Raw genomic sequence first — 72,089 nt, 5'->3', positions numbered from 1 at the left:
CACTCACTCTTTATCAAATTTAGATTTCTCAGATCAAACATCTCAGAGTACTTATATTGCCTCGTTCAAATAATTTCCACCGCGATTTACCCTTCTTCCCCAAGTGGAATCTGTTTCGGCAGAAAATCTAGGATGGTTATTTTCTTGCATTGACAATGTATATTTCGTTCTTTACAACCCAAACACGTTTAAATTATGGTGTCAAACTAAATATTAATAAAATATATGCAAGTAGTTTAAACTAATGGCGTCATTACACCACATGAATCGGGAAATCAATATACTCTACCTTATCAAATTTAGATTTCTCATATCAAACATCTTACTTTAATCTTTAAAGACTGTTGTGATGATAAACCTTGTCATAAATGTGGGATACAAATTTACACATTTTCTGTCTGACAGAAGACACGAAATATTAAATATGTTTTATTAATTGTAAGGTGAGGGTATGGAAGAGGGGGGACATAACGGATTTTTTTCAGGACAACGAGTGACGCATGGTTTGTTATAAAACCGGAGACTAAGTTAACTTTTTAAAGTTTTCTTCCAGATATTATTTCATTACAGTGGGACATTAACGTTCAACTGCTTCACGATATCTATTCCGTAAAGATAACACACTATCTGCACTCCTCGTATCAATGCGTCAGGTGATTCACAGTGATAGTTTTGGGCATAACATCTCCCAGATACATCACTTACGAAAATCGCGATCTAAGCCCCTTCACTTTCCCAGTTATGACGTGGACTGGATGGCCTTATCTGGGCCTTCCCGAGGAATTGAGCCTCCAGACTCAGAGCCAGGTGATAATGCAGCTGGTTTCCATTGATTGTGGCAGGAGATAATGTAGCATCTGAAAGACACTACACTGAACATGTCCAGTTTCAGAAAGAAAGAAAAAGAATTCCCAATTTTTATTCCTTGTTGATTTGTTGTATATAAGGAATACTACAAACAAAGCATGCATCATTTAAGACACTTAGAGAAAAGAGATATATCTCCTTCGTGTTGCAGTTACCCACCATGAACTGTAAGCCAACCGCTCTTTTTAAGGCAAATGTGTATCGAAAAATGGTAAAATTATCATAAAGTATGTTTCGTATAATCTGTACCGATTCATGTTTCATTTAAAAATATTTGTAATGCCAACTTGCATCATATTTTATGTGTAGTCCATGAAACTAACAAAATAGATATTCGATTATGGAGGTAATAAAAAAACATGCATATTTCACAAATTTTTCAAAATGTAAATATGACCTAATGCTGTTTGGGATTTTTTTCTAATTTTCATAAAATACAAAACAGGTTTGCTGATCAAATACTAGATAGACATCTTGTCATCAGTCAACTTCTAAGTAATGCCTATCAAACAATTTAATCAAATACTGTTATATTTCAGTCTTTTACACATCAGCCCTAGCTTCCTGTGTCTTGGGGTCTTTGACCTGGCAGCTCTTTGGAGCACGTGCCAACCCAACATCCCCTTGTGACGTCAGACGCACTGAAACCCACGGGGCGGATGCAGTGACAAAGACACCCTTGCTGACCGCTACCCACCCGGAAACTGACAAGCCAAGCACTATATCACGTGCTGATGAGGTTAATGACGTCAGCGATGACGCGGATAGTTGCGATGATTATTCTACTCGTGTGCTCACATCAATGAAACTTGTTCGGAATGCTGTTGACGTTGCGTTTTCTAAAGCCGTAAGTATACATGTATCAAAGTTGGCCGGGATATTGCTGGACTATCACTAACCGTGGAGTAAAATCATACTCACTCACTCACTCATTCACTTTATAAAGGGGCTGTGGACCAGTGAAGATCCAGGGTAGAATAGGTCTGCTGCAACCAATGCTTTCCGTAAAAGGCAACCATGCTTGTTGTAAGAGGCGACTAACGGGATCGGGTGGTCAGCCTCACTTACTTTGTTGATGCATGTCATCGTATCCCAATTGCGTGGATCGATGCTCATGATGTCAATCAGTAGATTGTCTGGCCGAGACTCGATTATTTACAGACCGCCGTCATAGACCTGGAATATTGCTGATTGCGGCGTTAAACAATAAAGGATAGATTTCTTATGAATACGGAAAGGATTTTGTCGCTTTTATTAACATCAAAATGATAAATGTCAAATTCGGGCTTCTCCTAAAAAATATCCGGATATTCTGTGACATAACTTTTTCAAAGCATGAAAAGTCAGATTTCCGTTTCTCTTCCACTTTTGACCAAGAAGGCCCGGTTGGTTGGTTTGTTGTTTAACGCCGCACTCAGCAATATTCCAGCTATATGACGGCGGTCTGTAAATAATCGAGTCTGGACCAGACAATCCAGTGATTAATTTCATGAGCATCGATCTACTCAATTTGGATCTATGACATGTATCAACCAAGTCAGCGAGCCTGACCACCCGATCCCGTTAGTCGCCTATTATGACAAGCATGGGTTGCTGAAGACCTATTCTACCCCGGACCTTCCGGATCCAAAATGGAAAGATCTCCGAAAGGTTCCCCAAAATACCGAAACCTGACTTTTCATGCCCTTAATGCCTTTCAAAGCAGTGCTAAAACTAGCTCCCTCACTCACTTTGTAACATTTACACCTTTCAGTGTTCCACACTCTGTAGTCACTACCCCAACAAGTGCAGGTCATCTAACTTCTGTGATGTCATCAGAGAACGGGCAAGAAACGCTGTTCACATACCCGAATGGCCACAAGACACGCCAATCCCATCGCTCATGGTAGAGTTGTATTACTTATTTTCGAATAACATGTTCCCGTGAAAAACATTATTTTACAGAAGCTCTTGACAGAATGATATGTTGTTACATGGATACATCCTTTTTTATTTTTCCTAAGTGTGATTAATTGTTATTTGGTAGGGCAAATTTGTGAATTAACGTTTGTTTTCCGGCTTCAAGGCAACCTTTTCTCAGTATGTGAGTTGAGGTGAAATGGGGTTTAACGTCACGTTCAAGGTTTTTGCACTTATGCAGGGACGTGTTGTGTGTGGCTGCTTGTAATAGTCCGGACAAAAGCCGCAGTATATCATGGATACCCCACTCAGACACAGTGTACTGACTTCGAGCCGACCAGTCATTGTTTTTGCCCCTTAATACCGAGCGTCATGCAAGATATCAGCTAGTACCATATTTTAACGTCTTTTGGTATGACGCGGCTCTCCGGACGGACGCTCTTCCACTAGACCACGGAGGCAGTCTCTTTCCTCACAAAGTAGGTATTCAATAGGATGGCGATAACATCCAAACACTTTCAAGCAAGCTAAAAATACGGAGCAAACACAATCACTTTGTGAAATCTTTGAAAATGAATTTATTAGGATTAAGAGAATTTCATTTATCGTTTTAGCCTGCTGTGGGACACCTGATGGATCTCCTGGCGTGCCTTGAAATTGCTGAGAGGAACGTGAAACAGGCTCCTGTGAGTTTTCTTCATCAGGTGACAGCCTCCTTCAACCGCACGCGAACCGAGGTGCTAGGCCTAAACATTGCCAAGGAGGAACTGGTAAGAGAATTTAGGTTTTTGCCATGTTGTTTGTTTGTTTATTGTTTAACGCCACACTCAGCAATATTCAAGCTATATGACGGCGGTCTGTAAATAATCGAGTCTGGACCAGACAATCCAGTGATTAATATCATGAGCATCGATCCACGCAATTGGGACCGATGACATGTATCAACCAAGTCAGCGAACCTGACCAACCGATACCGTTAGTCGCCTCTTACAAGCATAGTCGCCTTTTACGGCAAGCAGGGGTTGCTGAAGACCTATTCTACCCCGGATCTGTTTTTGCTATGAGTGAGGGAGACGTAATTCAGTTATATCACAGGATGGTCCACACATCACACCTTGAGGTGTGAGTGAGTGAGTGAGTTAGTGAGTGCGTCTTGTTTAACCCCGCTTTGAACATTACTTTAGTGATATCACGGCGCGTGCGGGAGGAAAGCCCGTCGTGATGCAGCTCCACCACTTTAATCACATACATAAAACGTCAAGGCAAGCCATTAACCAGTCTTAAATATCTCTCGAAACAGATTCAATTGGGTGTAAAATGCAATCTGTGTGCGAAATACGCTGACAGCTAGAAAGCGCACGTTAAATCTCCAATATAAGTAAGTAAGTAAGTAAGTAAGTAAAATGCAAAATAGCGGTGAACTGTATATGGATCACTGAAAAGGCCACGAGCACGGGTATCGTGCTGCCAAACCATGATGCTGGAATTGAAGCCATGATCACATGATTCTGTCACGCCTAAGGGACGCAACTCTGCACAGTGAATTCCGGCGGCTTAAACGATTTGGTCAACCGTGTCCAATGACCAAGAGCCAAACAGTAGTTGAAACGGTGTTTCTCTTGCTTTCGTCAAGGTCATGTAGAACATTTGAAGATCACTAAACCAACATATTTATTTCTAGGTCTTCTGCTCAAACATTCCGGCGCCAGTTGGACAATGTACTTCTGATGTAACCCTCACAGACCCTCAAGACCCGTACACAGCCGTCATCAACGGTCTTTACGTCCTCGTCTGGGTCAGTAATGACATGACGACAATGATACAACAAGCCTCCAAATGACCGAATCATTTCGACACTCTGATGAATATTTCTGTGTTGATGTCATAAGGCTTGTTTTGTAAAGTGATAGTAATTTATTTTCGTATGGATATGTTAGTCTTTCGTCTCATTTTCAAGCTTTACCATTGTCCATGCATTCTGTGACGCGTTTGTGTATGCAATGCTATGGTTTCTCAGGTTTTCTACAATGAAATGGTGAATTTTCAAGTATTTGATCTGGTTACGGCCAATGACTATTAAGACTGAAATATGTAAACATATGTAAGGAACAAAAACCTTGCTATAATCATAAAAAGTATCTGCTAAAGCATTGTTTATCCATTCTGGTACGTGTTTGGGGATACTCTACTAAAATTGAGGAAACATTGCAGGGAAACGGTTTTATCGTCCTAAAACTTCAGTTTTACAAAGAAATTGTAAATGCACAGTCCATTGTTCAATTCCGACTATATCATAATCATGGGGCATTGACATAAGCACGCGCCTCTGTGTCTAATCACTGTCTAAATCACTGTCTAAATCACTGTCTAAAACGTATTTTAACGTCCTGTTGGATCACTGGCTTTCACATTTAATAATACTGAATTTAGATTTAATAGTTTTGAGATTACGTCTTGTCTTTTAACTGTGCGTTCATGTTTTGTGAGGAAGTGTCAGTTATTGAAGGAATTGCCATTGCCATTAGGTCATTTTCGTTCTCCATTTTATAGCGTTACGTGTCAATTACCAAATTGAAACACTATGTTTACCCAGAAATCTGTGCTAAAGGAATTTAGTATGAAACCAACAAACAACCGACAAATTGTATACAGTCAACAATTGTATTAAAAACTGAACTAGGTTTACAAATCAATACAAATTACTGCACGTAGTTACAATGGCAGTACACAATAGAGTGGTAGTACCATATTCTGCGGCAGTATAAAATGTGCGAGCAGTGGAAATGACAATGACAAGAGTAATATTCACCTCGCCGCAACAGTGGTCAAGCTTCCGATGAGCTTTCATAATGTTTATTTATTTACATTGTACATTGCATTGTAGCATCAGTGCTGTTGTATCTGACAGTCTAGATGTTTACATTTGGAATTTTGTTCATTTGAAGGTGCAAAACGTTTATACGCATGTATGTATCGTTTGATCCACGCATCGATGTGGTCTAAGGCGCCGAGCATGCCATACACCTCATAGGTTCGAATCCAAGATTGGCCACGATTACGTTTCAGATTTCTCAGCATCAAATCCGTGGTTTCACCACAGTAGTAAACGTCTAAGACTTACGTCACTTCCTGCTTCACGTCCTTATCAAGTTGACACGTCGTGATGTAATTGAAATACTGCTTATTGCGTCGTTTAACCAATCTTACCCACTCATATTCCTAGCAATCGAACACTGCCACTCTGTTTGTATTCATTTGCCTTGACACTTAATTATTTCAATAAAAAATGCACTTACTTCATGTTTCATTTGCTGTTTCAACGACCATGGACCACAACGAGACCGTACTCTTGTATTGCATCTGACATTGATTCGATGAAAATATCTCATCATTTGTTGTGCATGACACTCATCCATTGTAACATTTACTTACCAACAGGTAAACAGAAGCATTCAGGCTACCGTTATCTTACGATGTGAAACGTTTGATTTTATTCACGCAAATAATTTTGGTTCAATTTAATATCAATTCGGGAAAAACAAGGCGAGGGGAGGTGAAATGGGACTTAACGTCGCATCCAAGAATATTTCACTTATATTCATGTCTATCCTTGTACCATGCCGAAGTTAAACACCTCAATCAGACACCGTATGCTGACACCGAGCCGACCAGTCCTTGTTTCATTCCTTGATGCAGAGCGTCAGACAGGGTAGCAACATGTACAACACGTCATCTTTTTGTATGATTTGTTTGGTTTGTTGTTTAACGCCGAACTCAGCAATATTCCTTGTGATACGAGGGACACCAGAACTGGATTTCACATTTTTTGTACCGGAATTTTGAATCGAACCTGTGAAAACTGAATGACGACCCCGCGTTTTAACAACGAGGCTACCCAACCACCCGAGCTTAAATATCAACACTTCCGGTGACTGCGAGATCCAACAGACCTTGCGTTGTCGCTGAATGTGAGCGAGTTTGTTTCATCTCCCCTAGTACTTGACTTGTACCACGGCATGTCAAGTTTTATATCGGAGGATAAAAAGAAGTGATTCACTTCTAAGATGTTTACCTCTGTGCTGAAACACACGACACGGGATCAAAATCAAATATCGAACTCGTGATTATCGGTGCCTGTCACGCCTAAGGGACGCAACCCTATATCACACTTTGACGACTGAGCCACCGCGTCTCTTGTGATAACTAAGTTATACAGGAAGATTTGACGACTACAGTTGGTGATGACAGCTGTTTCACATCCGGTTAAGCTGGGGGAAGATGACTGACTGGTCACTCCTTCACAACCGAATGGGGGTCTTTTGAATCTTTTAAATAAACAAATCAGAATCTATCGTTAGTACAGACAATTACGTATTTGTCAAAAATTGATTTTTTGTGTGTGTGTAAAACGTTGTTTAGATACCAAATGTACCACTTACGGTTTAGGGAACACTTCAGAATCATGAACCCAACAAAAACCATTCCATAATCATACGAAATCTCCTCCAATAGCAGAATCCAGAATTCTACTTTTGATATAAAATCCTGCTTTTCCAATCCAAAGTTTAAAACTTAATTGAGAAAATGTTGAAACCCAGAGGTATATGCTAAAACATCCTAAATAGTATTCGAAAGCACTCTCCAGCTGATCGTATTTTATGAAGGCCAAATAACTAGTAAGAATTGAATCTATTGGCCAGGTATTAATATCTACGACTAAGGTGATGAGTATATATGCTTACCTTACTGGATTTACAGATAGCTGATATGACGGTGACGTCAATCGAGGGACATGCGAGATGAATGGGATTCGGTCACTCAAAGTTATTTCGATCTCGTCTCTACTTTGATACATGTTTCTCGTATACTAAAATTAGGAAGTAAATATATCAGTGGATTACAGTAACATCTAAACACGCTAGTCACAAATCGACGAATAGCCAGCCATTGTGTGATTTTATTGAATTTGAAACAATACGTCATTATCTGACAAAAACGTGTTGGGTTTAAATCCGATTGGATCAGAACTTCAGATCATATTAAACGTGTGCAGTTTATCAGATTGAGTAAAATGATACCCCGATAGACGTTTTGTTGGGTTTGATTTATTTGTTGTTTAACGTCACATTCGGCAATATATGACGCTGGCCTGTAAATAATCGACTCCAGACCAGACAAACTAGTGCTTGATATTATAGCAACGATCCGCGTGGTCGGGGTACCACGACACGAGTCACCGAGTATGACCGCCTTATCCATTAGGTCATCTTAAGCGAAATATATGAGCTATAACGGTCCAGATAATTCACGCCGGCTGGTCAAGACAAGTCAAACAAATGGTCAACCGCAACAGAACGACCAATGCCATCGGGCACACTAATAGACAATCAGCCAAGTCACAAAAGTACAGTTAGCCATCTTCCCAAGTCGCTTCTTACAAACAAAATAATGTCTTGTGTTACTACTAGGGTCAACTGAAAGATATGTAATCAAGACAGTGTTATATAAATATATATTCATAGTGCTATGTTTATGATATTCTTGTCAAGAAATGATAGTTATCTCCTTACAATGACAAAGGTACAAACAACGGGAACCTGGAACATGTCTCCAGTATGGTATTGCTTGTCCTGGGGACACCTGATGGTGTTGGACGTTGCTTAGGGTTTCTAACTGGTTTGTCCTGCCCTGACTCCCTTATCTGGTATTATTGAGTATTTGATACACGGAAATAATTTGTTTGTTTATTTGTTGTATAACGTCGAACTCAGAAACATTCCGGCTATATGACGGCGGTCTGTAAATAATCGAGTCTGGACCAGACAATCCAGTGATTGACATTATGAACATCGATCCACGCAACTGAGATACGATGACATGCATCAACCAAGTCAGCGAGTCTGACCACCCGATCCCGTTAGTCGCCTCTTACGACAAGCATTGGTTGCTGAAGACCAATTCTACCCCGGATCTTCACGGGTCGAAAATAATCTGAAAACTTCTGATGTTCATCTCCTAATTATGTAGTTAACACCGTTTAACCTCTCATTTACATAAAACGTGACGATACTATTCCATTAAAGATAACACACCATTGTTAAATTTAAGTTTCAACCTGAGTATTCTTGTCTTTGAAAGGCATTTCTTCTTATTTTTCTTTTTATTTTTACTCGCCTGTTAAGAGATCATCCGCTTAATAACAATAAGCTGGCATGACGCGGTGTTTAATCCGTGTGTTTATGTACGGCGGGAACACGTTTCACGTACAAATATTGAAAACTCGTAACATCCCTAGGCTTATTCAGTGGCATATTGTGTAGAAATGATAAATCACCGAGAGCAGCTTATGCATATTGCAACAAAGGTTCACAAATTAAATTATAGGGACGTGATTGTAAACGTTGTGGTGCAGGGTCCCGTTCCACATGGCGACCGTGAGTCTATGTTAAAGTATGGGAGTTACGATAAACTTAGCTCTACGATAGCATTGTGGAACGGATCTATGAATTCTAAAGATGGGCCGATGTATCAAATTAATACGTGTCAACTTTTCACGTGTTTGAGTTATGCTGGTAAACTCAATTGGAGTCAGCTGTAGATGGCGCATATGTCTGCCTAATCACACACGACAGTGAAATTTTAAAATAAGTTATACGAGTGGCAAGTAATAAATAAATAGGTATCTGACGAGCGAAAAATAAAATTATATGCATTAAATTATTTTTCCAAGCCTCAAAATATATATGAAAGGTTACGTTCTACCAACATTGCAGTGTTTGTGGAGTACGACAGATCGGTGTTATCTCTCCTCCCAACCGCCGTGTCGTCAGATAAATATGACACTTCTAAATGTCATACTGCATCTCTTCCCTAAGATAAACATGTCATCACCACTCCCCTTATCATATCCATAAACGCCCAAGGAGTTACACTGTGCTTCGTCAGCTGAACATAAGACTTGCCTTTGCATGTGTTTGTGACAGGAGCCACCGGTGGGTAACGATACGCTCACCTTTTCGCGAATGCCATGAATAATCACGACTTCATAAATTGATTCATAAATGCATGCTCATGATCTAGTCGGTATCCGAGATATTTTATCATTATGCAAATGGTGTTATCGCATTTATGCACATATTCTCGATATAAACTGTGCGATATCTGTCCAAGTTCTAATCCTTCCCTGGTGCATTAGAGAGTATGTGAATATTGTTTAACGCTGCAGTGAGACATATCGAGTCTGGTGTCGACGAAACAGTGGTTGATATTATGAGCGACGTCCAAAGCCGTCGGGGTACGATGTCATGCACCCAGCCAAATCACTGAGTCTGACCATCCGACCGATTCCGGTAGCCTTTGACGACATGCATGCAAGTAGGTAGCTGGGGCTTATAGCCCGGGATTCCTGTGATGCGAGTACAAGTATATAAGGGAATACGTAGCGTGTGACGAGGAGGTGGTGGTATAGTTATACCAGATAATCGTGCTTGACAAAACTCTTTTATCCACACAAGATCTTTCGCCGTTCAACGGATCTTCAGGTGTAATTACACGATGAACGGAGAAAGATCTTGTGTGGATAAAAGAATTTTGAAAAGCACGAATATCTGGACTCTTTTTTTTTTGTATATTTAATACGTATACACCTGACTGCATTCGTGACCAACTCGTGTTATTCCGGGACAAGCAGAATAGCGACTCGTGCCCCTCTCGTGGCCATTTTTGCGACTGGGTTCCGTCTAAGCGAAAACGGGCAAAGCTAAAAGAATTGTCAACTTGTGGGACTACTTCCAACATGGCTGCCGACATAACGCCGATCCATTCAACGCCGATCAAAACACAAAGTAAGCTGTGTTTGGCGGGATGTACAAACCCATATAGACTGTTCCAAGTGAGTGGTCGGAAGATAAGTGGCAAACAAACAGTCATAGATCGTTTGGAAGACTTTTTCAGTGTAGATTTGTATGAGAAAGACCAACCTTATTTGTTTCTGCGTAAGACTTGTTTTACAAAGATAAACAATTATCATAAATTGAGATCAGCTGCTTCGCAACATGCTATACATATATTGTCTACACTACAACGTGTTAAAAGACAAGCCCGAACGCCAGCTGGGGCAACTAGGAAAAAAATACACGTTAGTGAGGACACCAGAGACGATAGATCTAGCACAGACCCATCTGACACAGTACTAAAACCAAAGGTAAAAGCCAAGAGGAAGTTACTCCCAACTAAACCAAGGCGAAGGGCAGTGGCTGAAGTTATAGCTGAGTCTGTCAGTGCTACCACTGGTGCAGCAACAGATCAAGACACATCACCGGACTCCCGTAGACCTACAGAAGGGTGTCAAGTTGAACACACGTACTGTAAGCCTTTGATATCAGCCCAGCCCAGCCCAGCGCAAATAAAGAGGAGCAGCAGTCTTCTGCAGTAAAACTTTTGGAAGTACCTGTCACACTTGATGGTGATACCAAAGCCATCACTGGACAATTAGAATCATGCGTTCCCCTGGCAAGAGTGTATTTTATAATAAGACTCCAGACCACTTGTCAGACACAAATGTGTTAGATGCTGCTGTCTATGAACTGAAAGAATATTGTCCGCAGTTATTTCACGTTATCCAGGCAGCTCTAGGTGATAAGATACCTCAAAGTTCAAAGATTGCAACAATTGCCACAATGTATGGCATGATACTGCACTGCAACAATAATGTGTCAGCAGTGCAGAGATTGTTCACAAGAGCAGCCATAATGTATCATGCCGACAACAAAGTATATATGACCAGCTCTTTCTTACAGTTTTCAGTTCATTCCAGTTTGCCAAAGTTTGAAGTAAGTTTCATTGCAACCAAGTTGAAAGAATGCACACTCTGATACAAATAAACAGGATCGCATCGCCAGAATATAGTATGTCAACAACTGTTGGTATATTCACCATATTTTCTTGTGGAAGTTATTTAAGGATGTAAAGATGTAATAATTATAATGACAACATCATTATGTGGTTAACATGAATGCATTTACTATGCACACATGTATTCTTTCACCTGACAGGTGTGTGAGAATATCTTTTTACATGCATTCACATTTTATTATCAATGATTGTTTTTTCACGATTAACTAACACATGGCAACACTTTACTGACAGGTTACGGAAAGGGGCGAGTGGTGACGAATGACCTGACTGATGAAATCACGTCGTTGAGGAGAACTATGACGTCACAATACCAAGGTGACAATGGACAAATAACTTACGCCTTTACATTTTAGTTTTTTAAAGCTAAGCTTTTTAGTTTTCCCGCTATATAAGCTAAATTTTGATCATGAACCTACATTGTTTCAAAAAGAGCAACATTTCATTCATTAATACGCGCCTAAGTTAAATGTGAAGGCGTAAGTTATTTGTCCATTGTCAGATACACTGAAGAGCTAACATGAGACATAGTGAAAGTACTATGTATGAAACTGATATAAAGAAGATATTGGACTAACGTGGACTTTATTATTTTAATATATAGAACAGTATTGTCGACTCTGTTATAACGAGTCATAAAATGTTTGGTGTGTATATTGCGGCACTCAGCAACATTCCAGTAATATACGACAGTATGTATCTATAATAAACGGCCGACACAGAGATTGAAATATTTATTCAATTCAATTTCTTTCAAGAAGGAAAAAAAGAAATACTTCAAGAAGATAGAGCAAAACATAATTTGTCCTAATTTTTTACTCAGCTGCATATATATGAATAACATACTCAGTGACATACCTGCGTTTTGGTATGTCCAACATGGACGAAATCTTACAAAGGTATTACATATATTTGACGAGGCAATACGTTACACAAAAAGCTGACACGCTGTGTATAATTGAAATGCATTTCAAAACGGCAGTAAAACAAAGTCGCACACTTTGAAATGGGTACTAGTGTTTGTTTGTTTGTATAACGCCGCATTCAGTAGTATTCCACCTATAAATTTGTGGCCCGTAAATATTCGAGTATGAACCAGACAATCCAGTGATGACACGCAATCTATTAAGTCACCGAGCCTGACCACCCGATCCATCGGGTCGTGTTTCTTTACAAGCGCTGGTTGCTTGGGGCCTGTTCTGCCCCGGAATCCCCAAGGGGATGGGATACATGGGATTAAGCAATATTCATCATGATACATTGGCATCGGATCCCAATTGCGTGGATCGATGCTCATAATATCAATCACTGGATTGTATGGTCAAGACTCGATTATTTACAGACCGCCGTCATATAGCTGGAATATTGTTGAGTGCGGCATTAAACAACAAACAAACTTGACGGCAAGATGCCAATATCAGATAATTGTTGAAAAACGAGCATTCCATATATAAGTGTACATGCTACCTGGTCTGACGTTGGATATGAATGTCGCCAAACTAAATTTTCAGTACTAAAAAAAAAGTGTTACCTATGATGATTGCACTGACGTCTATAAACACTGTTTTGACGTTTTTCAGCGTGCAGGGTGCAGCGTTAAACAACAAACAAACAAACTGAAACACATGATACATTTATCTCTATAAATAAATCTTCTATGTTTCCATAATCTTTCATGCCGATCCTGAAGCAAAATATCCTAAAACTCCCAAATAAACATACAATACTTCGGCATGTGGAGATTTCTTCAGTTTCCGAAAATGAAGAGATTTCTTCTCCGTTCTATTACCTGTATATAATAATTAAAGACAACTCAACCCCATAACACCGCCTCCGTAGTCTAGTGGTAGAACGTCCGCCCGGAGAGCGGAAGGTCCGGCCCACCCGTGTCATACCAAAAGACGTTAAAAGATGGTACTTGTTGTTACCCTGTCTGGCGCTCGGCGTTAGGGGCTAAAACAAGGACGGGTCGACTCGGAGTCAGTATACTGTGTCTGAGTGGGGTATTCATGTTAAACTGCGGCATGGTATCTCAGTGAGCTAGCACTATAAATCGGCATCAGTCCGGACTAATACAAGCAGCCACTCACACGTGCATGCACGTCGCTATATAAGTGCAATAATCTTGGACGCGACCCAATTTCACCTCACGTCATAACCTCACCACTTAACCCCATAATAACATTTTTTAAATCATTTCAGAATGTGAGAAATAATTTCAGTATGGCATCCGAAGTAGCACGCAAAAGAAGCCGGTTTCTATGTGAAATCTTACATATTTGTATAAAAGTAATACAATGATATCAAAAAAGAAAACCACATCCATGTACAACATAACAATAGAGTTCACAAGCATTTTGGTTGAGCCCATCTCCTCTTATACATGAAACATTGTTCAGAACATCAATCCCTTTTTTACTGAAATAATCATTGCACTGTTTTAGCAATTTTAAACAAAGAATATTATTATTTATAAATACAAAATGTTGTATGTTCTGAACAAGAGTTTTATAAAGATCATGTTTCAGAAAATAGATCTAAAAACAGTATCTCATTATTTCATACAAATAGGGCCCAGATACAATTATTGATGAGTTATTATTTATAACTGCTGTTGTTCTTTCGTCGTGTTGCCTTCCTCATGGCGAAGCCTTCCTTATGGCGCAACAGAACATCATGGACAAAACCAGTCCTAAAATCTGTAAAGAAAACACAAAGTACCATCAGAAATTTGTTTGTTTGTTTGTTTGTTTGTTTGTTGTTTAACGCCGCACTCAGAAATATTCAAGCTATATGACGGCGGTCTGTAAAATAATCGAGTCTGGACCAGACAATCCAGTGATTCAACATGTATCAACCAGGTCAGTGAGCCTGACCACCCGATCCCGTTAGTCGACTTTTACGACAAGCATAGTCGCCTTTTACGACAAGTATTGGTTGCTGAAGACCTATTCTAACCCGAATTTTTCACGGGTCCCATCAGAAGTATCTTGATATCATCACTAGTTTTCTATGCATCTGATGCAAGCCATTTGTTTCAGTTATATATAAGCTTCACTAACTACAGGTAATAGGTCCATACTTGCCGTAAAAGGAGACTATGCTTGTCGTAAAAGACGACTAACGGGATCGAGTGGTCAGGTCGCTGACTTGGTTGATGCATGTCATCGATCCAACTTGCATGGGTCGATGCTCATGATGTCAATCACTGGATTGTCTGGTCCAGACTCGATTATTTTACAGACCGCCGTCATATAGCTGGGATATTGCTGAGTGCGGCTTTAAACAACAAACAAACAAACGAACAAACAGTTACACATACTCGGGATCAATACTATGCAGAACCTCGCTTTAAATGTCACGCTTGCTTCCCAAGTACCAAGTGGTCCGATTCCCCATTGTTCTCGGTGCCTTAGGTTTGGCACCTCCCAATCTGTTGACTGGCATTGGGAGAGTACCCGGGTTTGCTACCAGAAATACAGCCCTTCTGACAATCTGGGTAATGCAGAAGGCTGCAGTGTTGGGGAGTCTTCACATTCTCTGAAAAGTTCGGGGTGGGTTTGACTAGGCAGAGCTTCCTGGTACCCAGTCAAATCGTCTCGATCCAACATGATTATTGACAAGCCGTCGTTATATGGAATGATGCTGGATCAATCCGGCGTCAATCAATCAATCAATCAATCAATCAGTCAATCAATCAACATGTACTAACCATGATCACAGTTCCGAGAAATGCCACGCCGGCCGTAATACCCAGGTTAGGCGCCAATGTTTGGAAAAACTCCTCAGCACAGGGCTATAAATAAGGGAAATGGTAAATGTTTATCAAACACAACGTTATATACAAAGTGAGACCTTTAGTTGCACAACACAGTGCATTATTAACATATCGATAGTTCCATCGGAGAAGTTTTCATGCTGAGTCAATACATTAATAATCTTGTAAGAGCCGACTGGGGATTGGATGGTCTGGGGCACCTCCTTAATTTCACCCCAACGCGATTGCCTCGTTCGTTTCTCATTCAATCACTAGTTTGCCTGGTCCAGATTATTTACAGGCCGACATCATATTGCTGGAGTTGTGCATACTTTGAGCAACATCCATCTCGCTTGTTGAAGTGAGTCAGTTAGATATTCGACCCCGTTCTTCCAGAATATTAACGAAGTCCCAGGTGGAAGCGTCTGGTATCCAAATTTTCGGAGTAACGAATATCGATAAAGAATAATGTACCTTTAATTATACATCGCGTTCAGTAAAAGAGGGGGCACGGTTTGTCAGCACCATACCCGTGCTCGTGGGTTTCACCGAAGTGGTAAACGTCTGAGACCTGCATCACTTCGGGCTTTCCTCCAAACATTCAGCTGACACGCCATGATATAACTGGACTAGTGTTAAAAGCGGCGTTAAACCCAACTCACTCACTCAATTAAAGATCGTCACAGAGGTGGGTTTTCCGAACTAACTAGGTCCGGACCATTGAGGTTGTGCTGTAAAGGAGTAAACTAACCTTCAGATAAGTCTCAATTTTACAGGCTCCAGTCGTGGCGGTGATAGGATAATCTGAAAGCCCAGATTTGGCTCCACAGCAATGGAACTGAAACAAAACCAATATATTTCATTTTTTTCTGTGGTGACCTTTCTTGGCCTTTAAAAATAGCATAATAAATACCTCGGTGAATTTTGGACAGTACACTTCAAAATATACTCCAACAAAAAATAGATGGAACCAATATTTCTCACATGATAGCATAAAATGGAAACGATGTCTTACAGCTTCCTGGAAATTATATATGAAAAGTTTGGCATCTTTGTCGCTATTGTAGACGTCGACTTTGCTCTGGAGGTAATTTCCAAATGCGTCTTTCACCTGAAAAGAAAACGTAAATTGATAGACATAAATAAATGTACAAAAGTACAAATGAAATACATGAGTAAAAACAGAAACACATATTTGTTTTCTAAGTGAATCGGGCTTAATTCCGCTTTGAACAATATTTCAGTTTCAGTTGGATGTGGGAGTCAGACTGGTGTGGGTCTTAGATGTTTCTGTGAAACCCATGAGTGAGTGGGTATGGTTTTACCCCGCTTTTAGCAATATTCCAGCAATATCACGGAAATGAGCTTCACACATTGCACCCATGTGGAGAATCGAACCTGGGTCTTCGGCCTGGCGAGCGAACGCTTTAACCTCTTGGCTACCCCACCGCTCCTGAAGCCCACGAGCGATGCTATCGTGCTGACAAACCTTTGTTTAATATTAGGTCAAACCTAGGATTCGAATATATGATCTTATGATCCTAGGATGCTTAAAGGACGCAACCCAGGACAGCGCATTTGTGAGGTTTAGACGATGACTCCTGCCCCTATCATAATAGGTCAATTTGCTTCCTTTCGATTTTAAGCATATGGAATCGTCACAATAGTCAGCGTTCATAACCCGCTGAGGATGCTTAGTGTACTTACATTATCCATCTGGGTGAGAACCACCACTCCAGTTGCAAGAAGAATGACAAAGATGATGAACAAACTGATGAAGAACTGAAATTATGAAAAGTACATATTACCAAATCAATAATTATTATTTGGGTCACATTGTTCTACTAACCAGTGACAAGAGCTGTTGAGCTCAAACCATCATTGAACAACATTTCATTTATATCCTGGCCTGTCAGCTTAGTGTAAATTCTGGTCGGAACGGATACGAAATTTTGGGTTGTGTGTTGTTTAACGCCATAGTCAGCAATATTGACGGCAACCTGGAAACAAGGCAGTGGTTGATATTAAGATCAACGATCCGTGCCGGACGGGTACGATGACACGCAATTAGCTTTACCGAGACTGGCCAGCCGATCAATTAAGTCGACTTTAAGAACCGGCACGGGCTTCTGTTAAGACACCTGTTAAACCAGTTCGTCGACCCGTGAAGATTCCGGGGTAGAATAGGTCTTCAGCAACCCATGCTTGCCGTGAAAGGTGACTATGCTTGTCGTAAATGCCTACTAACGGGATCGGGTGGTCAGGCTCGCTGACTTGGTTGATGCATGTCATCGATCCCAATTGCGTGGATCATTGCTCATGAGATTAATCACTGGATTGTCTGGTCCAGACTCGATTATTTACAGACCGCCGTCATACAGCTGGAATATTGCTTAGTGCGGCGTTAAACAACAAGCAAACCAACCAACCAACCAACCAGTTCGTCATAGGGTATCTGAACAGGACGTGATCTCACCACAACAAGCAGACACTGGCTCTGTCTGATTGTTCCACAAACTCCGACAACGCCAACGAGGAGGATGACGCAGCCAATGCCGATGAAGATGCCAGAGGCGGTCTGTAAAGCGTCAAAATCGACAGACTCGTTTATGTATTTGCCGGCGTCTGGGTCAACCCGTATCCAGATCCCAAAACCTACAATCCCAAGTCCAAGAATCTGGAATGAAGCAATACATGATTCCCATGAGTACATTGGGAAAAGAGCGGATACTGCAGAGAATGGAACAAAACTATACTGCATTACACTACACATGTAGGTAGGGCAAACTTTATTTCTTAAACAGCTATTGCCCAACTCGATCGATTTCAGAATTCAGAGCTCCAGATAAGCTGCGTTTCTGCGTAAAAAACGAATCAGAAATGCAGAGGCACGCAGTAAAATAAAATCCAAGCGTATCAAATACACAACGAACATTACAGATACGCTACAAAAATAAAACTTGTGCGTATCGTCAAAATATTGTGAAGTAACCCTGCGTATTCGATTAGCAAATCCGCAACTTATTTTGAAATTATGAACGGACATTCCGTCAACCTTGCCAAACTCCACGATGACAGTTACATCATGATCATTTGCCATCACACTTTCTTGTGGAAGTATTGTGGTATTTTTGAGTCCTATAAAGCTCTCGAACCCACACACCACCAGTTTGCAGGGACTAGATGAATAGTGTTTTTAAATATTTAACTTAAATACCCACATGTGTAAAAACTAGTGGGTAACAGAAATTTGAATACCCAGATAGAATTACTGATACCCAATGATTTTAAAATGCATGGGTAAAATACCCACAACACCTAGAGCTTATCTGGAGCTCTGAGAATAATATTTTTGATAACTAAATCAACACTAATTTTACATTATTCCACCTATTTTACAAAGGTAATTCAATTCGAATTATGATGTTATACTTTAGAAATATAGTTTGCTCTACCCCTATTTAGTTTAATAAAGTATAGGTTTGCCCTAAACCTTTTTGTAGTTGTAACAAGAGGACGCTGGCGTCTGAGTGCTTTTACGTAATAATAGTTCAGGGCAAAACTATACTTTATAAAAAAAAATAAAAAAAGACTAACAAACAAAAAAACAACTATTTTTTTATAACATGACACATAGGGTTAGAGCAAACTATATTACTTTTCTAAGATGTCAAGTTTAAGACTAACCTTGTGTTTTATTAGAGATGGCTAAAAAAGAAAGCCTTTATAAACGGTGCCTTAAGTTGAAAATTCCCGAACAGGGCTAACTGACGGGCAGTTGCACCTACTTGCCTGTTGCCTTACTTAAGAGACCAAGTACGATTTAAAACACGACATAGGTATTTTATGGTTTAACTAAGTCACATTCTATTATACGGGACCCGTGAAAATCCGGGGTAGAATAGGTCTTCGGCAACCCGTGCTTGCCGTAAAAGATGACTAACGGGATAGCGTGGTCAGACTCGCTGACTTGGTTGATGCATGTCATCGTATCCCAATTGCGTGGATCGATGCTGATGATGTCAATCACTGGATTGTCTGGTCCAGCCTCGATTATGTACAGACAAGAGTCCGTTCTGTTTGCCTGTAGAAATTTGTTAAATGTAGGGCTGGGACGGGTACCCGACCCCCTATTACCCGACCCTACCCGGGTACCCAGTGCAGGTCTAAAGACATGGGAACATAATGTCTGATTGGGAATTGTTTTACCGCAGCCCTGGCCAAAATTATTTAGATACATGTATAAATCTATCACATCATGCGTACACTGAATTTAACTGAAGCTTTATCTTAACTCAAACATATACAAGTCAAAAGGAATGTGTGCATCATCAGAATGAAATGTGAACATTAGCGACTTGTAGTGTGACAACTGAGCAAAAGTGAATTTTTGTCGTTATATCACGTGACTAACCACTGGCCCGGGTAGTCCTGTGGGTACCTGGGTCCTACTCAGGATCCACCCGACTCGAGTAAGTTACCCGTCCCAGTCCTAGTAAAATGCCCCACACTGAGCAACGTTTGAGCCAAAATCATATGACGCTCTTTCATGAAGTTTATCGACATATCAAAATTATCAGTACAGTAAACTACGGTTATTACGAACTCGAAGGGACCATTGATTTTAGTTCGATATAAACGTAGTTCGTTATAAGCATATATACAGTGTATAAACAGCAAATGGTCGGGATTAAAAAATATGTTCGTTATATCCGTCAGTTAGTTATAAGTGTTTTCGTTATAAACGTAGTTTACTGTAATATGATCATCTATGCAATGTGTAGTGAGTTTGGTTTAACGCCTCTTAACAGTATTCCAGTTATATCACGGTGCGTCAGCTTTATGTGGGAGGTAAGCCTTATATGATACAGGTCTCAGACGTTACCACTTCGGTGAAACCCACCAGCATGGCGCTGACAAAACTAGAAACATAATCGGGGAGAACCGGGATTAGAACCTTAATGCAGGTTCCTGGCGTGCCCAAGGGACGCAACCCTGCACAGCGAATTGCAGCCCCTTATACGACAGGAACACCTGTGCAATAGATCAAGATGATGGCAAATACTATAGGGTTGCAAGTATCGTGAACGTCAGGCAGTTGTATTCATTGACTAGGTCAGCGTGACCCAACCGAGGTCCACTGCACTTATTCCCACTCACACAGCCCCATACGTGTGTGTTGAGCTGCACGGACAATCAATGTATAGGCGTGCCTACCCGATAAGGTTCAACACAACAAGGCCAAGCATAAAAGGGGCTTATCACGTATACCTTCAGTGCGTGTCGTGTTATAACTTTCAATATCAACAAGTTCATATCGATCGAACATAAATAGTCATGCCTGGTCTTTATGTTGTGATAACACTCAGATATGTTATGAATAGGATAGATAAGCTTCGCTTAATAATAGATAGTTAAGAAAACACTTCCTGACTGTGTTGATAGTTTGTTATTACATGGTGCAATTAATAGTGTGTTCGTGACTTAACAATATTGCATGTGCATGACGGTGACCTGTTAATAAGTAAGCCTGGACCAGGCAATCTAATAAGCTATTTTAATCGCAACGATCCACGCAGTTTGGGTACGTTGACATCAAATCGACCAAGTCACCGAACCTGACAGTTCGTCGCTTCGTGCGATAAGCAGAGATTGCTCGGGACAAATAATTATTCTAACCCAACTCCGCGGAGTACTATTTATAGACACATGTGTGACAGTTCTTGTATAAACATGTAAACGTCGCTGACGATGTTTACATTCAGAGATGCGCCCATATATAATATGTTTTTATTCAGAACATAAAATCAGTGTATAGTCAGAAGATATCTGAGTCCCAGACATAACATATGTATAGTCAGAACACGTGAGTCCCAGACATAATATGTGTATAGGCAGAACACGTGAGTCCCAGACATAACATGTGTATAGTCAGAACACGTGAGTCCCAGACATAATATGTGTATAGGCAGAACACGTGAGTCCCAGACATAACATATGTATAGTCAGAACACGTGAGTCCCAGACATAAGATGTGTATAGGCAGAACACGTGAGTCCCAGACATAACATGTGTATAGTCAGAACACGTGAGTCCCAGACATAATATGTGTATAGGCAGAACACGTGCGAGTCCCAGACATAATATGTGTATAGTCAGAACACGTGCGAGTCCCAGACATAATATGTGTATAGTCAGAACACGTGCGAGTCCCAGACATAATATGTGTATAGGCAGAACACGTGAGTCCCAGACATAACATGTGTATAGTCAGAACACGTGCGAGTCCCAGACATAATATGTGTATAGTCAGAACATGTGAGTCCCAGACATAACATGTGTATAGTCAGAACACGTGCGAGTCCCAGACATAATATGTGTATAGTCAGAACACGTGTGAGTCCCAGACATAATGTGTATAGTCAGAACACATGAGTCCCAGACATAACATGTCATATTCAGACAGTGCAGACAGTGAGTTTCTATTCAGAACATGCCAGAACAAGATATCCCCATGCGTGTTACGGATACAAGAACAATACTGCACTTACCAAGAACACAATGTTGAATGCATACATCAAATATTTCATGCAATCAATTTTTCCTCCGGAACACATGGCTGCTGATACGTAAACCCAACAGAATCAGATGTACTGTACGCCAGAATAGTTGATGCGTTGTGGGTGTCCTATTGACAAAAGATCAGCAGTTATTTACGGCCACAGCTGGAGAGACAGAAATATCGGTTTGAACATACGACTACAAATATGACTCGTACGATCATTTGAATGTTACGATTAGCGTGTTAAAACATTTTCACAACTAAAACTCACCTTTCACTGTCGCTGTAAAACTGTTTGTGTCGAAAAATAGTCACGGTTCGACTGCAGCCTCGTGTGAAATGCGTTGTCTGTATTGTGATCGATAATGAGTCTAGAGGCAAAACCTAGTTTCGTTTTCATTTTGAGCTATTACTGTTTCTCGAGGAATTGAGGAAATCGCAATGGCATATGAAGGATAACATGATCACAAGATTTTACAAGCTTGACCATAATTTCTCTCAAATATGCTATCAACAGAAATGAGTCAGAGGGGGAAGCTCATTTCGTTTTCTTTTTTCTCTACAAGGGCGGACACAGCTTGTAGGAGTGAGTGAGTATGGCTTTACGCCACTTCTAGCAATATTCCGGCAATATCACGAGGGACACCAGACATGGGCTTCACCCATTGGGACAACCGAACCCGGGTGCTTTGTTCTCTACAAGGGCGGACACAGCTTGTAGGAGTGAGTGAGTATGTTTTTACGCCACTTCTAGCAATATTCCGGCAATATCACGAGGGACACCAGACATGGGCTTCACCCATTGGGACAACCGAACCCGGGTGCTTTTTTCTCTACAAGGGCGGACACAGCTTGTAGGAGTGAGTGAGTATGTTTTTACGCCACTTCTAGCAATATTCCGGCAATATCACGAGGGACACCAGCCATGGGCTTCACCCATTGGGACAACCGAACCCGGGTGCTTTGTTCTCTACAAGGGCGGACACAGCTTGTAGGAGTGAGTGAGTATGTTTTTACGCCACTTCTAGCAATATTCCGGCAATATCACGAGGGACACCAGACATGGGCTTCACCCATTGGGACAACCGAACCCGGGTGCTTTTTTCTCTACAAGGGCGGACACAGCTTGTAGGAGTGAGTGAGTATGTTTTTACGCCACTTCTAGCAATATTCCGGCAATATCACGAGGGACACCAGCCATGGGCTTCACCCATTGGGACAACCGAACCCGGGTGCTTTGTTCTCTACAAGGGCGGACACAGCTTGTAGGAGTGAGTGAGTATGTTTTTACGCCACTTCTAGCAATATTCCGGCAATATCACGAGGGACACCAGACATGGGCTTCACCCATTGGGACAACCGAACCCGGGTGCTTTTTTCTCTACAAGGGCGGACACAGCTTGTAGTCGTGAGTGAGTATGTTTTTACGCCACTTCTAGCAACATTCTGGCAATATCACGAGGGACACCAGACATGGGCTTCACCCATTGGGACAACCGAACCCGGGTGCTTTGTTCTCTACAAGGGCGGACACAGCTTGTAGGAGTGAGTGAGTATGTTTTTACGCCACTTCTAGCAACATTCTGGCAATATCACGAGGGACACCAGACATGGGCTTCACCCATTGGGACAACCGAACCCGGGTGCTTTTTTCTCTACAAGGGCGGACACAGCTTGTAGGAGTGAGTGAGTATGTTTTTACGCCACTTCTAGCAATATTCCGGCAATATCACGAGGGACACCAGACATGGGCTTCACCCATTGGGACAACCAAACCCGGGTGCTTTTTTCTCTACAAGGGCGGACACAGCTTGTAGTCGTGAGTGAGTATGTTTTTACGCCACTTCTAGCAACATTCTGGCAATATCACGAGGGACACCAGACATGGGCTTCACCCATTGGGACAACCGAACCCGGGTGCTTTGTTCTCTACAAGGGCGGACACAGCTTGTAGGAGTGAGTGAGTATGTTTTTACGCCACTTCTAGCAATATTCCGGCAATATCACGAGGGACACCAGACATGGGCTTCACCCATTGGGACAACCGAACCCGGGTTCTTTTTTTCTCTACAAGGGCGGACACAGCTTGTAGGAGTGAGTGAGTATGTTTTTACGCCACTTCTAGCAATATTCCGGCAATATCACGAGGGACACCAGACATGGGCTTCACCCATTGGGACAACCGAACCCGGGTGCTTTTTTCTCTACAAGGGCGGACACAGCTTGTAGGAGTGAGTGAGTATGTTTTTACGCCACTTCTAGCAACATTCTGGCAATATCACGAGGGACACCAGACATGGGCTTCACCCATTGGGACAACCGAACCCGGGTGCTTTGTTCTCTACAAGGGCGGACACAGCTTGTAGGAGTGAGTGAGTATGTTTTTACGCCACTTATAGCAATATTCCGGCAATATCACGAGGGACACCAGACATGGGCTTCACCCATTGGGACAACCGAACCCGGGTGCTTTGTTCTCTACAAGGGCGGACACAGCTTGTAGGAGTGAGTGAGTGTGTTTTTACGCCACTTATAGCAATATTCCGGCAATATCACGAGGGACACCAGACATGGGCTTCACACATTGGGACAACCGAACCCGGGTGCTTTGTTCTCTACAAGGGCGGACACAGCTTGTAGGAGTGAGTGAGTATGTTTTTACGCCACTTCTAGCAACATTCTGGCAATATCACGAGGGACACCAGACATGGGCTTCACACATTGGGGTAACCGAACCCGGGTGCTTTGTTCTCTACAAGGGCGGACACAGCTTGTAGGAGTGAGTGAGTATGTTTTTACGCCACTTATAGCAATATTCCGGCAATATCACGAGGGACACCAGACATGGGCTTCACCCATTGGGACAACCGAACCCGGGTGCTTTGTTCTCTACAAGGGCGGACACAGCTTGTAGGAGTGAGTGAGTATGTTTTTACGCCACTTCTAGCAATATTCCGGCAATATCACGAGGGACACCAGACATGGGCTTCACCCATTGGGACAACCGAACCCGGGTGCTTTGTTCTCTACAAGGGCGGACACAGCTTGTAGGAGTGAGTGAGTATGTTTTTACGCCACTTCTAGCAACATTCTGGCAATATCACGAGGGACACCAGACATGGGCTTCACACATTGGGGTAACCGAACCCGGGTGCTTTGTTCTCTACAAGGGCGGACACAGCTTGTAGTCGTGAGTGAGTATGTTTTTACGCCACTGCTAGCAATATTCCGGCAATATCACGAGGGACACCAGACATGGGCTTCACCCATTGGGACAACCGAACCCGGGTGCTTTGTTCTCTACAAGGGCGGACACAGCTTGTAGGAGTGAGTGAGTATGTTTTTACGCCACTTATAGCAATATTCCGGCAATATCACGAGGGACACCAGACATGGGCTTCACACATTGGGACAACCGAACCCGGGTGCTTTTTTCTCTAGAAGGGCGGACACAGCTTGTAGGAGTGAGTGAGTATGTTTTTACGCCACTTCTAGCAACATTCTGGCAATATCACGAGGGACACCAGACATGGGCTTCACACATTGGGACAACCGAACCCGGGTGCTTTGTTCTCTACAAGGGCGGACACAGCTTGTAGGAGTGAGTGAGTATGTTTTTATGCCACTTCTAGCAACATTCTGGCAATATCACGAGGGACACCAGACATGGGCTTCACCCATTGGGACAACCGAACCCGGATGCTTGGCATGACGAGCGAGTGCTTTAGCCACTAGGCCACCCCACCGCCCCTACAGCTTGTAGGACAAGAGCAGGTCACGGAAATATGGAAAAGGAGGGATGTGCTTACATAAAAAACTTAATGGTAATAAATCAGGAAAACAATTTGCGTTTGGTTAATCAAATAATTGTTATTTTTCTAAACATGTCACAAATGATTAAGACCTGCATTACTTCGGGCTGTCCTCACTCCTGAAGGTGACACGTCGTGATAGAACTGAAATACAGTTCAAAGCGGCGTTAAACTAAAACTTACTTAGTTTAAGTTTTTATGTTTATCATCCATGATAATAACAACAATGATAATAATAATAATAATAATAATAATAATAATAATAATAATAAAGACTGTCCAACAGCTTTGACACAAACACTGTACCTTAAGCGACTTGATTATCGTCTTTCATATGCTTGTATTTTTTGTACTCAGATGTCCATACATGGTACGACCCAGAATGTGTAGAGGGCGTCATGGAAAATGAAAATTATACAATTCATTGTTCTCGGTGCCTTAGGTGTGGCACCTCCCAATCTGTTGACTGACATTGGGAGAGTACCCGGGCTTGCTGCATGGAACACGGTATCTGACAATCTGGGTAATGCAGAAGGTTGCAGTGTTTTGGAGTCTTCACATTTTCCCAAATGTTCTTGGTTAATTCGACTAGGCAGCGTTTCCTGGCATAAGTCCCAATTGCTTTCCGGGCTGTTGGTGGAGAGGCCAAGACCCCTGAGCTGATAATGGACCGAACCAGTTATCTGAACTGTGAAATCCATTAAATTTAAGCTTGAGGGAGAGCAATGTTTCTAGTTGATAATATTGCACTATTGTGATTGATAAGTTGGTTGGTTGGTTTGTTGTTTAACGCCACACTAAGCAATATTCCAGCTATATGACGGCGGTCTGTAAATAATAGTCCAGTGATTGACAACATGAGCATCGAACCACGCAATTGGGATCGATTACATGCATCAACCAAGTCAGCGAGCCTGACCACCCGATCCCGTTAGTCGCCTTTTACGGCAAGCATGGGTTGCTGAAGGCCTATTCTACCCCGGATCTTCACGGATTGATAAGTTATTCATATCCACAGTTCCAGATATTTCTGGCTTTTTTATTGAATATTATTACGGACATTCACTCGTTCCCCTCAACAATCCGAACTTTCACGAGGAACTTACTCCTATATAAGACACGTCGCTCTTCAACATGAGCTGCGATGCTATACCATGCTCTGACCTTTACATGAAGTTTTCACACCTTACTCACTGCGCTATTTCTTTTTAAATTGTGTGATTGAGGTCGACCGAAAGAGTAGGATATGCTTACTTTATTCTCGAATACCTGTAATATGTTTGTTTGTTGTTTAACGCCGCACTCAGCCATATTCCAGCTATATGACGGCGGTCTGTAAAATAATCGAGTCTGGACCAGAAAATCCATTGATTGACATCATGAGCATCGATCCACGCAATTGGGATCTATGACATGTATCAACCAGGTCAGCGAGCCTGACCACCCGATCCCGTTAGTCGCCTTTTACGACAAGCATAGTCGCCTTTTACGCCAAGAATGGGTTGCTGAAGACCTATACTAACCCGGAATCTTCACGGGTCACCTGTAATTCGTAATTACGATATGTGTGTTGATGCAAAAGAAAGCAGAACATCATCTTTGACTATGACTGAGTTGTAAACGTCATTACTTTTCCATTTTTTAGCCCGCTCCACCGCTAAACTTGTAAATCACGTCCTTGCATTCCCAGAACTGCATAATCTGGGCAGTCAAAACCAGCAACACGGGTGAAACGTTTGCTCATGGAACAATGACGAATAGTTGGTGACATCCGGCAAATGATTTATTAATATTTACAATAAATTAATGATATCAGTTGTTATTACCACATTAACATTTAATATCGGTAAAGCAATAAGTGATATCATAAAATGGTCACATCTGGAAAGTCATTGCTGATATCGATATCAGTATTTCACTTTGAAATAAATACGGTTCTTTGAAATATATAATAAAATGCACAGGTATGTAAAATTTCTTAAATGTTAAGGTAAACTGATATCAGTATTTTTCGATAAATTGATATTAAAACATGATATAATTAAATGAATGTAAAATGTCAGAGTGACAGGAAATTTGACTTCACTAAACAAAACAAACAATCATTGAGGGTTGTTTTGGAAAGATCATTCCACAGCACAGCTCTTCCTAAGGACATATTTACATGTTCTGATGGGAAAAGAAGAAGGATTGTAGATATATTACTCCTAAATGTTTTTATCATAAAGATGGCCGCCATAACAATGGGGCAATGAATTGAATCCGAGAACTGAATGAGAGCAAAAATACAAACATGAGAATGAATGTCCAGAAGCCTAAACGACATGACATTTCGCCCTTTAGAAAGTCACATGCGAGTGAAGGTAACAGTAATCAACTACGAGATAAGCAAACTGATTAACTGTAGTTTTAACCGCGCTAAATTGAATTTTGAACCGAATGCGCAGCTTGAGGTTTAAGATCTTAAATTTAGCGCGGTTAAATCTACAGGTGACCTGGTTCTACATGTTTATTTCCATTCTGCCATGTCCAAATGAAACGTGAACTCTTTCCTGCTAGCAAATACATTGAGTCAAGAGGCATGGGTTGAGTCCAGTGTTTTGAGTGGGTTGTCAGTCAGAATTTACGGAATCACCGACAACAGCCTTTAAACAAAATATGCAACTCTATATGCTCAAGCAGTAATGTAATGTAATGTAATGTAATGTAATGTAATGTAATGCACCATTCGAACTTATCACAGGCGCTGAACACATGTAGCAGGGCAACTGCGCATGCTGACATGAGGTAGGCACCCAAAAAGAAAACTAAGCAAGCGTTGCAGAAAGTTTAGTTCTACACCGCACACCACTTTTATGGCGTCAGATCGCTCACTTTGTCGCAAAAGATATGACGTCACAGTCGTATATAGAAAAGCGCCAAATAGCAAGCTCTCTGTTGTCCTCAAATTTGAAATTCATTCTCTTTGTTGATTCCTATCTTGTTTTCTGCACCATATGTATAGCCCCACATCTTGAATATTGTAGTAACCTCAACATTGTATTTTGTAGTCTTTAATTGTACATATAATTATTTAAATATGCCTACTGATAATGACTTATAATAAGTACTTTTGTAAAATATATCACCTTCCACAGTGACGCGGCCGTCAAATCGGTTGTTTCAATAAGAGAGGGTTTATTGTGATTTGATACCTCTGACTGACCAATCAAAATCGAGTCTTTTCCAAATGCATGGTAGAATAAAGTATTGTGACAGTATAGTTACAGCTGACGTAGATCAATATTACAATATATTGTGGACTTGTCAGTTGTCATATGTGCTGTTTGAACACGTCAATAAACGGCTCATTTCAGGTTACAGAAAGTATGAAAAAGCAGGGACAAAGTTCCACAAATGAACCAACATAAACATTTCTGTGAATATAAATTCAGATACATAAAGCGGTACAGCTGTTGTTGCTTGAAGTCTTGCTTATCGACCAATTCGTTGTTCTTCTCTTGACCTGAGTCTTCCATCAATATCCTGCCCTCCGTACGGCACAGCTGAATATCAACGACAGACTCATTCCTAAAATCTGCAACATGCAAGATCAGTGATGTCATCGAATTACCAGGAATGTGTTTAGTTGTCTTGTACTGATCAATGCTATTCGTAGTTCTAAAGAACGTCTTAAAAGCTTAAAATATATCAACTTTCATGTTACCACCAGCATTGTCAACCCTAAAAAGTACCACTTTTTCAATTTATATGTGATATGTTTTGGGTAAACAGTGCCAAATACTTCACAGGTGTCTAACAGTTGATTTCTTTAGAATACCAATGAATCCAAAACACAAGTTGTCCACTGTTTTTCAGTATTGTAGAAATACTGAAATGTCACAGGCCTATTGTACCAATCTGGGTGGATAGTAGATGTGCTGTAATAATGTTTTATTGTTTATGGAACATGTCTAATCATTTCTTAACTTCATAACGTGACATGTATAAGATGTTAAGGACATTAATACATTGATATTTACAGGCGACATCAATTAATAAAACTTTAAGAGATCTGAGAATTGGTCCGAGGTAGGTATGCACAACGAAGACTTTGAAACGATGGTACTCGTCGTCTATACCCTGAATTACACACTTTACACACTCTATATTCCCTCGGGATTTTGATACATAATAGCTTCCTGTTTCAACATCCGATACAGTTTACATGCTCAGTTTACAACTGCATTTGATATATGTACCTTAAAGGTTGGTTGTTTAACACCGCACTCAGCAATATTCCAGCTATATGACGGCGGTCTGTAAATAATCGTACTTTGATGACTGATTATTTTCCGTATGAGAAGTATTGATATGGCTAAAGAAATGGAAAACCACGATATTTTTATTAATTATTTTCTAAATGAAAGTCTTCAATCGCTTTAATATCTCCTGTTACCATCAATATTTGATAGTGATTCATTTACACAGGCTCATGATAAACAATGGACTGTGATTCAGGAAAAGGGTTTGAATTTGTTCAATTTTATTTGAATGGTTGGTTGGTTGGTTGTTTTACGCCGCACTCAGCAATATTCCAGCTTTATAACGGCGGTCTGTAAATAATCGAGTCTGGACCAGACAATCAAGTGATTTATATCATGAGCATCGATCCTCGCAATTGGGATCGATGACATGCATCAACCAAGTCAGCGAGCCTGACCACCCGATCCCGATAGTCGCCTTTTACGACAAGCATAGTCGCCTTTTACGGCACGCATGGGTTGCTGAAGACCTATTCTACCCCGGATCTTCACGGGTCTAATCTTTTATGAGCATACGACTTTACTCTGTCGATGAAATTTACTGATGTTAACCCCATACCTCAGCTCCATATGAAAGAATTGGAACTGCTTTTAGGTTGAAGATTTGGAAGAACACCTTCAAATTTACATTGTCGATAAATCCGAGGTTGTTTAGTATCCCCAAAAGTTCCAGCTTGTATTGAATGAAAAGGACAGGATAATTTAATAGATAAATACACTCACAAATATGCATAGTTTCTTAGTACATCCGATGCCCTGTCTATCTAACGATATCTCTCAAATTGTGCTCTGTACAACTACTTTAGTCTTTTCTGGGTTACCATTTTAACAGGATCTTGCACAAAATTGTTCCAACACATTTAACTGACTTTGTAATCTAGGTATAGTTCTCAGCATCCTTACAGCATCATCAGCAAAATACTTCAGCAATACCTGGGTGTAATATTCTGTATCTGGTTCGTTAATAAAGAAAATAGACAAGAAAGGACTTACTATACAGCCTTGCCTAACACCTAACTTGTATGCAAAAACTCCGGTATACATAAATCATTACTTGCTTAACGTTATCAGTAAGTTTTCTACGAAGATGCCATCATAATGAGGTTGAATTAAAAACGATATGAAAAATGAAATCATTATGAATGCATTTTATTATTGCATTTTCACTCTTGCTGATGAAGTTTATATTTGAATTAATATGATTGTACATGTGATTGCGAAAACAACTTTCAGGAGCATTTTTTATCAGACTACACTCACCATGACAGCAGCAGTGCCGAAGGCGACTCCGATCGTCACGACGATGTTGGGTGTCAGTTGTTTTAAATACTCGTCGGCACAAGGCTATGGACAGAAGCAAAAGTTATCATCAACCATAACGATATGTGTCGATGTATGCACTTGGGCATTTTGGTCTTAAATAATATCCCTATTATAACAAAGAAAACGTTTACTTTCATCCAATTCAGTTTCAACTCAGCTGTCAATACGTTTAAGGAAGTTATTGTTGAATGAAATTACTTGTATGTACGGATATTGCTATTTGTTTATATTCCTTTGGTCAAATAGATGTATAAATAAACAAAAAATGCATTTCTCTGCTAAAATCAGAGTTCAATGTACTATTTTGACCATATCATAAGCATGTGTTTATGAATCACAACAGTGATGATAGCATATGTTATTGAAAAGGTGAACGTATACTGTCCCACAGGTGGCACCCGTCACAAACACAAAAGCACAAAACAAACAAAAACTTCCAAAGGCAAGTCAATTACTTACCCTGTAGTGGTTCTGTTGTGTACAGTCGTCTGTGTATATGTTCACGGTGCGATAATCGAAAACGCCTCTTTCTGCTCCACAGCAATTAAACTGCAAGACAGGTTTATCAAAGTTCACAAATGCCAATCCTAAAAAACACGTATTTATCTCTGATTTATCCATCAGTGAGAAACAATGGATACTTCTATACTAAATTACTAATGTTACATAAGTCTACGGGGTGAACTGGATTTTACAGATCCTGACAGTGTGTAGTAGACCAGGCGGTTAAGATTTACTCTAACTTAAATCTTAAATGGACAATTGATATTCTGTTTTTTGATGAAAGGTATGTTCTGTTCCATTGTTCCATAATGTTAGGATTTTCATTATGTATCTCAAATGAAAGAACTGTTTATTTTTCAAAATGCTTATAAAGGTTTAAATGATCTTACTGTATACTGAAAATTGGCCATGTACGTTTTGGCATCTGAATTTGTAAAAGCGTTGACTTTGCTCTGCAGGTGATTCCGGAAGGCATCCTTCAACTAAAGAAGAACAAATAATAATAATTGAATTGATGAATACAAAATTCTTTGGAATAGGACCATTTTCAGCCTCAGACATATCCAGTCTAACACACCTATTTTGTTCTCTTTGATAAATCCAATGAAATCATTTATATCCTTGAACTTTCTGTCCCTTTTGACACTAATGTGATTGACAAGATTCAGGAAAAACATGGCAACTATTCGGACCTCGCTTTCGAAATGTCACGCCTGCATCCCAAATACCAAGTTGTCCGACTCCCCATTGTTCTCTGTGCCTTAGATTTGGTACCACCCGATCTGTTGACTGACATTGGGAGAGTACCAGGGTTTGCTGCCAGGAATACAACCCTTCTGACAATCTGGGTAACTCAGAAGGCTGCAGTGTTTGGGAAAGATTGTTTTGCAAAGTCAAAAAAGGAATTGACAATGGTAAAAGATAGGGGAAAAACATTTTGCTGATCTGATGTTTACTTACAGGTTTCCTTTGAGTCAAGACGATAATTCCAGTCACAAGAAGAATGGCGAAGAAGATGAACAAACTTATGAAGTACTGAAATGATAAACAGATAGCATTACAAAGAGTTGACATTCAGTCCCCGGCAACCAATGCTTGTGGTAAATGAACGGGCGACCTTATTGATCGGATGTGAGAGTCGGTGTTTTGGGTCATCGCTTGTTATCCTACTCCGGCCATAAAGGAAGTTGTTCAGAACATCAATCAAAGGTGTATGTGGCCGAGGCACGATAGTATAGACATCGCTGTGATATGGTATTATCTCGTGGCCTCCAGGTAGTACCCCGTAGCCAATAGGTATTAGACCCAGGCCTCCATCTACGTATACCATCTCGTGGTTCTTGGGTTTGGGTTTGATTTGGTTTGTTGTTTAACGCCGCACTCAGCAATATTCCAACTATATGACAGCGGTCTGTAAAATAATCGAGTCTGGACCAGACAATCCAGTGATTGACATCATGAGCATCGATCCACGCCATTGGGATCGATGCCATGTATCAACCAAGTCAGCGAGCCTGACCACCCGATCCCGTTAGTCGCCTTTCACGGCATGCATGGCTTGCTGAAGACCTATTCTAACACGGAATCTTCACGGGTAACCCCATTTTAGGTCATATTATGGGACAGCATGTTGACAAGCGAAGTGTCATACATTGGACATAATAAAAAAAATAAATTAAAAACAAAATAACGGTTGTACAATTATCGTTGAATTGTTAACGTTAACGTTAGTCATATAGCAACAGGTATGTTCTATATATAGTATATGGCCCGTGAAGATCCGGGGTAGAATAGGTCTTCTTACGACAAGCATAGTCGCCTTTCACGGCATATTATGGGACAGCATGTTGACACGCGAAGTGTCATACATTGGACATAATAAAAAAATGAATTAAAATCAAAATTACGGTTGTACAATTATCGCAGTGAATCGTTAACGTTAACGTTAGTTATATAGCAACAGGTATGTTCTATATAGTATATGAATGGTCATTTCTTATTTTAAATGTTCTCAAAAATCTTAAAATCGAAACTGTGATAATCTAGTTATTGTTCTGTACATCGATGACAGGTCTTATTCAATCTAAATATATGCCTTATCAATGTATAATTGTGTCTCGTCACGATATGACTGAAATATTGCCGATGTGACCTTAAAGTTTAACTCACTCACTATATGGAAACATGTACCCTGTACGTGGAAGCAAGGACGCACTCACCACCATAAGAAGTTGCTGCTTCTTCCTGATTGCTCCACAGATCCCGACATTTCCAATCACGAAGATAACAGCGCCGATACAAATGAAGATATAAGCTGATATATACAATGGGTTGAAATTGTACGCTTCATCTATGTATTTGCCTGTTTGTGGACCAATGCGGAGCCAAATCCCAAACCCTGTCATACCGAGACCAAGAACCTGAAAGGGAAACAGTGAACAAGAGTGAGTGAGTGAGTTGGGTTTAACGCCGCTTTACAGTATTCCAGTTATATCACGGCGTGTCAGCTTAATGTGGGAGGAGAGCCCGAAGTGATGCAGGTCTCAGACGTTTACCACTTCGGTGAAACCCGCGAGCAAACCTGACATACCAAGAAACAAAATCGTGGCGAACCGGGATTCGAACCAACAATGACAGGTTTCTGGCGTGCCCAAGGGACACAACTCTGCACAGCGAATCGCGGCGCCTTAGATGACTAGGCCATCCGTGACCCCGTGAATACAAGACAAGCAGAGAGTTATGGAAATCTACCTAAATTAATTGAATATGAACAATGAACAAATGGAGGAGTTTATTATCAGCATGCATAAGCAATATGCATACGTTATATTCCTAACACCATTATATGAAACTCACGATACGGAAAGACGCTAGGAGAAAACTCCGTCATCGTGTCGTGTCAACTTAAAATGATGACGTTAAAACTGATACAGCGTTAGAATTCCCCCAGTAATAGATTGGTTAAGTGGACCGACCCATATATTCAGTATTTTGCGATAATTTACAGGGTTACTTTGATTCAAGAAAGCTGGAATGCATGTATAAAAGAATGGAAGGAAGGACACCATACCTAGTTGTTTTCTTTCACTCACGTCGGGATTAGTTACCGTGAATTTGAAGACATTGTCAGTGTAAACTCCATGCTAGCAATTGCAAGTATGTGACTTTAGTTTCCATAAATAACCAACATTCATTCACACATGATCAAAGGACATGCATCCAGTTGGTTTTGTTTGTTTATTTGTTTGTTATTTATTTGCTTTTTTCAAATCATTATGTTCCGGCACTATTTCAGTTACTAGTACAACTGAATCTAGACACCGGGTATTGGTATTCTGGAGCATCGTCCCCAGCTGTTGGGTTAGAACGACATGCAATCCACCAAGTCACGGACCATTGCCGCCCAAACCATGAGTCGCCTCTTACGACAGGAGTAAGTCGCTGCGGACATATTCTAAACCGGAATATCCACCTAGTACATGTATTCAGAGCGTTAATGTATCAAACGACACAAAGAATGAGTGGTTGAATATATCTGAACTCCAGTCGACAATGGCGGTAGCAAGTTACTTGCGGCAAGAAATATTCACAGCTTTGATAGCACGCAAAATACGCCTTTTCAAATGGTGTTTATGGTACGACTTTACGCGTATTGAAATTCAATAGGACTGTACAAATGCTTTGTAAATGAGAAGAAATTATCTTTAGATACCATTCGTATTGATTTCAATAGTAACATTTATTGACAACCAACCTATTTGAAAAGAACAGACACGTCCACACCTAACGAATGCATGTTTAACGTATGACCATTCGCATAAAATCGCGCACGGCTGATATTGAGATAACAAACACATGTATGATCTGACACATGAAACAGAGGTTTGGGTAACCAGCCATCATGAGCCATGTTCACGTAATGAAGAAGTTATCCCTTGTTTATTTGACGTTAAGTTGATCTACTCTGAACTGTTATTGTGTATGATTATTTGTTTGTAAGGTTGAGAAGAATTGGTCACGTAATACCTCCAGAAATATCTTTACGTGATTAACTCTACTGATACTTCAAGTGAACGATGTTAATGTGCATAAGTGTCTCCTCTGTCCTTTCGGTCATTAAATGTATTAATTGTAAATAGGCATACATGTAATTCTATTGGAGAGGGCGTTCTAAGATGTTGTAACGTGTTCCCAATCCTTTTCATGAGACTAAAACTTAAACTGAAAAAATATTTTAAAACTCAACCACGCACACTCTGATTCATCACCTAATGTTGTCACTCCTTGCATCTGCAAAACATGAACTGAATGCGTCCAATGGATACTTTTGTTATTATTCACCCTTGTGTTCATGTCAGACACATACCAGTCGACAGGCACTAGACTAAACACATCACGACAATGATCACATCAAGCCTTCCACACACCAACTTGCTTGTCATTTTTAATGAACATATTTGTTGGACATGCATCAGGCCCACGAGTATTGTAATGTTCAGAACATGGGCGTGTAGCTAGATATTCCCATACGCATTATGGTGTGGGCGGGACATAGGCGTTCAAGAACAATACTCCACTTACCATGAACACAATGTTGAATGCATACATCAAATATTTGATGTTGTCAATCTTTCCTCCTAGACACATGGTTCCTTGCTTTGTAATCCAACCATAAACAAGGTAATCCGGTCACCCTCGGAAATCCAGGTGTGTCACATTCCCGCTGGTGTTCCTCCTGACAGACCAACAAGGACTGAATGGGTAAGGATATGACGTCTCATTCGCGTTGGTTTCTATGCATCACCGAGTTAGAGCAATATCGAAAAAATAAATATCACCTTGAGCATGCTGTCGCTTATATGTATACTGTGTATAATGTATATGAAGTGATGACACTATTCTTTTTAAATTAGGGACTAGGTCAATTCGGAATACTAACATAGTAGATTCGGGTTTTACAGAGTGTTTGTCTGTCACATTATTTGTCTGTCTCATTATTTTTTATTTACACATTTATGATGTTAATCTAGCAGTTAACGACCACGTTAATTACACGGAGACAATATTCACACAGAGCGATATTTACTACATCTAGACCAGGATTTGAAATGGTTCCATACTGTTCAGCTATGTCACCTTTTGAAAAGCTGTCGTCATGCTTCGCTTAGTATATATAATACATCCAACTCACCGTATATACGCTTTCAATATAACCGTAGGGGGGAGGCAGAATACCCTTATATTTGGTGGGGTATATATATATATAGCATTACCTTACTACGCAAGGACGGAAAATAGCTAAATATACAATTATGAACGTGACTCATCATGAGAGTGATTATGGTTTTTCTCCGTTTTCAGAATTCTTTAGCAATATTAGGGCGGGGACATAGTTTTGTTTATTGATGTTGTTTATTATTATCATTTTGCATTTATTTTGTTGTTTAGTTGTTTGTTTGGTGCTAACGCCTCACTAAGCAATATTCCAGCTATATGACGGCGGTCTGTAAATAATCGAGTCTAGACTAGATAATCCAGTGATTGACAGGATGATCATCGATCCACGCAATTGGGATCGATGACATGCATCAACCAAGTCAGCGGGCCAGACCACCCGATCCCGTTAGTCGCCTCTTACGATATACCTGAAGCTTAACTTAAGTTTCTTGGACAGATTCCCCTGTTTTGACTTTGCCAATCCGAACAGAAATTCCGATTCATATGCACAAGGACACAGGACAGCAAGAAGATGTGTAAACACTTTTAAGCACCAAATGCATCTTTTTGTCCGTCTCTGTTCATGAGGACAAAAACATGTATACTGCACAAAAGAAGTTTAAGAACACATGACATGACAGATCAACTACAGCAATATGAAAGAATCGGGTGTTCTTTAACTTCTGTTTAGTAGTATATTATATCAATCACAAGTGACTAAAGGTATTGCTCATTCTAAGTGTTTGTCAGTTGGTGACACCAGCTGATGTTCGTAACATACATTTAACTATGTGAATGCATCTGATACCATTCGAAACGAAACTGATCGGGTGAATATCTAGCCCAAACAAACACCAGTACAATTTATACCGTCAAAGTAAAAAAATGAGTGAGTGGAGTGGGTTCGAAACGAGGTTCACACCAACAATCACAGATTTCTGGCACATTTCTGGAAGCAACCCTGCACAGCCAATTGCGGCGCCTTAGTCAACCCAGGTATTATCAGTTATTTGCTTCTGTGAAATCAATGAGAAAATCAAACTCAGTATATTAAATAAATAAGACTTCTATGTTATACATTTGAAATAATAAACCGGACATAACATCCCTATGTCAATGAATGCATTTTTGTGAATTCATATTACTGAACCTAACTGATAAAACCTTGATCGTGATTTGTTTTATTACGATTTTATTCTATTATTCTATTTTGTATTTATATCTATAGGAGCACGTATGTTTTATGTATATCTTGGACAGCCTGTAATTGTTTTCAGGGTAACATTATGAAACCACAGGTAAGATCGTATTGAAATGGACAACCATGCAATGGAAGGTCCTTTGATCAGGTGTTTTGCTCCACCAATGAATGGTCAGATCTATTTACCTGCCTTTGTCCAGCTCAGCTCACACTTATGTCAGTTATCCATTTGGGGAAATACATCAGGGAAATGAATAATATTGTGTACTCACTGTAGTAGTATACCCGTGAAGATTCCGGGGTAGAATAGGTCTTCAGCAACCCATGCTTGCCGTAAAAGGTGACTATGCTTGTCGTAAAAGGCGACTAACGGGATCGGGTGGTCAGGCTCGCTGACTTGGTTGATGCATGTCATCGATCCCAATTGCGTGGATCGATGCTCATGATATCAATCAATGGATTGTCTGGTCCAGACTCGATTATGTACAGACCGCCGTCATATAGTTTGAATATTGCTGAGTGCGGCGTTAAACAACAAACCAACCGACAAACTCACTGTAGTGACGCAATCCGTAAGTGTACGCCCCCTTTGGCAATATTGCAGCAATATGACGACGGGGGACATCACGAATGTGTTTCCCATTGTACCCATGTAAGGAATCGACCCTGGACCTTTGGACGACTGCTGTTACCACTAGGCTACCCCTACGCCCCCAGTGACCCGTTTCACAAAGAGATCTTTACTTTGTGCGTTCTTAACGCTTATGGGGGGCACGGGTGGCCCAGTCGTCTAAGGCGCCGCGATTCGCTGTGCAGAGTTGCGTCCCTTGGGCACGCCAGAAACCTATGATTGTGGGTTCGAATCCCGGCTCGCCCCGATTATGTTTCTAGGTTTGTCAGCACCATACCCGTGCTCGTGGGTTTCACCGAAGTGTTAAACGTCTGGGACCTGCATCACTTCGGGCTTTCCTCCCACATTAAGCTGACTAGCCGTGATATAACTGGAATAATGTTAAAAGCGGCCAACTCACTCACTCACTCACTTAACGCTTTATGGAACGGGGTGGTTATCTCGAACGACGTATTAAGCTCATGAATATATAAATATATGTGTTTGATATTTCATACAGGTTGATATTTTACATGATATATACAAGTAGTGGCGGTTCATAGTACAACTGCTTGGATGAGCAGCTGAACTCAGTACCCATAGAAAAAAATGTTACTTATGATATTCAAAGGTTTTTGGGCCGACCTCCTGGTCTTCAGGGGTACTCACTTGCCAGAACAAACATCTCCATATGCATCGAAACACCCAAACAACAGCAAACCCACACATGCACACACCGACCCGTGAAGATCCGGGGTAGAATAGGTCTTCAGCAACCCATGCTTGCCGTAATAGGGTGACTATGCTTGTCGTAATAGGCGACTAACGGGATCGGGTGGTCAGGCTCGCTGACTTGGTTGATACATGATCCCAATTGCGTGGATCGATGCTCGTGATATCAATCACTGGATTGTCTGGTCCAGACTCGATTATTTACAGACCGCCGTCATATAGCTGGAATATTGCTGAGTGTGGCGTTAAACAACAAACCAACCAACCAACAACATGCACACACCGATACCCATGAATACACATACACACAGACTGTTTGCAAAACATTTATTTGACCTTTGAAACAATATATATTTGACTGCCATACAAAATACATTGTTGCAAGGTGGGTTTTTAAAAAAATATTTAGGCTCATAGTTTTAAAAATTAAAAGAGTATCTGTTTTTGCAGCTGCAACTGAGAAAAATATAGAATCCACACAAAATCAATTGAAAAAAGTTTTAAGTTTATTGGATATCATTTCCCATAAATTAACTGTACTGGTGCTTAGTCATCACTCAAAGAATTAGAAAGAATACTTCTATTTGATTCTAGCTTTTACAATATAATTTGATTTAAAACTTTAAAAAATAAAACGCAAAAAATCGCATAATACACATCTGCGGTCTGTGTCCTAGATATCGTATGTTTGAACATAAATAATAAACAAATTCGGCACAAATTTACATTTAAAACATGGTATGGAGCATATGATTCGAATTCATTTCGTACCCCAGTCTTCGTTCAACCAATTTATGTCTACACAAAATGATTCAGCCACAGATTACCTTTTACAGTGTTGCAGGAATGAGTGGTGTTTAGATAGACATTATCAAATTTAACAACAGCTCTTTCGGCCATGGGGGCCGTGAACTAGACTACAAGTTGTCGGACTTTCATTTTTGTTAAAGCCTCGGTGGCTGAGCGGATTAGATCGCTGACTTTGTGTGCTGGCAATTAGGTGCCTCACTCTGGCAAGTGTGGGCTCAAATCCCGGACGGGACTCAACCCAAAAAAGTACGAGAATTTGTACTTTACTAAGAAAGTGTTATACCAAATATAACATTTGTTATACATAAACTCGGTATACTTTCTTTTACTCCTCAGTTTATAACCTAATTGTGCAGACGAAGAAGCTATTGGAGCGTGGCGTAAACAATTAAGTATACACTTCTCGCTATTGTTCTTAAATGAAAGACAATATAGCAAACGTTTTAATAAATAGGTTTTATTTTACGAAGGCACTTACAAGAAGTAACGATTATGTATGCATGGCATAGATATGAAAGCATGAAAGTAGTAGCGGGCTGCAAGAAGTATAGTTTCTTTTTCCTGAAGTGTTATAGTGTGATGAAGATGTGTTATTTCAGGCACATATACATACATACATGACTTACATATCTTCTGTATTGAATGTCTTTTACAATTGTTTGAAGTAGCTACTACGGAAATGAAAATACTACCTTACAATTGTTTGAAAAGTATTGATATACCTGCTTTATTAAGGGCATATGCTTTAGTTTCAATTTCGTACATGAAACAAACAATATAATGTATGGTAAGTATACATGTACTGTAGATTCAATAGCATCCATAACTAAGATACAATGGCATGCATGCAATATCTACCGTAGAGTCAATAGCATCCATAACTAAGAAATGATGAATGTATGCAATATCTACTGTAGTGTCAATAACATCCATAACTAAGAAATGATGAATGCATGCAATATCTACCGTAGAGTCAATAGCATCCATAACTAAGAAATGATGAATGTATGCAATATCTACTGAAATGATGAATGTATGCAATATCTACTGTAGAGTCAATAGCATCCACAACTAAGAAATGATGAATGTATGCAATATCTACTGTAGAGTCAATAGCATCCATAACTAAGAAATGATGAATGTATGCAATATCTACTGTAGAGTCAATAGTTTACATAACTAACAAACATGTAATGTAAATTTATTACAAAACCAATAACTACTATTATCTACAAGCGATCAATCAGTTTCTATTTTTTTAAAGAAAATTTTGTACATTTTCTTATCCAAATGCTATATACTTTACAAAAAGATCAAATACAGTCTACAGCAATTTGCGCGTCTACGCCGCGCATCACTATGACCTCATTTTGTAAGTTATTATTGTACAAATAATTATGTTAAAATGTCTACCGACAATGACTCAGAAAGAAGTGCATTTCTATAAATATTAGCAACCGCGGTGATGCGGCCATCATATCGGCTGTTTCAGTCAGAGGTGATTATTGAGTCTGATACCTCAGATTGACCGAGTAATTGCCACATCATGGTTGATGTCTTGATGAAGAAGGTGCATGCACAAACAATCATCACAACCCCTTCCATGGATCATAACCCTGTCGACGACACTGAACTTTACAGTTATTGGTTTTCAAAGCATTGGTAAATAAGTCAAAACTTTATGTGTACCTAGACACATAGTAAAACAGTTATAAAAATTCGTATCTGAAATACATTGTTTACAGCATTGTCATTTTTTATGGATGGCTTAAAAACTATTGTAAACATAATGTTTCGACAAAATACAAATATAGTTCCTCGATCACTGGGACAAATACTGCCAAGAACCTGATTTCTTGTTCTTCTTCCAAAAGAAGGTAAAACTATTCCAAGTCTCGATCCCTGGATTCTCAACGTTGCTGCCTTTTGCCCTCTTGTGCTTTGTGTCCCTCTTCAAAATCATTCCTTCCTTATGGCACAGCACAAACACATTGACAAAACCATTCCTAAGATCTGTGAATGAATGAAAATAGTCATGGACCTACTGGAACATGTGCAAGCAGTATCACATACACATATGAATACATTGGCATTATCAATGTTCATTGGTTGATGTAATTACCAGAAGCGCAACGTTAACCTCATAATGTACAAAGATCCACGAAGATCCGGGGTAGAACAGCAACCTATGCTTGCCGCAAGAGGCGACTATGCTTGTCGTAAAAGCCGACTAACGGGATCGGGTGGTCAGGCTCGCTGACTTGGTTGATGCATGTCATTGATCCCAATTGCGTGGATCGATGCTCATGATATCAACCACTGGACTGTCTGATCCAGACCCGATTATTTACAGACCGCCATCATATAGCTGGAATATTGCTGAGTGCGGCTTTAAACAACAAACAAACAAACAAAGTTTCCTTTTAGGAAACCATCAAGCGCTCATTCCAAGCGCTGTTTCTCTGTGTACGCTTAAGTCCTAAAAGGGAGCTATAACGCTGGTTGTGTGTGCAGAAATGAAATTCCAATCTGACGTATTTAGGTCACGTGTTAGTTTAGATCTTCCAACCCTTTTAGTATCGCTTGATGGCTTCCTTTACGAATAATTTATAACTTAATAAACGGGAAACATACGGGAGATTGGCGTTTACAACAAATGACTAAATGTGAAACAAATTATGTGTTGGCGAAATGAACCCACCAACCCCCACTTACCATAATAAAAGCAGCACCAAAGGCGACTCCAGCCGTTACCATGAGGTTAGGTGACAATGTTTCAAAAAACGCGTCCGCACAAGGCTGTAAATCAGAGATGTAAGTTTCAGGAAGATTTTCAGCGTTGTATGAAGAGGCAAACAAGTTTTTAATTTATAAAATGTATAATGTTTTCAATCAAATCTGAAGCAAAATAATCATTATATATGTTTATAATTGGACCCGTGAAGATCCGGGGTAGAATAGGTCCTCAGCAACCCATGCTTGCCGTAAAAGGCGACTATGCTTGTCGTACAAGGTCAGGCTCGCTGACTTGGTTGATGCATGTCATCGATCCCAATTGCGTGGATCGATGCTCATGATCTCAATCACTGGATTGTCTGGTCCAGACTCGATTGTTTACAGACCGCCGTTCTTTAGCTGGAATATTGCCGAGGGCGGCGTAAAACAACCAACCATTCAAGTATAATTGAACAAATGCAAACCCCTTTCCATAATCAGAGTCCACTTTTTATCATGAGCATGTGTTAATGAATCTCTATCAAATAATGATGGTACCAGGAGACATTAAAGCCATTGAAGACTTTCATTCAGAAAATAATTAATAAGATCATTTAATATCTGTAAAAACAGTAAAAGATATATGGTTTTCCTTTTCTTTGGTCATATAAATACTTCTCATACGGAAAATAATCAGTCATCAAACTACTAACCGTCATGATATTCTCTGCTTTGCAACCAGTGTTTAGAGTCACGATAGCGATTCCATAGTCAGAAGCACCATGTTTGGCTCCACAGCAGTCAAACTGAAATATGAAGCGTTCAAGTAAAAAATGTCATCACTCTCTTGTTAAGGGAGCTGAGAATAAACAATTCGAGCGCACGCAAATCCAAGGGGGTAAAATGTAGCGTTCACTTGGGGAATGAAATCTGCCGCAATATCCATAGAATTGTTATTATGTTTGCTTGGTCAAAATATACGCCATTAAACACATATAGAAATCGTATGGTCCTTATTTCAATCGTTAGCTCATTCATCTGAATTGTATTTCCCCACAATGTTTCTCATAAGTTTTGAACAAAAGGAAAATGCCATACTGTATTCTGGAAATTGTTCATATAGGTCTTCGAATCATCGTTGTTATAATCCTTCACTTTGGTCATTAGGTGATCCCCAAACGACTCTTTCACCTGAAAACAATAGTAAGTACATTAAATTAGATACATATAATTAGATATGGTGTGTGTGTGTGTGTGTGTGTGTGTGTGTGTGTGTGTGTGTGTGTGTGTGTGTGTATGTGTGTGTGTGTGTGTGTGTGTGTGCCAGTGTGTGTGTGAGAGAGGGAGATGAAATGGGGTATAACGTCGCGTCCAAAGTTATTGCACTTTTATAGCAACGTGCATGCACGTGTGTGTGTGGCTGCTTGAACCTGTTCGGACTGATGCCGATTTATAGCCCACTGACATACCATGGTGCAGTTTAACATGAATAACACAGTATACTGACTCTGAGCCGAAAGTTCTTGTTTCTGACCCTTAATGTCGAGCGCCAGACAGGGTAACAATAAGTACCATCCCTTAACGTCTTTTGGTATGTCGCGGCCCTGGATCGAACCCCGGACCTTCCGCTCTCCGGGCGGACACTAGACCACGGAGGCGGTCGTGTGTGTGTGTGTGTGTGTGTGTGTGTGTGTGTGTGAATCACTGGATTCAATTTTCTGTAGACTGAGGATTTGCTTCATGCGCTGGTGAAATTCTCTCAATGATACTCACAACATCCATTTGCGTCAAAACGACCACTCCAATCGCAAGCAGAATGGCGGAGATGATGAACAAACCTATGAAGAACTGAAATGATAAAAATGCTATCATCACTATCACTATAATTATCATTAGATGTATCAGTATCATATGGTATCCTAATTAACACAATAAGTCTCCAAGAATCCTAATAGTTAGAAAGACATCATAGTTTGTTCACGACTCATTTCATTTCTTGTTGGAACTCACGCGAAATAAAAACATATATCAACGTCATACAAATTGCACTAATGTTCAAACATATTACAATATAGCAGATTAAACTATTTATATAACGACTTCGGATGGTTTGTTGTTTAACGCCGCACTCAACAATATTCCAGCTATATGACGGCGGTCAGACAATCCAGTGATTAATTTCATGAGAATTGATCCACGCAATTGGGATTGATGACATGCATCAAACAAGTCGGATCAGAAGGTCCGTGGTTTGAATCCCATCACGGGACTTGGCAATTTTAAGGCCGCTACATTAGCGCCCAACGTGGGGCTGATCACGTCCATATTAAATTTGAGCAAAATAAGCCTCAGTACCCTACTATGCGGCTCGGGACTTGCCTTCTGTTGACGGGGGAGTATGGAGTGAATGTGAGTGTTCATCTCATAGCATGATGGTTCTTAAATAGTGATAAGATGCATTTTGATAAGTACAGTAGAATATGAATTATAACGAAATACAAGGGACCTGAGTGAAATCAGTTTGTTACATACGTTGTTGGTTCTATACGTTTTCGCTTAGATAATACAAGACACAATATTCGTAAATGCAGCATTGACTTGTAATAGCTTTGATCACTTCATAGCATTCAATTAATAACTATAACAGTATTTCAATAAATCGTAACATTGTTTTGCAACCAGATAACTATTATGCGTTTGTTTTGTTTTTAAACCTCCAAAGCTTAAATAACAGGAGTGACATGTATATGTAGATCAGGTGTTTGTTTGTTGTTTAAGGCCACATTTAATATTCCAGCCTTTGGATCACGACCTGTAAATAATCGAGTCTGGACCGGACACTCCAGTGATTGATAGTGTCAGCCGTCGGTTGGTTGGTTGGTTTGTTGTTTAACGCCGCACTCAGCAATATTCCAGCTATATAACGGCGGTCTGTAAATAATCGAGTCTGGACCAGACAATCCAGTGATTGATATCATGACATCGATCAACGCAATTGGGTGACATGCATCAACCAGGTCAGCGAGCCTGACCACCCGATCCCGTTAGTCGCCTTTTACGACAAGCATAGTCGCCTTTTACGGCAAGCATGGGTTGCTGAAGACCTATTCTACCCCGGATCTTCACGGGTATGCAAGGTGTGATTCACCTACATGTTACTGACAACTTACCACGACTAGTAGACACTGGCTCATTCGCACTGTTCCACAGATTCCAATAATTGCTAAGAGGATGATGACAGCTCCAACGCCGATGAAGACGTAAGACCCTGCATACAACGCATTGAAGCTGTCGGAGTCATCTATGTATTTGCCTGCGTCCGCATCAACGCGTAACCATATGCCCAGACCTGTGACTCCCAAGCCAATCAGCTGCAACAATATACATTTAACTCATTAAACATTTAACTCATTAAACATTTAACTCATTAAACAGAGACACGAACAAGAAGATTCGTTTTTGTTTTGTATGTGCGTTTATAAACTCCGCAGACAGCATCATAACAGTTATAAGACAGCGGTCTGTAAATAATCTGGCGTGAATCAGATAATCCAGTGACTGTTATTATGAACAATGTTTCACGTCGACGGGGCACAAAGACATGCAGTCAACCAGGCGATCCATATAGTCGCCTCTTAGCATGGGTTGTTGATCAAGACCAACTCTAACCCGGAATCACTAAGGAGGACTTATACCGTATTCGACGTAATAAGCGCCCCGCTCTTATAAGCGCCCACGGCAATATTTGCTAATATATTTGCTAGTGAACAATCCGAATTATCACCTCTTCCGATTGATCAATGGTACACAAGATTGATTTATTCGTGTATAATACGTGTGTTATATGCATCCTTGATTATGGGAAATTAAATTCTGAAAAAATATATCTGTTGTATATAAACATTTCAGGCTGTCAGCATTAACCACGAAATTAACGATCTTTCAACTCTGTTGTTTTTCACCAAAATTATATAGTTCTAATAAGAGCCCCCTACTTCTATTGTTGAGAGCGCCCTGGTAGCTTGTCATGTCGAATACGGTAAGTCTTTATAGGAAAACGTGGCAAAGATTTACAAAAACAGTGACAAAATCCTATCTATAAGCTTAAGACATTTCTGTTGAAAGCAAAACCCAGTGTACGAGTCTGAGATGACGTAATCATGTATTTATGTATCACTATCAGGTGTTCGTGAAAAGATGAGGGTATCCTGCCCTACCGGGGTCACCCGTCACAAACACATGCAAATGCACGTAAAAAGTTCACCTGAAAAAACCCATAAGAACATGTGGTACAAGTCAATATTGGGAATTGAATCACACAACATTTTGTTCAATTTGGTCTTGTCCTCCACATGTCTACCGTCCCACTACTTGACAGCTTCACTAAGTCTTCGAATGTCGTTGCCCTGATCAAACAACTTTTGAGCAAGAGTTTATGATGCCCTTGGAATATTTGTTGACAGAGGAATATTCAAGTGTATCTAAAAAGTTGTGACATGTAGACCTTCAGTTTCGTTTGTTTGTTGTTTAACGCCTCACTCAGCAATATTCCAGCTATATGATGGCGGTCTGTAAATAATCGAGTCTGGACCAGACAATCCAGTGATTGATATCATGAGCATCGATCCACGCAATTGGGATCGATGACATGCATCAACCAAGTCAGCGAGTCTGACCACCTGACCCCCTACGTCGCCTCTTACGACAAGCATTTTCGCCTTTCACGTCAAGTTTGGGTTCCTGAAGACCTATTCTACCCCGGATCCTCAAGGGTCTAGACCTCAAAGATTGGAGTTGCGGTAATATAACTCGACATAAAGCAAGTCTGTTATATGATGATTATTGAAAGTGTTTTCGTGCTTGTATTTGAAATGTGTTATCACGTATATATAAGTCAACCAGAATGCTTACATGGTTGCATGTGTCTGCATAAAGTAGTCGATGCTTCTTTAATTTCTAAGGAAAAAGCTATGATCATTTCTATTATTATTATTTATTTATTTATATTTTTTTTAATTTATTTATTTTATTATCATTTTTTTATTTATTTATTTTTTTATTTTTTTTTGCCAAACTCACTTTTAAACTAGCTCTGTAACAGATAGTCCATCAAAAAATTGTTCGTCCAATTTTATTCGTAGATGGGAATGTCCGAGTAACGCTCCATTCCTTAAAAATGATGGAGCATAGGCCCCGCAGGAAAGAATGAGAGTTACGAGGAGATTCCCCTACTTAAAACCCATCCCCACTTTTACATTTTGACAAACTATTCTGTTGTGGAACATATTTGAAAAATAAACCAGAAATCATTGTTGTCTGTATTTATACTGCGTGAGCCGCCCTTGCGTAATGCACGAGGAATACGTTCGCTGCCGCTGTTGCAAGAGTGCTGAGCTCGGTCACGAGCTGACATTTACAATGCATGGTTCACGGCTATTCATAATTTCGTTGGGTCCTAAACTAATATCTATCAATCGCTTTCACATTGTCAATACATGCAGATGGGAATAATAGGAAAGGAACAACGATATATATTTCCTGATTTGCAATAAATATGAACATTGTTGTAGGTAACCAGCTCTAACACAAAATATATACATATTATTTTGAGCTTTTAAGCATGATGAAAAATTATGAAAATATTTAATAGTTAATACCTTCACGTGATCCCGTAGCTGAGTTTGACAATTACACGTTCTCAATTCAAACAATACAGATTCGAACCCCGTTGGCGACACATGTTTTCGAAAAAAAAATGAAATTATTCACTTGTCAATAGATGTAAAACATAGTTCTGTCTATTCCAAGTAGAAATATATTCAAATGGTTTTTTCAAGATAATGTATAGTGTCAAGATAATGTCTCCATTCCTGAAAAATAGGATGACGTCACAGATGTGTTTTAAGAGTTGTTACAATTACTAATGACATGTTATCGTCATGGAAAGTTCATTAAGATTGAAGACGCTCTGTAATCGAGAGGAAATGTCCTTTTGAAACACTGGACATTTATGGAAGAGGATTGTTGACAGCAACATCGCAGGGACACAACGCCCACCTGTTAACAAGAGGGAGTGCTATGTCAAATACAATCAGTTATGGGCTTTATCCCGCGCGTTCGGCGGTAGGAAAGTCGCTCTGCACTATTACTGGACACGACCAGGGCCGGTGAGTGACATTACCTTGGGTCGCGGTACATGTCGCAGGTCATACTAGTAGAACATGACACGCTCACCTGTTTCGGGAACATGCATGTACAATGAGCTTAATGGGTTACACCCTTGTCGCTAATTGTTTAGGGGATACTCATTATGGTTTTTTACCGGCGTTTTACTTCACAACGACCTTGATGTGCATCGTAGTCCGGATCTGTGATCCCAAAAGAAAATGCGTATGTGCATGTACATTTTCAAATCTCATCTCAAAACGCATCTTTTGTCACTACTTCCTTAAAGGCACTTTGTATTGAACAACTGTTAACATGCTATTATTATTATTATTATTATTATTATTATAGAAGTAGTAGTAGTTGTAGCTGTAGTAGTAGTAGTAGTAGTAAGTAGTAGTAGTGGTAGCAGTCGTAGTAGTAGTAGTAGTAGTAGCAGTAGTAGCAGCAGCAGTAGCAGTAGTAAGTAGTAGTTTTGTTTGTTTGCTTGTTTGTTGTTTTACGCCGCACTCAGCAATATTCCAGCTACATGACGGCGGTCTGTAAATAATGGGAGTCTGGACCAGACAATCCAGTGAATAATATCATGAGCATCGATCCACGCAATTGGGATCAGTGACATGCATCAACCAAGGCTAGTAGTAGTAGTAGTAGTAGTAGTAGTAGTAGTAGTAGCAGTGATATAAACAGAGTGGATGGTCACATTATACTCTAAAAGGAGACTGCGCAACGTGTCAATTTGCAGTCCTAGCAAGTTTGAATAAAGTCATCAAAACCAACATTTTTGTCTCCATATCAAGTTAACCGTTGTCCCATATTTATCCAATTTATTAGATAATGTCTCAGAGGTACGGTTGGCTGGCCTAGCTGTTTACGCGTTCACCCGACATGCACTCACTCATCCACCCACCCACCCACTCATCCACCCACCCACTCATCCACCCATCCACTCATCCGACCACCCACTCATCCACCCGCCCACCCACTTTATGCAATGACGTCTGATTTGAAATGAACCCCAGGTCGTGAGACTCACAACTCCACACCTAACTAGATTACTGAGCTCGTGGTATTCGCTCTCCACATGACTCCCCGGTGTACAACGTGTGATCTTGCTGGAATATTGTTTATAGCGACGTAAACCGACCCTCACTCAGTCGTAAACACGCTTCATTTCGGTGGGGCAGGAAACGCTCGTCTGTCAGTGAACACCTTGTATAATCTGAATGTGATTGTGATGCGTTAACACATGCTTAGATAGTTAGAGTCACACAATAGCCTCTGCTTTCAGTGGATATTCTTTCTGATCATAAAATGTTTTGTCGCTAATATTCTATTTGTAACGTCAAACGACACGTGCTTACCCCAAATTTCATCAAACATTCAAGTAATGAGCCATTCACAAGCCAAAATGAAAACTATGTGTACTTGTTAATACTAAGAGGATCTTTTGGTTCACCAGTGCTCATCATATGTTCATAGTCAGGGAAAGATGTAATGAGCCATTCACAAGCTAAAATGAAAACTATGTGTACTTGTACATACTAAGATGATTTTGTCGCCCATCAGAAAGACAATATCATACAAGAACAACGCAGTACTCACCAAGAACAATGCGTTGAACGCGTTCATCAAACACTTGAGTGAACACATGATTACTTGAGTGTACGTCCACACAGAAACAATGACATCAACAGCTACGCTCGCACAGTATATCCTTCACGACGCTATCCCTCTGACACACTTCCAACACTGGCTTAATTGTATCCGTACAGCGCTTGTACCGGGGACAGGTCACTGCGGTGGCCCACCTGAAACACGCTGCGCAGGATCGGTATTTACACGACCCAACACACCCGCCAAGTTTTCAATTCACCAGTCATCGTTACCTGGTCCCATATGATAATGCAGCGACAGTTACAGTAGTGGTTTCCATTGCTCTAATGCGCCCTTTGACTATTCAAAACCGGTTTTGACGCTTAACGGGGTAGTCGATATTTCTACACCACCAATTAGGCTTAAGTTACTTCTCATGTTAATAATGTGATTCACACTATCAAATCGGATTTTCTTTTACGTAATCTTGAAACCAGTTTTGTGTTGTTTAGTTTTTGTTTGTTTTTTAATTAGTAGTGACGATTATCATCACAACAAATACTAATGTATTGTTTGCTTAGGCTATATATAATATACCATATTTAAACACTTAACTTGATTCTTTTTTGCATATTCATGAGAAGTTTATTATGATTATTAGCACTTTGTATATATCCATATACTCACTGTATGCTATTTTTAAATTATATTTCCAACTTCATTTTTAATTCTAAAATTGTAAATTGTTTATATCTCAGATGTTGTATAATGTTTAATACTATATAAGGATAATACGTGTTCTAGTTGTGTCCGATCCTATCGTATTTTAGACAATAAGATATTTGAAACTTAAAATAAGGCCATTCAAAGCTTTCGACCCAAACTATAAGTTAAAAACGTATTGAGTTTCTTTATAGAGGTATTAAGGAAAAATCTAACACCAATATTTAAATTCAAAAATGATGAATAAAGTATGACGAAAGAAACAAGTGCATTTATTCTGACATCTCTTTCACAAATTGTATAGGAATGGTGTGTTTAACTATTAACGTCTTATCTCCTGGTATCATCTGGGTGTTTTCTAAAATGACGCATTTATTTATTTGTTTGGTAGTTTCATTCATTCACTTATTCATTCATCTATCAACTTTTTATTTATTAAATTTATCATATTTTTGAATCGCCAAAATCCATAACCATGTGTCCACGTTTGCATCCATTAATCTTACTGACATTACAACTTCAATCTTACACTACAAATCAATACTATTTTAACTAATATCACCACATTCAACACATGCAGTTCTGTGTAACCACTGCATATATAGCAGTACGATTGACATGTACTATGTGAGTGAGTTTGGTGTTACGCCGCTTTTAGCAATATTCCAGTAATATCATGGCGGGGGACACCAAAAATGGGCTTCACACATTGTACCCATTCGGGATTCAAACCCGGGTCTTCGGCGTGACGAGCGAACGCTTTAACCACTAGGCTACCCGACCACCCCACACGTACTATGTTAACAGAATGGAGGATAAAAATATTTAACAACAAAAATACTTAATATAGATAAGAACTTTACAATACGATAAATAAATAAAAATTTGCAAATGCAAATATGACATAAAGTTCAAGAACAGGTTGATATTACCAAAATGAATTATTTGTCCATGTGATTAATGACATTGCTTTATTTAATAATCTGTGGATGGTTGTAGTAGGAGGAAGCCGTAAGAAGATGGGGAGGCTGGCGGTGGGTGTAGGAGGGGCAGGCTATAGGGGGGAGTGGAAGGAGTAGGAGGAGGGGGAATAGTGAGTGAATGTTTTGTTTGTTGTTTTACGCCGCACTCTGCAATATTCCAGCTATATGACGGCGGTCTGTAAATAATGGAGTCTGGATCAGACAATCCAGTGATTGATATCATGAGCATCGATCCACGTAATTGGTTTGTTTGTTTGTTTGTTTGTTTGTTTGTTGTTTAACGCCGCACTCAGCATTATTCCAGCTATATGACGGCGGTCTGTACATAATCGAGTCTGGACCAGACAATCCAGTGATCAATATCATGAGCATCGATCCACGCAATTGGGATCGATGACATGCATCAACCAAGTTAGCGAGCCTGACCACCCGATCCCGTTAGTCGCCTTATACGACAAGCATAGTCGCCTTTTACGGAAAGCATGGGTTGCTGAAGACCTATTCTACCCCGGAATCTTCACGGGTATGAGTTGTGAGGAGTCTGTCAGTTATATTACGGTGTATCAGCTTAATGTTTTACGGGAAGCCTAAATATATGCACGTCATTTCCTATTTATATTAGTTGTCCACACGATTACTAGTATTGTGACGGCAAATAATAGTGTATATTGAAGACGTCAAACTCTCTGTACTTACACGGGGGATTTCCAGATTTGACGCATCAGTGACCAAATTTATGTCCCATGCAATTCCCTATTTTGACTTGTACCTGTGTTTTTTCAGGTGAACAATTGACTTGCCTTTGCATGTTTTTGTGACGGGTGCCGGTGGGCCAGGATACGCTCATCTTTTCCCGAACACCTGGTATCATCACTATTTGATAGTGATTCATAAACACAAGCTCTTCATATAGTCGGAATCGTACAATGGACTCTTCTTTTAGCAGACATTTGTATTGAATTTGGAAAGGGGTTTGTCGCTTTATTTACACGACAGTAGTAACATTCATTCAAAGTTATTTAATATGTCTAATAATGTCAATATAAAATGTTGTGGAAAAATCATATCAGACCGTAGCTAGGGAAATACAAGCATGTTGTGTGATATGAAAGTGATCAGTATTATGTTAAGTGCATTGTGACAGACAAAACCCCGGACATAAGCTGACATCACATCTGGTCCAGTTAACAGGCGTTGAAAGAGAAAGTCATTTTCGGTGTCGTATTCCGTTGACGTGTTATCTGCGTCGATTCGTGGAAGCAAGCGTTCCTATGGCTCTGTGAATATGAATTTATACGCTTCATTTCAGGGCAAACCCTGATGTGATTTGATTTGGTCATAACCAATCACATGTTTTCTGCAATACCCATTTGCTGGATGTAGTTGTGAGTATGGTGGTATAGTTTATATTTGATAGATACGTAACACTAGTATTACGAGTGAGTAAGTGAATGAGTATGTTTTTACGCACTTTTTGGCAATATTCCACAAATATCACGGCAGGTGACACCAGAAATGGGATTCAAACATTTTACAAATATAGTAAATCGAATCAATACCTTCCGCATGACGAGCGAACGTTAGCCACCCCGAGCTACCCCATCGCCCTGGTGCTAGTATATATTATTGGATGAATTAAAAAGCGTTATATAATATCATAATATCGAATGAAAATAAATCGTAGTTAATAATTGTTATAATATCATAAGGGGGCACGATTGGTTCCGTCGTCTAAGGTGCCGCGATTCGCTGTGCAAAGTTGCGTCCCTTGGGCACGCCAGAAACCTATGATTGTGGGTTCGAATCCAGGTTCGCCCCAATTATGTTTCTAGGTTTGTCAGCACCATACCCGTGCTCGTGGGTTTCAGCGAAGTGGTAAACGTCTTAGACCTGCATCGACTTCGGGCTTTCCTCCCGCATTAAGCTGAAACGCCGTGATATAACTGGAATAATGTTAAAAGCGGCGTTAAACCGAACTCACTCACTCACTATAATATCATATATATGTTTTATAATAGTTTAGATTAAGATTTATACATATATTAAATATGACAATAATGATTTCAGTCAATTACATTTCGTCTTAAGTCCAACTATGACCTTAAATCTAATACCACGTTTCTGAATGACAGCCACATATATTCCATGACCCATGTATGCAGACAGTCTATGAGATCTGATACTTGTAAACCTCTGTCATACTAAGCTAAGGTCATACGTTATCACAGATGCAGCTTGTTCTATTTATGCCACCTGTCAGTCTGTTTATCAAACAGTGACATCCGCATGAGAGTCAGATTGGAGGATAGCCTACACCGGTCCACTCGGCGTTCCCCGCTTCCTGCCGGATACCTCGGGCACATGTGAAGCTTGTCTCCTGTACCATCATTATTTGATAGTGATTCATCAACACATGCTCATGATAAACAATGGACTCTGATTATGGAAAGGGGTTTGCATTTGTTCAGTTATATTTGAATGGTTGGTTGGTTGATTGTTTAACGCCGCACTAAGCAATATTCCAGCTATATAACGGCGGTCTGCAAATAATCGAGTCTGGACCAGACAATCCAGTGATTGACAACATGAGCATCGATCCACGCAATTGGGTTACGATGACATGCATCAACTAAGTCAGCGAGCCTGACCACCCGATCCCGTTGGTCGCCTCTTACGACACGTATACGGTAAGAATGGGTTGCTGAAGAACTATTCTACGTCGGATCTTCACGGGTCCATATGTGATGTAGCGGTTTTGAGTGATTGCGTTGTAAACCATGGAACGCCAAATCCCGTCGCATATATATTCGTATGACACGACAGCCGTTTTGAAAGACAGGTTATTCCGTGGTGAACAGAAAGGAGAATACACTTTGATTTGAAGCCAAAATATGATGGAAAAATCTAAACAATCATACTAGACACAGTTTGTGTCATGTGACAGTCACGTGCACGGAACTAGTTCCAATATGGCTTCCAATATGGCTTCCTGCCAGTGCGAGGTCTTGTGTGCTGAGCTAAGATGAGGGTGGTTTGAATGTACACTCTTCAAAAAAAGGAACGCACAGGTAGATTTTTTGTAAATTTATTGTACCTAATAAAGTCGACATACCTAATTTAATATTATAGATACAAATATTAAATTTTGAGCTCGATAGACAAATGTTGTCATTGACATTGAAAGGCATTGAAAACTGTTCATCGTAGTGTCACATAAGGCCACAATGTTGCGCCGAACTAAGTATCTCGTGTGACCGCCCCGGGCAGCAATCACATCTCTGCATCTCCTCTGAACTGACTTGATAAGTGTACGAATTCTGTCCTGCGGAATTCTGAGCCATTCTGCTTGCGATGACGTAGGTGGGACGGTTGAATGTAGCGATCCTGTGCAGGGGTGGTAACTCTTGGTCGGCCGGTTTTCGGACGGTCTGTAGTGGAATTGAACTGTTTGTATCTGTCAGAAAGGTGGCCAATGGTGCTGTGGTGGACGTTGAAGTGGTGTGCAACAGATGACTGCGATTACCCTCTTTGGATGCGTCCTATGGCGATGTTCCGATCGGCAGCACTGAGTCTCGGCATTTTCGAACTTGAAAAATGTTGACAATAATTATTGAATGACAAATTATTGGCTCATGCTTGCCTTTTTATAGCCACTACTTCGAGTTACGAATGCCATAACTTGCACGTGCATTCTGTTTTACTGTTTTCCTCCATGACATTTTTTAACAAGTGTCAAAACAATGCCGTTTAAGACATTGCAAATCGACAATGGCTGCGTTTTGAAACACCGTGTCGAATATCAGGCCACCAACATTTTCCAATAACATATATCCAATTTATATATCGTATTTTTCGCGCAGTCAGGTTCAATGAACTCCATACTACCTGTGCCTTTCTTATTTTGAAGAGTGTAAATCTGTAATCGGATAGACGGACGTTTGACGTAATATCTACACGAATCCTCGCTCAACAGTCATAACGATTTAATCCTTAGGTATATGATCCCTTGTGGACTCCGAAACAGACTTAGTCTTAGCCCTCCGTGTATTAGGTAAGAGCGCTAAGCAGACTTTGTGTTGTGAAGTGGGTCATTGTGCCACCTCTTACCGGAGGGCGAGGCTTGTTCATGCTATATATCGTTAATAAGTTTGTTTTTTCTTTGCAGTCGGTACATAAAACATTTTACCCACTTTTTCAGACAAGCAGGACCTAAACTACCCATGTTGTCAACACCATTCAAGATAAAGAGTACTCTGGATCCAAACCTACCAGTACTTGTATTATCTCCTTATTACCAAGCGCCAGGCAGGTTAACAACAAGCACCATCTTTTAACGTACTTTGGTAGGACGGGGCCTTCTGGTCTCCGAGTAAACCCTCTGTCCTCTAGATCACGGAGGCAATCGTCAGCTCCATAGTATTCACAGTGAGAGTGTGTCTTTATGCTGCTAAGGGTAATATTCCTGCACTATCACACCATAAGTGTCTTTCTTCAAGCGTGGTGCTCCCTATGGGAAATAGAACCGGAGTCTCGGCGTGTCGAGCGAACCCTTAACCACTAGGCTACCCTACTGCCCGACTACTACAAAAAACACTGTGTAAAACTATTCGTAGCTATATATTTCTATCCGACAAACCCGTTACTATTCTTACCAACGATACCCCTCTCTCTCTAGCAGTGGTTAACATCACCATGCTAAAATTATATCTACGCTATCGCGTGACCGTTAGTATTGTCTGTAGTGGGTATGCCGGTGTGAGGTGTAGGGATGAACGAGATGATATGATGCTACACCAGAGGTCATCTATCAAAAGCAGTGGGATTGATCTATGTCAACTGATATATGTATGTAGGCACGTGCCTTTTGTTTTGCTGTGAACTAAAATTCAGCTGAGCCTTGTTTGTTGTTGTTTGTTTTGTTTGTTTGTTGTTGTTTGTTTGTTTGTTTTGTTTTTTTGCTGTGTGTGTGTGTGTGTGTGTGTGTGTGTGTGTGTGTGTGTGTGTGTGTGTGTGTGTGTGTGTGTGTGTGTGTGTTGTTTAATGCAGCCTGTAAATAATCGATTCTTGACCAGAATCCAGTGGTTGATACTATGTACATAGATCCACATAATCGGGGTACGATGACATGCAATCAACCAATTCTCCACGCCCAATCTGTCGCCACTTATGACGGCACAGAAAGCAGGGGACAAATTCTAAGCCAAGACTGTGAAACCTGGACCTTCAACAATTTAGATTTCCCATACTGAGCCAAATCACCCTGATATATTAGAAAATCTGTTCAAAGCAGCGTTACACCCAATTTAACTCATTCTCCAAGATCCAAACTGAGAGAAATTCCCGGTTTTATATAAGAGATGATGAAACTAAGTGGCTTTGAAGGCAATCCTAATTCAAGCGGGTAACGTACTGAGCCAGCAGTAATCTCACTTGTTCCGCCTATCTGCAGTTGGTGTGGAGGTTTAATACGAGGTGATAGTGACATATTTAGTCTGGAGAGTACCACACACAACATTCACGTTTTCCACGAAAGCCATGATATCAATTATGAATCCTATATATAGTAGTGTGGCAATTTAGAACAGTCCACCATTGTATTCTCATCATCGCATATGACTACTGTGGTTATGTTGGGACATTTTTCTGAACCAATCATCAACTATGGCTTTTGGGAATAAGGAAAGGGTTTTGTCGTTTTTATTTTGAGAAAAGGATGCTTTGTTTCCATATATGTCATCTGCAGGCCCATCGTATGAAAACATATAGACAGTCGTAAAGTTAACAGTATTTACCAGTATTTATTCAGAAAATACAGGAGCACGTGTGGCCAAGTCGTCTAAAGCGCCGCGATTCGCTGTGCAGAGTTGCGTCCCTTTTGCACGTCAGAACACTATGATTGTGGGTTTGAATTCTGGTTCACTCCGATTATGTTTCTATGTGTGTTAGCACCATATCCGTGATCGTGGGTTTCACCAAAGTGGGTAACGTCTTAAGCCACTTCGAGCTTTCCTCCCACATCAAGCTGACACGCCGTGATATAACTGGAATACTGTTAAAAACAACGTAACACCCAACTCACTCAGAAATTACACGATTTTTTTACATTTGAAACCCCCGGCAGATTCAAATGCTCAAGAACACCGGAAAATCTGAAAACACATGATTATCTCCCAATTGTACATGTGTTATCCGTACATATCGGAGAGTATCGGTACCTTCAACCCCGTTGTAGTCACTTCACACAAGACACCAAAGTAAACAAGTCTGGATGGATAGCAAGCACTACGTGCTTCAGCAACAGAGAAGTCTGGATGGATGTCAAACACTACGTACTTCAGCAACAGACGAGCCTGAATGGATGTCAAACACTACGTACTTCAGCAACAGACGAGCCTGAATGGATGTCAAACACTACGTACTTCAGCAACAGACAAGCCTGAATGGATGGCAAGCACTACGTGTTTCAGCAACAGACAAGCCTGAATGGATGTCAAACACTACGTACTTCAGCAACAGACGAGCCTGAATGGATGTCAAACACTACGTACTTCAGCAACAGAGAAGCCTGAATGGATGACAAGCACTACGTGTTTCAGCAACAGACAAGCCTGAATGGATAGCAAGCACTGCGAGCTTCAGCAACAGACAAGCCTGAATGGATGGCAAGCACTGCGAGCTTCAGCAACAGACAAGCCTGAATGGATGACAAGCACTACGTGTTTCAGCAACAGACAAGCCTGAATGGATGACAAGCACTACATGCTTCAGCAACAGACGAGCCTGAATGGATGTCAAACACTACGTACTTCAGCAACAGACGAGCCTGAATGGATGTCAAACACTACGTACTTCAGCAACAGACAAGCCTGAATGGATGGCAAGCACTACGTGTTTCAGCAACAGACAAGCCTGAATGGATGTCAAACACTACGTACTTCAGCAACAGACGAGCCTGAATGGATGTCAAACACTACGTACTTCAGCAACAGAGAAGCCTGAATGGATGACAAGCACTACGTGTTTCAGCAACAGACAAGCCTGAATGGATAGCAAGCACTGCGAGCTTCAGCAACAGACAAGCCTGAATGCATGGCAAGCACTACGAGCTTCAGCAACAGACAAGCCTGAATGGATGACAAGCACTACGTGTTTCAGCAACAGACAAGCCTGAATGGATGACAAGCACTACGTGCTTCAGCAACAGACAAGCCTGAATGGATGGCAAGCACTACGTGTTTCAGCAACAGACAAGCCTGAATGGATGACAAACACTACGTGCTTTAGCAACAGACAAGCCTGAATGGATGGCAAGCACTGCAAGCTTCAGCAACAGACAAGCCTGAATGGATGACAAGCACTACGTGTTTCAGCAACAGACGAGCCTGAATGGATAGCAAGCACTGCGAGCTTCAGCAACAGAGAAGCCTGAATGGATGACAAGCACTACGTGCTTCAGCAACAGAGAAGCCTGAATGGATGGCAAGCACTACATGCTTCAGCAACAGACAAGCCTGAATGGATGGCAAGCACTACGTGTTTCAGCAACAGAGAAGCCTGAATGGATGACAAGCACTACGTGTTTCAGCAACAGACAAGCCTGAATGGATGACAAGCACTACGTGCTTCAGCAACAGACAAGCCTGAATGGATGGCAAGCACTACGTGCTTCAGCAACAGACAAGCCTGAATGGATAGCAAGCACTGCGAGCTTCAGCAACAGACAAGCCTGAATGGATGGCAAGCACTGCGAGCTTCAGCAACAGACAAGCCTGAATGGATGGCAAGCACTACGTGTTTCAGCAACAGAGAAGCCTGAATGGATGACAAGCACTACGTGTTTCAGCAACAGACAAGCCTGAATGGATGACAAGCACTACGTGTTTCAGCAACAGACAAGCCTGAATGGATAGCAAGCACTACGTGTTTCAGCAACAGACAAGCCTGAATGGATGTCAAACACTACGTACTTCAGCAACAGAGAAGCCTGAATGGATGACAAGCACTACGTGTTTCAGCAACAGACAAGCCTGAATGGATAGCAAGCACTGCGAGCTTCAGCAACAGACAAGCCTGAATGGATGGCAAGCACTGTGAGCTTCAGCAACAGACAAGCCTGAATGGATGACAAGCACTACGTGTTTCAGCAACAGACAAGCCTGAATGGATGACAAGCACTACGTGTTTCAGCAACAGACAAGCCTGAATGGATGGCAAGCACTACGTGTTTCAGCAACAGACAAGCCTGAATGGATGACAAACACTACATGCTTTAGCAACAGACAAGCCTGAATGGATGGCAAGCACTGCAAGCTTCAGCAACAGACAAGCCTGAATGGATGACAAGCACTACGTGTTTCAGCAACAGACGAGCCTGAATGGATAGCAAGCACTGCGAGCTTCAGCAACAGAGAAGCCTGAATGGATGACAAGCACTACGTGCTTCAGCAACAGAGAAGCCTGAATGGATGGCAAGCACTACATGCTTCAGCAACAGACAAGCCTGAATGGATGGCAAGCACTACGTGTTTCAGCAACAGAGAAGCCTGAATGGATGACAAGCACTACGTGTTTCAGCAACAGACAAGCCTGAATGGATGACAAGCACTACGTGCTTCAGCAACAGACAAGCCTGAATGGATGGCAAGCACTACGTGTTTCAGCAACAGACAAGCCTGAATGGATAGCAAGCACTGCGAGCTTCAGCAACAGACAAGCCTGAATGGATGGCAAGCACTGCGAGCTTCAGCAACAGACAAGCCTGAATGGATGTCAAACACTACGTACTTCAGCAACAGAGAAGCCTGAATGGATGACAAGCACTACGTGTTTCAGCAACAGACAAGCCTGAATGGATAGCAAGCACTGCGAGCTTCAGCAACAGACAAGCCTGAATGGATGGCAAGCACTGTGAGCTTCAGCAACAGACAAGCCTGAATGGATGACAAGCACTACGTGTTTCAGCAACAGACAAGCCTGAATGGATGACAAGCACTACGTGTTTCAGCAACAGACAAGCCTGAATGGATGGCAAGCACTACGTGTTTCAGCAACAGACAAGCCTGAATGGATGACAAACACTACATGCTTTAGCAACAGACAAGCCTGAATGGATGGCAAGCACTGCAAGCTTCAGCAACAGACAAGCCTGAATGGATGACAAGCACTACGTGTTTCAGCAACAGACGAGCCTGAATGGATAGCAAGCACTGCGAGCTTCAGCAACAGAGAAGCCTGAATGGATGACAAGCACTACGTGCTTCAGCAACAGAGAAGCCTGAATGGATGGCAAGCACTACATGCTTCAGCAACAGACAAGCCTGAATGGATGGCAAGCACTACGTGTTTCAGCAACAGAGAAGCCTGAATGGATGACAAGCACTACGTGTTTCAGCAACAGACAAGCCTGAATGGATGACAAGCACTACGTGCTTCAGCAACAGACAAGCCTGAATGGATGGCAAGCACTACGTGTTTCAGCAACAGACAAGCCTGAATGGATAGCAAGCACTGCGAGCTTCAGCAACAGACAAGCCTGAATGGATGGCAAGCACTGCGAGCTTCAGCAACAGACAAGCCTGAATGGATGGCAAGCACTACGTGTTTCAGCAACAGAGAAGCCTGAATGGATGACAAGCACTACGTGTTTCAGCAACAGACAAGCCTGAATGGATGACAAGCACTACGTGTTTCAGCAACAGACAAGCCTGAATGGATGACAAGCACTACGTGTTTCAGCAACAGACAAGCCTGAATGGATGACAAACACTACGTACTTCAGCAACAGAGAAGCCTGAATGGATGGCAAGCACTACGTGTTTCAGCAACAGACAAGCCTGAATGGATAGCAAGCACTGCGAGCTTCAGCAACAGACAAGCCTGAATGGATGGCAAGCACTGCGAGCTTCAGCAACAGACAAGCCTGAATGGATGACAAGCACTACGTGTTTCAGCAACAGACAAGCCTGAATGGATGACAAGCACTACGTGCTTCAGCAACAGACAAGCCTGAATGGATGGCAAGCACTACGTGTTTCAGCAACAGACAAGCCTGAATGGATGACAAACACTACATGCTTTAGCAACAGACAAGCCTGAATGGATGGCAAGCACTGCAAGCTTCAGCAACAGACAAGCCTGAATGGATGACAAGCACTACGTGTTTCAGCAACAGACGAGCCTGAATGAATAGCAAGCACTGCGAGCTTCAGCAACAGAGAAGCCTGAATGGATGACAAGCACTACGTGCTTCAGCAACAGAGAAGCCTGAATGGATGGCAAGCACTACATGCTTCAGCAACAGACAAGCCTGAATGGATGGCAAGCACTACGTGCTTCAGCAACAGACAAGCCTGAATGGATAGCAAGCACTGCGAGCTTCAGCAACAGACAAGCCTGAATGGATGGCAAGCACTGCGAGCTTCAGCAACAGACAAGCCTGAATGGATGGCAAGCACTACGTGTTTCAGCAACAGAGAAGCCTGAATGGATGACAAGCACTACTTGTTTCAGCAACAGACAAGCCTGAATGGATGACAAGCACTACGTGTTTCAGCAACAGACAAGCCTGAATGGATGACAAGCACTACGTGTTTCAGCAACAGACAAGCCTGAATGGATGACAAACACTACATGCTTTAGCAACAGACAAGCCTGAATGGATGGCAAGCACTGCAAGCTTCAGCAACAGACAAGCCTGAATGGATGACAAGCACTACGTGTTTCAGCAACAGACGAGCCTGAATGGATAGCAAGCACTGCGAGCTTCAGCAACAGAGAAGCCTGAATGGATGACAAGCACTACGTGCTTCAGCAACAGAGAAGCCTGAATGGATGGCAAGCACTACATGCTTCAGCAACAGACAAGCCTGAATGGATGGCAAGCACTACGTGTTTCAGCAACAGAGAAGCCTGAATGGATGACAAGCACTACGTGTTTCAGCAACAGACAAGCCTGAATGGATGACAAGCACTACGTGCTTCAGCAACAGACAAGCCTGAATGGATGGCAAGCACTACGTGCTTCAGCAACAGACAAGCCTGAATGGATAGCAAGCACTGCGAGCTTCAGCAACAGACAAGCCTGAATGGATGGCAAGCACTGCGAGCTTCAGCAACAGACAAGCCTGAATGGATGGCAAGCACTACGTGTTTCAGCAACAGAGAAGCCTGAATGGATGACAAGCACTACGTGTTTCAGCAACAGACAAGCCTGAATGGATGACAAGCACTACGTGTTTCAGCAACAGACAAGCCTGAATGGATGACAAGCACTACGTGTTTCAGCAACAGACAAGCCTGAATGGATGGCAAGCACTACGTGTTTCAGCAACAGACAAGCCTGAATGGATGACAAGCACTACGTGTTTCAGCAACAGACAAGCCTGAATGGATGGCAAGCACTACGTGTTTCAGCAACAGACGAGCCTGAATGGATAGCAACCACTACGTGTTTCAGCAACAGACAAGCCTGAATGGATAGCAAGCACTACATGTTTCAGCAACAGACAAGCCTGAATGGATAGCAAGCACTACGTGCTTCAGCAACAGACAAGCCTGAATGGATAGCAAGCACTACGTGTTTCAGCAACAGACAAGCCTGAATGGATAGCAAGCACTACGTGCTTCAGCAACAGACAAGGCTGAATGGATGGCAAGCACTTCGTGCTTCAGCTTCATTATTTATGATCATGATCTTCTATTAGCAATGTTTTACAACATGTTTTAAGTCAGTGCTACTTTGCTTCAAAACTACACCCTCGTGCTCCTCGAGCTTCTACTCCTCCCAAGCGATCCCAAAGCGCGAACAACTTAATGGGACGGACAGACAGATTTAATTATTTATTTGATTATACTGAAACGCATTTTATATCAGGTGATTACAAAATACAAAGTAAAGCATTTCTATAAAATACATGTTTTATTGATATCAAGCTTCTTTCACAAAGATGCGCTCGAAGATTAGCAGGCTTTTCAGGAACATCATACAACCAATGTGTATTTTATATATACAGAAACCATAGAATAAAAGAACACAGGTTAATCATATATAAATAAGTTTAGTATAATTAATGAATATTCAAACAATAAGTGCAAATGTGTTTGCAATGATTCATTTCAGTAGACACAAGCATAGTTCCGTGATGTCTGACAAAGTATTACATATTCCGGTTCAATAACAATACCGCAAACATAAGTATGTGCTTGATTTCTGAAGGTTAACTGAACAGACTGCAATCTTTTCGATGGCAAGGAAATGTATAATATTAATGAAAATTAAAGAAACATGATAACAGAGATTTTCTCCCCACATATTGGCTTCAGGTTAAATAAATGTCAAAGGTTTCTTCTCCAGATGATCAGCATCTGGATCCATGTACCATGTGCAATGATGAACTCAATGTTTAGATATGGATTCAAATAAATAATTATTAATGTTATGTACAATGTATGATGGCAACAGTGATGGTATGCCTCATATCAACTTCGGCGAAATCTTCTCAAGACGTTCAACATCTGGATCCATGTATCGTGTGCGTTGGACAGAATGTACAGATCCCTTTGGTCTTGTATTGTGGGGTTAGTGATGACGTCATGTGATTCAGGGGTGACAGCGGTTGGTACTGACAAAGCGTTCGAGACAATCTGTAAAATACATATACAACTATGTGTGTGAGTGGCGGGTGCTACTGGTAGAATAGAACATGCTTATCTTTTCGCGAACCTGGTATTATTTTGTATTTCGGTCTAATTTTCATCATTATTTTGTTTTCAACGCCCCTGTAATTTGCCCAGATATTCGAGACTGATTATTCTCTAGTGTCCACGTTTTGAATTCTGATGAGATGTTTCTACATAACGCAATTCCCTTATTTCAAACATGACAATGATGGCAAGTCTAACCATTTGTTTCAAAATGAGTTGGAAACTGTAGATCCTGGTGGACAGAAGCCGAAGTAGACAGTACTTGGTGTCCCTTGTCCTCTGTGTCACACAGGAAGCACTTGATAATGGACACACACTTCCAACACACGCTCGTCTCTGGGTTTCCAACACCATCTGTTCAACTTGGATCAGGTAGTTGCTTGTAATGAAGCATATTGTCTTAATCTCGTCCTGAAGTAAAAGAAATCTTGAAGATATTACAAATCATCTTGGTTATATAGAGGAATACTGGGTTATCAGAACCAAGGACAAACAATGTTTGTCATTTGGGGTTTCATATCCTCTCACTTTCATAGCTCAATATTAGAATTTACTTCATATGACACAAACGAATCATCACTTACCAAATCCGTGTCTGGTGTCTCAAGATTTGATGAAGGTGACGTCAGATTGAGGGTGGATTTGGCAGCCACTCTGATGTCATGGCAACACGTGCGGGATAAGTGATAAGTTTCACAAAATTGTGTACACTGAAATTGGAGAAACATATATTTGTGTAACATTAATCCTCCAACCGGTCCACATGTTGTATCTATATTTGATATACGGAAGGTTTGTTATTCATAATCCTCATGGACATATTCAGCTCCACAATGAATGAAATTCGTACCAGGATATTAAAGCTGATGTTGGTTGAGTAATCTACATCTTCTAAGACAAGTATTGCTTTCCCAATCCTTGTCTGCACTAAGCCTTCATCGAACTGGTTGCCTGGTGTCGTGACGTCATCATGTGTCTGCGGGGTCAGTGTTCTTGCAAGTATAATGGTTGTACAGGCGACAGACATTACTGACCTCCAACAGATTTCTGCAATGTTTAAACACAGGATTTAACAAATATTTCAACAATAAATCAATTAATTAGGACTTCCTAGCTACATTAAACAGCAATAATACATTTCCAAAACAATTCTTAATGATAAGACATAGTGTATTTTAAAAACTAAATAGGGCCCAAATTAAACTATAGAACAGGTCATTACGAAAACACAACTTTATGATTATGATGTGCACTTACTGTTACATGACAACATTATTATTTGATATTGAGTTTCTGTGTTAATGGTATTGTTGTTTATGTCGACTTCAATCCCTTTAGGCACGACTGCTTCTTCTACGACAGATAGTATTGGTGTGAGGATAGGGAGGCTCTGTGCCACTGATGATTCTCATTAAAATCAGTAACATTTATAGTCAACATTTAGAAATACCCACAGACAGAGACCCGGGAACCAGGACAATGTGTTCAGGGATATCCTCATGTACAGTTGCTGATGGTCGCTATCTGATAATCCAACTTGAGATATCGGATCTAATCGCATTGGCTGCCTCTCCAGTGGAGGCTCAGTAAAGAGTTCCGTTGGAAAGAAAATACCCAGTGATGATATTTTCAAGTATTTTTCCCTCGGAATTATGGTTTTAGTGTTGTTTGCAGCCAATGAGTTTAATGAGGCGATTAATTGACAATCCAATAGGCATAACTTGTATATTAATATGCGGATGTAGATTTATCAAATACGGTTTTGAAGTAGAGAGATGAATTATTGAGATTGTATTCCAATATACACCACGATTTGGATATTGCAATATAAAAGTGTTTAACAAACGTGCGACATCGGATCTTATATCAAACCTATGGTAAACGTCATTTCTGTTACTCTTTTGATTGATACGGAAAATTTATATTGTTAACATGTGCTTAGATTATAATTCTAAACACAAAATGTTTTGTCACTTTGCTTGTAGTCGGTAAAGTATTTGGATTGCCTTTATCACATGGGGATTTTGGGGTAGGATCGGTTCAATGTCTTCCCTGGTGTCAATAATTTCGGGAAATACACTGATTATCCAGAATGTCTACATATTAGAATAAGATCCGTGGAGGAGGCTTGCTGGAAGCGGCGTTAGGCAACAAACAAACATTTACCTTTAATGTAAATTATGTGAGTGGCGGGAGCTATCTGTAGGGTAGAACATGCTTACCCTCTCGCGGACTCCTGATGTCATCAATGACTTTCAGTGATCCAATCATGTCATCTTTACGTCTACTTTGCCTTTTTCTCCAAATGGAATCTGTTTCGATATATATATATATGTGTCGAAACAGGTTCCATTTGTAGAAGAAGGCAAAGTATATATATATATATATATATATATATATATATATATATATATATATATATATACATAAAATTTAAAATTAGTGAGTTAGTGAGTGAGTGAATCGGGTTTAACGCCGCTTTTAACAGTATTCCAGTTATATCACGGCGTGTCAGCTTAATGTGGGAGGAAAGCCCGAAGTGATGCAGGTCTCAGACGTTTACCACTTCGGTGAAACCCACGAGCACGGGTATGGTGCTGACAAACCTAGAAACATAATCGGGTCGAACCGGGATTCGAACCCACAATCATAGGTTTCTGGCGTGATCAAGGGACGATTGAGAATTAAGGGCGAGGTTAGTATATATAGTATATCTGTGTGTCTGTGTGTGTGTGTGTGTGTGTGTGTGTACATACATATAGATATAGATAAATATATAGAGATATATATACTAATTAATTAATTTTAAATCATAGCGATTGGGGGTACGGTTGACAAAGGTGCCAATGGTGTCACATTTGCTGTTCTTAGTTACGTCCCTACGGCCACACGCAGCAATATTTCAGCTATAGGACGGCGGTCTGTAAGTAATCGAGTGTGGGCCAAATAATCCACTGATTGACATCATGAGCATCAATCAACGCAATTGAGATACGATAACACGCATCAATCAATGGGCCTCACCACCAGTAGTGGATATCATGGTGATATTAAGAGAAATAGTAGTTGTCTTTTACATAACTGAGAGCCTACTCAACTACACCTCAGTGAAGATCGTTCTGAAGTGAACACTGTAGTAATAAGGAAGAGAACATAAAATGCGATACTTCACTTCCGACAATGTTACTGAATTGTATTAGAGTGTGAATAAGTTAAGTTAAAGTTGAATTAATCACATGTGATTATAGCTGAAATGATTCTATTCCATTAGTTGGATTAGGTTTGGGTCATTACAGTTAAATTGATCATGTGTTATCAAGGCTGAATTACTCTTGTGTGATTACCGTGGAAATATAACTGTGTGATCATAGTTGAAATAATCCCGTGGCATATGCCTGAATTAATCTTGTGTGATTATAGTTTAATTAGTTCTGTGCGGTTGATGATAAAAATACATTCAAAACAGTTTTATGAAAAGTAATTTATTATCAAAAAGGACGGAAGAATCTTCACTAAGACGCATAAAAAAAAACATTTGAGAATTGTATGCTGCACAGACATAAAGAAAACAACTATGACATAAACTATATCATCACATCAAAATAACTTAAAGGGTTCCTATGAACAACGAATCGATCACGAGTAGAGAGAATGAATAACCACATGTTATAATGAAGAAAAACAATTTTATGTATCTGAATGTGATTTCCACACATATCTGGATTACAGGATTTGCGTTAAACACCAATACCTCAACACAGTATATAATTCATTTAGAACAAATTAAACCTTGTGTTAATGAATGGTATCAGTAAATAATAATGGAGCATCGGAACAGACATCTACACCCCAGAATCTAACTGCACGTTTAAAATCATGTCAAAGGATCCAAGAAGCTCAGCATCTGGATCCATGTATCGTGCACGTCAAGGATGCACTCATTGGGAAGATCTGGATTCCAATAAATAATACATTGTAGTGAGTGAGTGGGTTGGGTTTAATGCCACTTTTAATATTATTCCAGTTATATCACGGCGTGTCAACTTGATGTGGGAGGAAAGCCCGAAGTGATGCAGGTCTCAGACGTTTACTACTTCGGTGAAACCCATGAGCACGAGTATGGTGCTGACAAAACCTAGAAACATAATAGGGGCGAACCGGGATTCGAGCCCGCAATCATAGGTTTCTGGCGTGCCCAAGTACGATCCGGGAACCAGTACAGGGTGAACTATATAGCAGATACTACCACACCTATTGCTATCTGACAATCCTACTTGAGATATCGGATCTTGTTCCATTGGCTGGCTATCCCATTGGAGTGGAGGCTCGACAGATCATTCAGATGAAAAGGAAAATATCCTACAATGACTTTTTGTATTCATTCGGAAATATTGTTTGCAGTCATTGTGTTGGGCTTATATTTTTATTCATATGGACACATAACAAAGTTCAGTCTCCAAAGATGAAGCTCCATCAGACCAGATGTGTTACAACCCAAGCCACAGCATCCAGTAGGACAAAGTCAAAGCCCTCACCACCAACCTCAAAGACTTCAAAAACAGGAAACTACAAGAAGCCATCAACATCAATCAACCGTGACCAAGGCTATTACATACCCCCGACGTACCATCAACTCATCAAATACCCCAATCAGTCATAATCCTTTTTTTATATCACGGCCTTAACCCTTTTGTTTATATTACTGACATCGCCTGTCAATATGTTTACCCTTTTGTGTACATAGCAAGTTTGTCCTCTTCGGTGAAACTACATCTTAAATCTCTTCCGTAAAAGCACTGTCTTTGCCTGTATAAATATTTGTCCACCATACTCTGTACATCACTAGCTTGTTCATGGTGTTAGAACCTGCACCGAAACTTCGATCCTACTTGTAATAAAGAAGTTGTTCATCCATACATCTTATCTTACTTTGTACTCCAACTTGTAAATGCCTCTCAAAGAAGTTATCACGTTTTTCTTTTAACATAATATGATGATTACGATATACGAAGTATGAAGTTATTTTTGCATATTCGTAGTTAGCGTGCAGCAACAAGTTGCTAACTACAACTTACAATACTTAATACCAAACCAATACGTAGTTCGAGACTGATGATCCTTTGGCGTTGACTGTGTATATTTATTTGAACTGGGTCGATGTTTCTGCTGGTGGTCTGAAGTCCCCGAGTTTCATCATAAGCTCAGCAGCATTTGTCAGTAATTCCTGACTCAGCAACAACAAAACTGAAACGAGCTGACACAGTAAAACTGCCGCTCACTGTGTTCCAAAATTTAGCTGTTAGTTTCATCAAAATCAGCAAGTGTCGTTTCGTGACAGTGGATTTTCTGGTCCACCATCTGATGAATTTACATGCCACCTTCGCTGTGCGGCGTCAGGCAACAAACCAACATTTTCTTTTTTATGCAAATTGTGGCTTGTACTACCTGAAGGGCAGGATATGCTTACCCCTGTCACCAACACCTAGTTTCATTGCTGATTTTTTTTTCCATTCATATAATTTTCACGGGTTCTTTTATACCAAATGGAATCAGGTTCGGCAGATAATAGAGACTGATTATGTACTGGCGCTGATGTTTTATATATTCATAAGGGGTAGAGTAACACGTTAATGTAAATGCAACTTACGTAATATGTTTCCAAACAATAGCACATTTATATCATGTTGGCTGGAACAATGATAACCCAATTGCAATTGCGCTTTCGAAAAAAACAGTTTTGCAATAAATAGAAGCAAGAGTCATCAATATCACATTGGCTCTCAGCTTAATGACAAAAGGCTGACATACCATATATACCCGGATTATTTTAGGTTGTTTTGCCTTTGCATGTATTTGTGACAGGTGCCAACTGTGGCGCAGGATACGCTGGCTTTTTCGCAGGATACGCTCGCAGACACGCTCACGATATAGTCGGAATTGTAAAATCGACTGTGCTTTTAGCAGAGATGTCTTATCAATATAGAAAGGCTTTTATCGCTTTTATTTCAAGGCGATATCTGGTTATCGCATGGGATTTACAATCTGCCCCGGAAAGAAACATCAACTGCCCAAACTAGCAAAATATTTGCCATTGTAAAAGGAGTAAAAGGGCAACCAAAAGACCTTCTCAAGAGTCTGTTTTATGTTTCAAGTGATGTTTTGGGGAAACTATGCACTCCATACGAGAATGATTCCAGCTTAGTGAATTATACTAAAGATCAGGTGAGAAAATCAAATTCAAAAGGTTTTATGAAAAACATAATTTTATTTACAAAAAGGACAGACATGGTCTATGAGATCAGAAGAATCGTCACTAAGACAAAACGCATTTCAGAATTCACTGATACACAGAAACAGGAAAAGAACTATTTCACAAAAAACACACTATCACAGCAAAGAAACGCAAGGGGCTCTTATGAATCGACAATGAGTACTGAGAATGCAGAATAGGTAATTGAACACATTAATTACAACACATGCTATAATGAAGAAACGCCCTCACATACATCTGTATGTTATTTCTAAACATATTGTGTTAAAGTATTTAACACCAAAAACACCAATAACTCAATCAAGTATATCATTTATTAAAAGTAAAAAAACTAAACCAGGTGTCAATGAATGATATCAATAAATAGGGATGAAGCATAAGAATAGAGATCCACACCCATCAACATGACTGCATGTTAAACTC

At 40.6% G+C, this 72,089-nt stretch overlaps 3 protein-coding genes across 3 annotated transcripts; all 3 read right to left on the bottom strand.

Annotated features, from left to right (window-relative positions):
* Nucleotides 1–12,345: 12,345 nt before the first annotated feature.
* LOC139461775 (CD9 antigen-like) lies at nt 12,346–22,357 on the bottom strand. The gene is made up of 8 exons (XM_071243235.1): nt 22,270–22,357; nt 21,988–22,124; nt 17,913–18,113; nt 17,144–17,218; nt 16,452–16,547; nt 16,188–16,274; nt 15,392–15,475; nt 12,346–14,378 (listed from the first exon to the last, which is right to left on the bottom strand). Exons 2-8 carry the CDS (start codon nt 22,051–22,053, stop codon nt 14,319–14,321), a joined length of 669 nt encoding a protein of 222 aa, XP_071099336.1. The 5' UTR covers nt 22,054–22,124; nt 22,270–22,357; the 3' UTR covers nt 12,346–14,318.
* Nucleotides 22,358–27,719: 5,362 nt separating this feature from the next.
* Nucleotides 27,720–36,714, bottom strand: LOC139461774 (CD9 antigen-like). Its single transcript, XM_071243234.1, has 7 exons — nt 36,523–36,714; nt 34,161–34,361; nt 32,902–32,976; nt 32,331–32,423; nt 31,897–31,986; nt 31,375–31,458; nt 27,720–29,387 (listed from the first exon to the last, which is right to left on the bottom strand). The coding sequence occupies exons 1-7, from the start codon at nt 36,586–36,588 to the stop codon at nt 29,328–29,330; spliced, it is 669 nt and encodes a 222-aa protein (XP_071099335.1). The 5' UTR covers nt 36,589–36,714; the 3' UTR covers nt 27,720–29,327.
* A 5,329-nt stretch (nt 36,715–42,043) lies between these two features.
* On the bottom strand, nt 42,044–51,210 carry LOC139462234 (tetraspanin-8-like). Its single transcript, XM_071243830.1, has 7 exons — nt 50,997–51,210; nt 46,397–46,597; nt 45,000–45,074; nt 44,325–44,417; nt 43,940–44,032; nt 43,227–43,310; nt 42,044–42,524 (listed from the first exon to the last, which is right to left on the bottom strand). Exons 1-7 carry the CDS (start codon nt 51,042–51,044, stop codon nt 42,471–42,473), a joined length of 648 nt encoding a protein of 215 aa, XP_071099931.1. The 5' UTR covers nt 51,045–51,210; the 3' UTR covers nt 42,044–42,470.
* Between the last annotated feature and the right edge of the window lie 20,879 nt (nt 51,211–72,089).

The sequence above is a fragment of the Haliotis cracherodii genome, unplaced genomic scaffold (genome assembly GCF_022045235.1).
Source record: "Haliotis cracherodii isolate W230 unplaced genomic scaffold, xgHalCrac1.p SCAF_15, whole genome shotgun sequence".
In the NCBI taxonomy this organism is placed as follows: Eukaryota; Metazoa; Mollusca; class Gastropoda; order Lepetellida; family Haliotidae; genus Haliotis; species Haliotis cracherodii.
The sequence above is the reverse complement of the archived record's forward strand: the minus strand, read 5'-3'. Positions and strand labels throughout refer to the sequence as shown.

Coding starts and splice junctions, on each gene's coding strand:
- LOC139461775 (XM_071243235.1), bottom strand. CDS start 22,053: ATGTGTTCCGGAGGAAAAATTGATTGCATGAAATATTTGATGTATGCA. Junction 18,114..21,987: donor CATTCAACATTGTGTTCTTG/GTAAGTGCAGTA, acceptor GCTTCATTCCAG/ATTCTTGGACTTGGGATTGT. Junction 15,476..16,187: donor AAATTGAGACTTATCTGAAG/GTTAGTTTACTC, acceptor CCTTATTTATAG/CCCTGTGCTGAGGAGTTTTT.
- LOC139461774 (XM_071243234.1), bottom strand. CDS start 36,588: ATGTGTCTAGGAGGAAAGATTGACAACATCAAATATTTGATGTATGCA. Junction 34,362..36,522: donor CATTCAACATTGTGTTCATG/GTAAGTGGAGTA, acceptor TTTCCCTTTCAG/GTTCTTGGTCTCGGTATGAC. Junction 32,977..34,160: donor AGCAGCAACTTCTTATGGTG/GTGAGTGCGTCC, acceptor TTATCATTTCAG/TACTTCATAAGTTTGTTCAT.
- LOC139462234 (XM_071243830.1), bottom strand. CDS start 51,044: ATGTGTTCACTCAAGTGTTTGATGAACGCGTTCAACGCATTGTTCTTG. Junction 44,418..44,999: donor TTTTGACGCAAATGGATGTT/GTGAGTATCATT, acceptor TATTGTTTTCAG/GTGAAAGAGTCGTTTGGGGA. Junction 44,033..44,324: donor TGAACAATTTCCAGAATACA/GTATGGCATTTT, acceptor TTCATATTTCAG/TTTGACTGCTGTGGAGCCAA.